We start from the raw sequence: 72089 nt of genomic DNA, 5'->3' as shown, positions 1-72089 counted from the left end.
GAGCAAAAGGGAGACACGGGGTTCTGGCTTCGCTCTGTCCGTTTCCCGCGTGGATGACCAGTGCCCCCGCTGCGCATTCTGGCCGGCGGGTGGGAGGGTGGTGGACGGGAAGGTGCTACTGTGTAAGTCCAGGCAGTCTGGCTCCTGTCCCTCGCTCTGGACTGCTTCTTTTTCTTTTCTTTCTTTAATGTTTACTTATGTAGTCTGAGACACGGAGAGAGTGTGCGCGTGTACAGGCACGAGAGGGGCAGAAAGAGAGGGAGAGAGAGAATCCCCAGCAGGCTCCACACCGTCCGCACAAAGCCCCACAGGGGGTTGATCCCACAGACCGTGAGATCATGACCTGAGCCGAAACCAGAGCCGACATCAACCTGCTGAGCCGCCCAGGAGCCACAGACGCCCTGCTCTGGGCTTCTTACAGAGCTTGCTAGGGATCTCCATGGCCACCTAACTACTCCAAGGAACGTGCTCCTGGGTTTCCGCAAGGCTTCTACCCCGGAAACAGATTCTGTGCGCTTCGAAAGACAATTCTTTATGCTTCCTCTCAATCCTGAAGGGCATTTGGCCCTTGAGATAAGTGGACCAGCACATACCAACCACTAGCACGGGGCCGCTGGCTGAGAAATCTCAATTACTTCCGGTCCTGTCTGTCCCACTTTCCCCTGTCCAGGGTATCTAGAAACACATTTAGGAAACTGGAAAACGAAAACACCTCCTTGAGATAAGGACTGTTTCGGAAGGAGCCTAAAAATAAAGTACAATCGCGATCGGTGCACTCCTCCGTGTCATGCCGGCCTGGAGGGCCGTGGCTGCGTGATGTCGGGCAAGCGGGCACGGTCATGTCTAAGTCCCCATTTGTCCGCCTGTACGCGCACTGTCCCACATAGCAGGCGGTGGCCACTGGAGACGCGCTGTCCGTGTAAAACACATCAGACGTCAGTGCTGAAGTAGAAAAAGATATAAAAGAATACCGTTAATCTACGATCATGAGCCACCTATCCTTCATATTATTGTTAATAGTTTTCATGCCGGTTTTATGAAAAATGACAATGTTTTGAATCTATTAGGTTAAGTAAAATGTATTATGAAAACTTTTTTAACAATGGAATCCTGATCCAGATTTAGTCAGACTGTCCTCGTGTGCTTAATACAAAACAACCCTGGCTTGGGGGGGGGAGACACTGGGCACCCCACTCCTCCACAAATGCTGGACAGGTGACTCCACAGACGGGGGTTCAGGACCGGGGCAGAGGGATTCAGAGTCCTGTGGGCCTGTTTCATCTTCCGAATTCTTTCTGAATTCACCACCAAGTTTATGACTTGTTTGTTACCCTCTAGGCAGAAGGAATTAAAACTTAAAAAAAAAAAAAAAAAAGAAGAAGAAGAAGAAGAAAAAAAAAACCTCTCCAGTGGAGAAACAGATCAAAGGCAGCTGAACTTGGTCAGTGGATTGCAGGATAAATATTATTTTGCGGCTCAAACAAATCTTCGGGCTGCCTGGGCAAGACATGTTGATAAGGCATTTTTTATGTCTCTTCTCTCCACTCTCCATTCCTCCAACCCTGGTGACCTCTTCTTTTTAGCGCTCTGAGAGGCCCCTTGCGATAGTCTAAGAATCAGAGAGCAAAGGCAAGCCTCTGAGCTGTGCAGGAAGACTTCTGGGCAGGACCGGCACGAGCTTCCTGTTCCCCTCTTGCCACGCTAACCACCGGGAGGGCTGGCTGTTTGATGTGTTGTTAGTCTGCAAGGCCATCTCTGTTCTGTGTTTGAGTCTTGGTGACCACAAGCTACATCATTTTCGGGCCCTATCGCCTCCAAGGAGAAGGTTTGACAGCGTTTGTTGAAAGCGCCTTGTGAAAAACGGAATCTTAGGAGGAGCCGCCAGCGGCCCCGGGACAGCTAACGCCGACAGGGTCCCGGGCGCTTGGAGCGGAGGGGCCTCGTGCCGGGAAGTTAGCAGATTCTCTGGCCTGTGATAACAAGACAGGTCACATTGATTTAACAGTAGCGATGCGCCAGGCACACCGTCAAGTGCTTTGTAGGCATCGTCTCATTTGATCCTCACTGCAGTCCTGCTGGGTATTCTCTATTGTTCTTCAGTTTTTATTGATGGGAACGTATGGGACTCACCCAACATCACACAGCTACTAAGTGGCAGAGTCAGAAATCAAAATCAAGTCTGTGTGCTCCCTAAGCCCAGGCTCTGAACCCCTAAGCTATGGCGATCGAACAGCCAGGTCTCTGGTACTATGCACCTACACTTTCAGTTAAACTGTCAAACTAAGAGTTGTTCTGATTTCCTTTTTCTTTCTCTCCTGACTTTCTTAATGAGGGAAGCTTCCTAAAGTTACTTTTAGAGTTTCTGTCGCCATCACACATCTCTCTCGATTTGAGTTTATTTAAAGGTCATTGTTCAGGCAATTCAGGGCTGCTGGTACCGTTGGTCTTCATACAGCTCTGGGAGGTACCATCCAGTCTAATGTTGTGCAGTGCACAACCCACACAACGGTGCACAGGGCCTGTCATAAAGAAGGTCAAATCGTTCCTAATTCACTTGTTACCACCTCCGGTCTTCCCATGTCATTCCTGATGAAAACACAACAATATATTAAATGTCAAAAGTATCCCGTAGCATTGACCTAAATATCCTGGGCTTCTTCTCAATGTATTTAAGATAATACACTTAACTTCCAAATAGCTTCCTCTGTGGTCAGCTTCTCTAATCTTTCTGTAGGTAAAGTAGTGAGAACCAGAAAGTCATTAGGAGCGACGTCACTTCTGGCCCTATGGTTGTGTAAGAGTTTTTGAAGTTCTCATGAACCTCACAGTTCATCTGCAAGGTCACAGGACTTGTATCTTAACATGAAAAATCCCTACACCTACATATACAATGAGGTTTCCTCAGAACGTATGTGTGGATCCCTTGAAAATTCCTTTTGGAGACTGCCTCTTTTGTTTGTTTGTTGTTTGTTTTTTCTCTTTTAAATAGCCTCAAGAGTGGGGCGCCTGGGTGGCGCAGTCGGTTAAGCGTCCGACTTCAGCCAGGTCACGATCTCGTGGTCCGTGAGTTTGAGCCCCGCGTCAGGCTCTGGGCTGATGGCTCAGAGCCTGGAGCCTGTTTCAGATTCTGTGTCTCCCTCTCTCTCTGCCCCTCCCCCGTTCATGCTCTGTCTCTCTCTGTCCCAAAAATAAAAATAAAAACGTTGAAAAAAAAAATTTAAATAAAAAAAAAAAATAAATAGCCTCAAGAGTGACTTTTTAAAACCTTTTTTTTTTTTTTTCCGATTTCAGTTTATGTTTCATCGGGCAAAAAGTAATCAAGAAATATATTAGTTTTACCTATTAAAAAAAGTGAGATAATAAAATAACGATACTGTTTTTCTTGTGTTAGCTTGCACACAGGCTCACAAACATTCCAAGAGCTGTTTGAAAATGTACTTCGAGGGATGGCACCATCCTGAAATAAATATGATCACTGTAAAGGAAAGTAGCCATTGGATCTATAGAAGTGAGGTTTCAAAGAAATACTTTATTTCCTTTTGGTCACGTCTGCCATGTGAGAATAAGGCACAGCCCTTGGTGCTGTGCCCCTGATCGCATGCTAAAGAATGAATACGAGGTAAAAATAAATTTAAATAACCGCCCCAAAATGCTAAATTGAACTCTGTGGCTTGGCATAAAATTTAGGGCTTATGTTTAAAAACTTATTTTTGAAAGAAAAGCAGTTCGGAGGAGGGAGAAACCACTGAAACAGTAGTTCTTCTGCCAGCTTTAGCTCCTGACCATTAAGATGCCTGGCAACCAAATGTTCCAGAAACTGTAAATGCCAAGCAGCAGCCTCGGGCTGCCTCTGAGCTCACGCGCACACACGCACTCTTGCTCAGAGGATTACTTACTCTGGAGAGAGGCTAGGTTGCTTGTGTATGGACCATCAGCTGGGCTTCTGAACCCCAACAGCAAAGGGGTCCCGCAGCCATGCAACGCTGGAAGGGGCAGGTGCAGAGCTGTGGGAGGGGCCAGGCACTGGCGCCCCCCGCGGGGCTCCCTGAAGGAACAAGGGCAAAGCCTAGCTCGCCAAATTACCTGAATGTGCCAATCAGATAAGCCACCCCGCTTATCTAGGGATCGGGTTAATGAGTGAGGAAGGCCAGGAGTGTTCTTCTACCGGGATGGAAATATCAGGGGCGCTTCATTCAACTATTCAGCTGAATTATGTGGGAAAGAGGGTACAGAGACTTGAACTTAGGCTCTCCCCTACTTGCTGGCTTTTCATACCAGCCCCGTAACAACATGTCTGTTGCAGAGTAAGAAGTAAATGTTACTTATTACAGTATTATCCTGAGGTCCCTGTTTCTCTGCAAAATGAGCTTGTTGGACATGGCTTTCTCTGAGGTTCCTCCCAGTTATGGAATTTGAAAACAACTAGCTGTCTGACTAAAGTCGTTTATACAATAGCCTGGGGTTTGACTGAACTCAACTTTTACCCCCAAAGCCAGTTGGCTTGTGTCAACACAGCCAGAGACCTCCCCCCCCAGTTACAGCTGAGCAGTGTCTGGGACACCGAGAAAGAGCCGATCTCTCCTGAGGAGGTGCTCTGTGGGTGCAACGGGACTGATCTGGGGGGGGGCAACCTTCAGTATATTTACAAATGGAAACCCTCACTTAGAGAATAGGAATCCAGTGGCCACAGGAAGAAAGGAAGAATGGAAAGCCAAACAGCGGGCAACCAAGACAAGGCAGAAGCAGCCACCGTCTCACGTGGGGAAGACTTCCACCCATGAAATGTAAGCCTCACAGTCATCTTGTTCAGGTTGGGGGATGTCAAACCTTGACATGCTTCTCAGCACCAACATACTGATTTTTCCAATCAGAATCCTTGGAAAAGAAGTGTGTGTGAGTGTTATAGGCAAATGAGCATACCTTTCGAGTTTGCTTCACAGTACAAAAAGGAGCCAAGGGACGCCTCCTTAAAGACATTCATCTAGACCTACGGTTCTGGGGCGCCTGGGTGGCTCCGTCGGTTGAGCGTCCGACTTCAGCTCAGGTCACGATCTCGCGGCCCGTGAGTTCGAGCCCCGCGTCAGGCTCTGGGCTGATGGCTCAGAGCCTGGAGCCTGCTTCCGATTCTGTGTCTCCCTCTCTCTCTGCCCCTCCCCCATTCATGCTCTATCTCTCTCTGTCTCAAAAATAAATAAATGTTAAAAAAAAAAAATTTAGACCTACGGTTCTTAAGAGGGTACGGGGGACATTTGACAAGATGGAGATATTTCGGGTTGTTACAGTTGGGGCTGGGGTACCACACCTCTAGCGGGTAGAGGTCAGGGATGCTTCTTGACATCCAACAGTGCACAGGATGGCCCCCCACCACAAAGAATGTTTCAGTCCAGACGTCGACACCGCTGAGGGTGAGAACCCCTGGGCCAGGCTGGGGCAGAACCAGTCAAAGAAATAGCATGATCTTGGTGGCTTTCTGGCTATCCACTGCCATTAGAAACAGTATTTTATATGGTGCCAGGGGCTCTTGAAGCAGATAGCTCCCTGGTAAATCTGTCTGTGAGTCTGACTTCCACATACGGAGGGCAGGCCCTCTTAAGTGTTGGCTGGATCCCCCCCCAGGAGCAATACAAAACCCACCGGGCACACGCACCCCATGAGTTTACAAGCTGAAACAGTTCAGTCTGGAAGATGCGCGTATGTGATAGCTCTTCTCTGAAACCATTTCCCTGCAGGAAGGAGAAGCTAGAGATTGTTGAAATCAGGAAATCAAGAGTTACCTTGCTGGGCAAGCCAGACCACACGAGCCTGTCTGGCAAGTGTGCGAGTTTAAGGTACTATGCCCCCCTGCCTTGTTGGAAAGTTGGAAAGGGTCCCACATGCATACGAAATTTCTTCCCACAAAAAGGTTAGACAAAACTGGTGATTCAGGGAGGCAAGGCCTAGATAGAAAAGATTAGTTAGCAATGGGGAGAATGGAAAGTTCTAGATAAACTGGATGTTATTTTAAGACCTAAAAGCACTGGTCACAGGAGCTTGAAAGCATGTAGTGAGACCTTGGATAAGCAAGAGTCTGCGTTCCCTCGTGAGACATTTCCACCACTATCCTAGCTTCTTTCTCAAAATATCCACTTTCACACGGTGTGCCTGTGTTTCCTTTTGTCTGCCTGCCTTCACCTACCTCAGACGGCAGGGACTCCAGTGGCCCCCCCGCCATGTTGCGGGCAGAGATTTTCAATCATCTATCTACCTACTACAAAGGTAGGCGCTCCTTGTGGATGGACTTCACCACCTTAGCAAAGACGCCTCACTCAGGAGTGCCACCTACTGGTCAAAGTGGAAAGGGAAGAAAAACAGGATAGAAAGGTGAGCAGGAGTAATTCTGTACCTAACTTCGAATTCTGGTCAGAGCCATGTGCTAAGATGCTTCACCTAGGCCCAGATTTAACATAGCTTGCTCTACTTGGATTTTTTAAATTATCCCATATCAGAGTTAAAAAATACTCTACGGTGGGGCGCCTGGGTGGCGCAGTCGGTTAAGCGTCCGACTTCAGCCAGGTCACGATCTCGAGGTCCGTGAGTTCGAGCCCCGTGTCAGGCTCTGGGCTGATGGCTCGGAGCCTGGAGCCGGTTTCCAATTCTGTGTCTCCCTCTCTCTCTGCCCCTCCCCCGCTCATGCTCTGTCTCTCTCTGTCCCAAAAATAAATAAAAACGTTGAAAAAAAAATTAAAAAAAAAAATACTCTACGGGACCTGACCAACCCTCTAGATCAGGGATAAAAATTAGTGCTCATTCCTAAGGCCAAGCTGCTAGGGAGGCTGGAGGGCGGGTGGGGGGGCGGGGTATTCTGAAAATTGCCCAGAGTAATTGAGAAGGCTCAGGACACAAACAGGAGGGAGTGTCGCTATATGCCCCAGTGGTCATGCCAGGTCCGGGTAATGGCAAGGCAACAGGACTTTACCATATATCTCTGTATAGCAGAATTTCTGATCAGGTAATTTGAACCCATGGTCAACACAAACCAATTCAGGGTTTGGAAAATTAGGGTTTGGGCCACCTTATTAAGGTTTCCCATCTCCAATTAGGAATCTAACTTTAAAATCTTACGTTTAGCTAATTTTGGAACATAGGAGAGCTTGAAACCTAGCCCTTTGCAGCTCCAATTTGTATCCAGCAAAGAAAATAAAGTCGCTAAGTATGTGTGTGGCATTGAAGTCTTATTCACGTGATACATGGGGGGAAGACTCAGGCTTTCATTCACTTCCATTAAATTAGCCATGATTAAGGGTGCCTGGGTGGCTCAGTCAGTTAAGCGTCCAACTCTTGATTTGGTCTCAGATCATGATCTCGTGGTTGTGAGATCGAGCCTGGGTTTGGGATCCACTCTGGGTGAGGAGCCTGCTTGGGATTCTCTCTCTCCCTCTCCTTCTGCCCCTCCCCCACACACTCGTGTGTGTGTGTGTGTGTGTGTGTGTGTGTGTGTGTGTGTGCGCGCGCGCGCACGTGTGCACTCTCTCTCTCTAAAATCAAAATTAGTCATCATTATAATCATTACTTAGTGAGTTCCCTCTATGTGCAAAGCACTCTACTAGGCAAATTAGCTCTCTCGTGTAATCCTAGGTGTTGTACCATTTTGTAGACAAAGAACCCGAAGAAGTGCGTTCACAAAACCGAGTGCCTTGCCTGAGGTTCACAGTGTAAGTGACTGAGCTCTCTGTAGCCCTTCTGTCTTGTCTCCTGCATATGGAGTCAGACTCCAGGACTTAAAAGGGAAGCAAAGGAATTTCTTCAGAATCTTCCTAACTGACCGGAGTCATAAAGTGAGTTTCCAGGGGTACTATTTTCTGGGAAACCATGCTGGAATCTCCTCAGATTTCCTAAGTGAGAGCAGCATGACAAAAATTCTCCAGTACACAATATGGCAGGCCATGGAGACGAGGAGGGCATCAGTGACTTTAGATAACAGCAGGGAGGAGACACCTGGGGATACGGGTAAGACAGACCATGATCCGGGCGTGGTTTTCTCCTTTCTTTCATTTTTTCCCCTCTTTTCTTTCATTTTACAAGAACACGCGAGTATTGAGGCTCATATATTTGAGCCCCCATTAATAAATATTAAGATAGTAAATGTCCCTTTATTAAATGTTAATAACTCATTGGGTTTATAAATGAAACCTCAAAACTCTAACAAGTGAAGACTAAAATAATTAAGTCACAAGGAAAGAACAGTCGATGGAGGGGAAACGAATGTGTTCTGAAACCTCATTTTTGGTTTTCTTCCCCCCAAAAGAGCACCCAGCCAGAATGAACGTAGAATACGAAGAAATACCACCAAGAATGTGTTTTCTGTTCTTACCTCCCTGCCTTATTGAAAACTCCATTCACTGTTCCTGCAGTAAGTTCCTTCCCTCAACAATCGAGCCACTGTCCCTGAGACTTGGCAAGGGCCTTTGACATAACCAACAGCAAGGGAGATGTTTTAACAGCTCCGTTAATACGGCAACAGAGGTTTATTGTTATCAGACAGACACTCTGGGTGTAGCTTCCACTGGCCCACCTGCTCTGTTTGGAGGGCCTGCCGCCATGAGGGTCAAGTCCCAGCAACGTGGAGGATTAGCTCTTCGGCTGGTGAGCAGGGACCACAGAGCACAGAGATCTGGAGTCGGGTATCTGGAGTTGGCGAGAGTGGAGTGTGAGCCCCGATCCTCTGACCCGCTCTGTGCCCTGTGGCTAATTGCTTAATATTTTTAAAGCTCAGTATTAAACAAGCTTAGCATTTTACCTGGCACATAATAAGCACCCAATAAATAGTAGTGCTTTTCTTCTCTTAATTTTTTTTTAAAATTTGAGTTATTACATGTATAATAAGTTGCACAAAATCTTCAATGCAGACTCCAATGATTCTCTGCATATATAAACATCACCCAGATCAAAATATAGAGCATTCCTAGCATCCAAGAGGGCTACCTCATGCCCCTTCCTCGTTATGCCTGAGCCCCAGAGGAAACAGCTCGCTCAATGTCTGTTGCCACCGATTTTGACTGTTCTTGAACTTTCTAGAAAGTTTCATCATACGGTATATGTACTTTTTGTGTCTGGTTTCTTCCATTCAACGTTTTGTCTTTGTGTTGTTTTGTGGATGAGAAGGTTGTTCTATTTTGTGGAACGGTATTCTGTCGTGTGAATACACCATAATTTATGTATCTATTTTACTGGTGAGGGACATTTGAGGGGTTCTTTTTTTTTTCCAGTTTGGGGCTATTGTGAACAAATCCGTGAACCCTCTTGTACCGTGTCATTATTTTTTATAGGCAGAGAGTATGAAATCTGCTTCCCTCATTACTGGTAGGACCAAAATTGGTTCCAAAACCATTTTTCTCTTCTGCTTTTCTCATCCATCATTTCAGTGAACATATTCAAATACTAACGGCAGCAATTCCTAATTTTTTCCATTTCTGTATCTCTCCCTATATCGTATTGTTTAGCTTCTGAAGAGAAGAAGTATCATACTACCTGGAGAATCCCACAACTATGTCTGAAAGAGTTTGGTGTGATGTTTTTGATAAATATGCAAAATGATTGGAATTAAAAATTTTACAAAAACCGTCTGCTCTTTCCTTCAGAAAGTATTTCATTAGGGGCGCCTGGGTGGCTCCGACAGTTGAGCATCCAACTCTTGATTTTGGTTCAGATCATGATCCCAGGGTCATGGGATAGAGGCTGCTTAAGATTCTCTCTCCCTTTCCCTCTCTCTCTCTGCTCCCCATTCACTCGCATTCTCTCTCAAAAAAAAAAAAAAAGAGAGAGAGAGAAAAGAAAAGAAAAGAAGAGAAGAGAAAAGAAAAGAAAAGAAAAGAAAAGAAAAGAAAAGAAAAGAAAAGAAAAGAAAGCATTTCTTCAGACAAAACTATTAAGACAAGAAATGTGCTCTGGGAAAAAACAAAGATTGGTATGATGGGACTCTTATTCTCAAAAGCTTGTAATCCACAAAGAGGAAAGATGTCCATACTCAGTAACAGTATAACAGGCTGGAATGTGTGGAGTGCAGGAAGAGAGGCTCAGATAAATCCCACAGAAGTTCACAGGAGGAACTCACACGAGTCCTCGTTCCCACACAAATCATCTTACCGAAGCCAGAACCCTCTAGCAGGTGCCACGTCGCTAGTGAATGTAGGGATATGAAACTTACATCTGGTGGCATTTATCAAGCGCCTACAAAGAAACTGTGCAAACCAATGTGCTGCACATTTAAAGAATGCTAGGATAAAAGGTGTTCCCCAAACACAGGGTTGATGTGATGGAGAGTTTCCTCCAACTTAATTGCCAGGAAATAAATACTTTCCTCCCCACTTACCTGAAGTTCTTTACCCGAGGTCTACAGAAGAAGGACATTACACTTTCTCCAAATCACGGGGGAAACTGAGGCACATAGACATTGAATGCAGTTAATCCAAATGTTTTTTAAAAAAGGATACATTGGTTAAAGAAAACAAGTAAGGACACTGTACAGGAAGCGACGAAAAAGTATAGCCAAAGCTCTCTCAACTTATCTCAGACATAAGGTCTCCCTTGGATGCAGGCAATCAATCCAGGGCCAGCAGCCCAGTGGAGAGGCAGACCCCGGTGGGAAAATGCAAACACAGCAACAGCGAAGAGCTGGTTGTTGGGTACTGGATGTTTCCATGTGTCTTTTTTTTTTTTCCTATGCATGTGTGCATCTCAGAGACTTTCTACTCAGAACACGGATGACTCTCAGGTACAGCCAGAGCACCAATGGAATACGACGCGACAATGAGAAAGAAGGAAATCCTGCCATTTGCAGCAATGTGGATGGAACTGGAAGGTATTAAGCTAAGTGAAGCAAGTCCGTCAGAGAAAGACAGATATCATATGATTTCATTCATATGTGGAATTTGAGAAACTTAACAGAAGACCATGGGGGATGAGACGGGGAAAAAAACAGTTACAAACAGAGAGGGAGGCAAACCATAAGAGACTGTGAAATAGAGAGAACAAACTGAGGGTTGACGGAGGGGGGAAAGGGGAGGGGCATAGAGAGGGGGAAATGGGCGATGGGCATTGAGGAGGGCACTTGTTGGGACGAGCAGTGGGTGTTGTACGTAAGCGATGAGTCACGGGAAGCTACCCCCCGAACCAAGAGCACACCGTATACACTGTCTTTTAGCTAACTTGACAATAAATTATACTTAAAAAAAAATTAACAATTAAAAACAAAATCAATACGACGGCTCCCACGATGCCTCAGGCAGGGGAGTCCACCTTAGCTAGCATTTGCCTGACATTCCAGAGGTCTCCACACTGTGCAATAAATATCTGTTCAATATAAATATTTATGTTTCAGGTTTTTATATTGGCAGGAGACTCCACTGTGAGTATGAAAATGAACGGTAATAAAGATCTAGTCACTCTCACTGAACTGAAGAGTGTGGTTCCAAGCCTCAGACAATAAAATCCCTCTCCCAGAGCAAAGCTCTTTGCTCCACCCTGTTGTTTGAAGACGTCTGCCCTCCATCTGCCCACAGGATTTCCATTGACGTAGATGGGAACCCTGGATTCCAAATATATAACCCCAAATAGGTCAGGAAAGGAGGCCTGTCACAAAAGGGAATCTGTCTTTCAAATGTCAGTGTGTGACAGCTCTCATGAGAGAAAGTCATAGGAACCCAAAGACTTAATCCTCCGCTCTAATGACTTCAGTGAATAGGCCTGGAGAAAAGTCACTTAGCAGCAGCGTCTGTGAATTTTTAACTGTAACTGGAGTGATGTTACATCGCTAGAAATCCCTTCTTCCTTCTTCAGTGACCCTTTAAAGATGAACAGATTGACGCGGTAGGGGCATCTCTTCAAAGCTGCTCAGGGATCCAGACAGGCAAGAAAAATGCAAACCGCATTTAGGGTCAGTCCAACTTGTGTTTGGCTTTGCCTGTGTGTCTGGGGCGGCATTCGGTCCTCGCCAGCCGTGTCCTGAGCCGCACTGTGCGCCCTGCCCTGGGCCACGTGCCGGTTCCCCTCCTCACCGATGTGTCCCAAGGGTCTGAAATACCATTTCATTGGGAGGGTGGCAGGATGGATGAGTTAAGTCGTGGCCCCAATAAAATCAAAGTGCCCCTAGTAAGAGAGAAAATTAAGCCTGTAGACCTATTTCAATTGGACAGCTGGTTAGAAGTAAGTTGGATAAGGCTGGGGGCAGATTGGAAGGGTGAGCAAAAGGGAAAACCGGATGGAAATCTCCCTATGCTTGACATTGGGAGAAGAGCTCTCTAGGGGGAACGGGTGGGCCAGCAACGGCCAAGCCTCAGCCCTTTGAGTGGCTTTCAGAAATATATACGAGGCTGGGTGCCTGGGTGGCTCTGTAGGTTGAGCGTCGGACTTCGGCTCGGGTCACGATCTTGCAATCGGTGAGTTCAAGCCCCACGTCAGGCTCCTTGCTGACAGCTCAGAGCCTGGAGCCTGCTTCAGATCCTATGTCTTCCTCTCTCTCTGCCCCTCCTCTGCTCACGCTCTGTCTCTCACTCTCAAAAATAAGTAAACACTGAAAAAAAAAGAAATGTTTATGAGGCTGAAGCTTTTCTGTTTGCTGTGACACCTACCGTGTCATAAACAACATGACATATTGTACGATCTCACTTCATTCACGCAACCATCCTAGGAACAGTTGTTTTTTTTTTTTTAAGTTTATTTATTTATTTTGAGAGAGAGAGAGGGAGGACGCAGAGAGAGGAGAGGGGGAATTCCAAGCAGGCTCCGCACGGCCAGCGCAGAGCCTGACATGGGGCGCGAACCCATGAACTGAGAGATCATGACCTGAGCTGAAACCAAGAGTCTGACACTTAACTGGCTGAGCCACCCAGGCGCCCCGGGAGACAAGTATTAATAGCCCATGTTACGGATTTGGATTTGGATTTTCAGCCTGACCTGCCTCTCGTGGCACAGGTGGTCAGTGAGAACGCACGTCGTTTCTCACCACCCACCACAGCGAGGCCGGACGCACCCAAGGCCCGGGGATGCTTGGTCCATAGAGATGGCGGAAAGCGACTGCATTCAGATATCATCCAGCATCGGCTTTAGGCGTCTCTGAGAGGAGGCAACCAGGGAAGCTCTGTCACCACTCCTATCTTCATAGAGCTTCATAGATTGCTTCAAGAGCAATCTGGCCCCATCAGATGCCCTGGAATTGACAAGGAAATAAGAGCACCCTCTGTCATTCTGCCAGCCGGCGGGAGCCGAGCTTTCTCCCCAGCCCAGTTTCCGCACTGGTCACACCATGGAACGGAACCCGGAGATAAAATGTCACCACACCCCCAAGAAGGCTCCGAACCTGCCTGTGGAGGTGGCACTTCCATCAAGGTCCGCTTAGAGAACCGTCTGGGAGGAGCTGGGACCAGGATTATCAGGTGGAGCCTCGTTCTTGGCTGTCACAGCAGGCATCTGATCAACACGTCCTCTACCTTCCTCGGTAAACAACTTCCATTTGTGTAGTACTTGAGAGTTTACAAAGGCTTTTTATGCATTCCTCCATTGTACCCTCAAAACGATTAGGAGAGGTGATTCCTGATTTTACAGCTAGGGAAGAGGTTGAATGACCGGCTTTGCATGACCTAGCCAATGAACATCAATGTCAAACTGGGAATCCAAGCATGTTGGGTATTTTTTATTAATGACTTTTTCAGACGGAAGAAAGGTAGAGAGACTAGATCATACTCTCTGTGCCCATCATCTCACGTTAATAACTGTGAAACATCTTTCCAGATTTGCTTCATTTATTTTTGATTTGCTGAAGTACTTTCGCAGACATCCCGTCATTTCACCCCAAAGTGCTTGGTGTGCACCCCTGAAAAAATAAAACCACCTGGGGGGGCATTGGCTAAGCATCCGACTTCAGCTCGGGTCATGATCTCATGGTTTGTGAGTTGGAGCCCCGCCTCCAGCTCTGTGCTGACAGCTCCGAGCCTGGATCCTGCTTCGGATTCTGTGTCTCCCTCTCTCTCTGCCTCTCCCCTGCTCACACGCCGTCTCCCTCTCTCAAAAATAAATGAAGATTAAAAAAATTAAATATATATATATACATAAAAATTTTAAAAAAGAACAGATGTGAAAAATAACAAGCCCCATATCAAAGTACTAGATTTATCTTGAGAAAATAAGAACCAGACTGGTCTTTGGGCTTATTTTACGGTTTAGTAAGGTTTGTGTGCTGGGTTTTCAGGGAGCACTATCACTTTTGCAGTATTTGGGGCCTCGAAGGGATCACTCTGGCTCCCACCAGTGTGAGGAACTGAGAATTAACACAGTGCTGAGTAAGATGGAATCCCAGCCTTGGTTCCAGATCCAGCGAAGGACCCTGGATGTTTAGAAATTGGGAGAAGGAGTTTCTAAGGCAAGAGGCTGGGATAAGATTTTCCTCCTCATAACTGGCTGAGCACCAACCTTTCCAGTGGCTTTCGTTAAGGTTTACGAGGGGCCCCAGGGTGGCTCAGTCGGTCAAGCGTCCGACTTCAGCTCAGGTCATGATCTCACGGTTGGTGGGTTCACGCCCCGCATCGGGCTCCGTGCTGACAGCTCAGAGCCTGCTTAGGATTCTCTCCCTCCCCCTCTCTCTGCCCCTCTACTGCTCTCTCTCTCTCTCTCTCTGTCTCTCTCTCTCTCACGTGCTCCCTCTCTCTCTCTCTCTCTCTCTCTCTCAAAATAAATAAATAAGCTTAAAAAGAGAGAGAAAGCTTGGTGAGACTGTTTTCCTGTTTGCCGGGACATCTACCACATCCCCAGATGAAGGACTGTGTTGTCCTGGTCCCACCAGATTCATGTGCCCATCCTATGAGACAGGTGTTTCTAGCCCCACCTTGTGGGTTACGACATTCCCCCTGAGTGTTCAGGTGAAGGACATCCCGGGATATCCTACAAATTTCTCAGGAATAGGGAAATGCCCATGTGAGCAGTGGCTGTTGTCATGGTGTGGAAGAAGGTGGCCAAGCCTGACTTAATGCTCGCAGTTCTTGGGATGAGACTGGTCGGCCTGGAGGACCACCTCGGTGCCCCTAGGCATCCTCACTCTTCCGAGCTGCAGCACCTAAGGGACCTCATGGTTCACAGGTAGGCGCACTTGGGGTGCTGCCCCTGGGGCCTTTCGCCCAGAGCCCCCCAAGCTGGAAGCCCGGCCCGGTGGCTCGGCCAGCTGGGCTGGAAAGCCTGCTCCAAGTCCGGGCCTGTTGTAGCCAACGTGCTTTATACCGCGCAGAGAACGTAGACTAGACGCCGTCTTGAAGAATCTCGTCTCGAGCAGCAGTTTATTGATCTGGCAGATGATTAAAAGACAACAGAGATGAGCTCAAGTGATGCTTTGGTTTTTCCATCCTGAAAGCGAATCTGAAATTTCCCTGGGGGATCATTAGCCTGTCTGCTGCTGCAGAAGAAGCAGATGACTCCTCGGTGCAGTCAAAGGTCACAAGAGTGTCCTGTCAATGTCTCCCGGCTCTTGCCCGTTCTCAGCAAGGCACCCCGCAGGGCGACACGTTCCGTCCTGGATGGGGGGCATACCAGCCCCTCAGTCCAGATCACGCCTATGCCAAAGGAGCCCACGTGCAGTCTATCGTGTGGGCTCCGCTCTCCTTCCCTCTGTTTACGGGACGAGGCAGATGCTTATTGGACTGGCTGTAAAGTTTTCAGCCTGTTCCAAAAGAAAAAGAGGAAAAAAACTGGCTTGTACACGTCGCCCGGAGCCGGCCACTTCCAGCAGTAGGGAAGAGGGATGGAGTTTGGGCTGGTGTGCATGAACTCACCTGGAGTTGTCATTTGAAACGGACATCACCGCGGCCAAACCTTGGATGACCTAATGTGCTGCAACAGCACATTACTTAGACTTGTCACTAAGCAGGTACGCTATGGTTTAGGGAGAAATTACAGGGGGTTCAACGCTCAGGCGGCCGATTATTTACAACCTGTTCCTAATGCGAGGGCTTTTACAGCAGTGGTTTTGTGGACAAAAGTACATATTAAAAGGCTAATGTAATCGCTCATGTTGGCAGTGAAATACAACCAGATTGGGTTTCAGCAGGACACCTATGGCAACGGAGCATGCTTCAATCTGATTAGAGACGGAGCAGCTCTCTCCTGGAACAAATTATAGGCCGCCCAGGCCAGCACTCAGGGAACCTGCATAGCCAACGAATCCCGACAATTACCTTCTTCAAAGCAAACTTCTCTTTCCTCCTCTTACACGCTTTCCGACCCCAGAGTTGCAATTGCACACTTACGCTCTTTTATGCGAGACTCCGCACCCCGGCTCCCGAGCTACCAAAGAAAGCTGACTTTGCTTTGGAAACCCTGAACAACAACGGCGAGACCCAAATTCCCCTTGTGCCTCCCAGTTCTCTGCAAAACTTGCTTTAGAGTGAAAACACTGCGTCCCAGAAAAGCACGCATACGCACGATTCCCTTGTACAGCATCAAAGGGAACTTCCTCAGATGTTTTTAACGGGGGAGGGGGGGTGCATTTTTAAAGATAAAATGAGCCCCGTTCACCCATCCCCACTCTCCACCCCCTCAGCCCTGGCAGCCCACTGTTTTTTGTCAAAGATAGTTGTAGTTGCAGCTCATTAATCATCCACCACCCAGACGGACCCTGCCAGGAATGCTGATCGCATCGGGGCCGCGGGGAGCAGTCTGCAGAGACAGGACGGGCCGGGTGGCGCGGCGACATTCTCTCCAGCCCAGTCTGCCAGGCCACCTGCCCAAGAGCTTCTGTTTCTCAAGTTCTTTTCCATAGATTGAGAGCTGACGCTCTCGCTCAGGCTCAGATCGGCTGTGCAAGCTCTCTGATGGTGGAGTCTTTGGTACCTGAATAGTGATGGCACTGCCGGGTCATCCACAGTGCTGGCAGGATTGAAAACAACCAGAAGCAGCCAACATCCTTCGTTCCAGACGTTCACTGCGCTGGGGCACTGGGGTGACTCAGTGGGTTAAGCGTCCGACTTTGGCTCAGGTCATGATCTCACGGTTCGTGGGCTCGTGGGTTCGAGCCCTACGTAGGGCTCTCTGTTGTCGGCACAGAGCCTGCTTTGGATCCTTTGCCTCTCTTTCTCTCTGCCTCTCCCCTGCCCTTGCTCTCTCTCTCTCAAAAGTAAATTTTTTTTTTTTTAAATTAAAAAAGACATTCACCGTGCAGATTATGGTCCGGATAAGCAAGTGAGTTTTGTTCTATCATAACATCACCAGAGCAATTCCATATCTGGATGTCAGCTAGACTCATATGCGAATGAAATAGAGTACACACACACACACACACACACACACACACTCAGAGGAAGACATGTAGCGTTTACACATCGGCCTTCGTTTCTGAACCCAACATTGGGACAGCTAGTGCAGTATGCAATGGCAATATTGTTTTATCTGGGAAAAGGTCATATATCAAAGACACACACACACACACACACACACAGTCAATGGATAATGTATTGAAATCCTAAGTTCTCCAGATGAGAAGTTTCAACGAGCAAATAATTTGCTTTTCTCCTAAAAAGATAAACTAACATCAAACGATCATGCGAAGACCCAACGATAGTTTTTAAAGAGGAGAGCCTTCGCTTGTTCACAGATATCTTCAAGTACTCTTGGGAGGCAAGATTGACTGCAGTTTAGAGGTGAAACTTTGAAGGGCATAAGATGAGAGGTCTACCCCATGTCACTTGGGGAAGTCTCGTTCTGTGACACTCTATTTAATACCCGTTCCGTTAAACCCCTGCCAAGGACACTCCTTCCCTTCTTCAGACGCTGACTTTAATGGACATAAAGTCAAATGTTGGCATATGGCAGACCTTACTTCCTTTACCCCCTCTCTGTTTCAGGGACATGGAAGGCGACAGGGGGACAAACCCAGACAGCGGGGTCAGGATGGAGAGCCATGTCTACTGTTTGGATTTCCCTGCAAAGGGGGGGACTTGCTACCTGAAGTTAGCTGGGATCTCGTGAATATTCTGAATCACACGAGGAGGGGGTTGTACGAGCCATGGGATTGTAAAATTCTCAATTAAAGAAAACATCTCAGGGATAAAGGTAGCACCCCTCCTTTGTTTTAGTTCCATCCCATCCAACAAGCAGTATAATTACCCAGTTAGGAAGTCACATGACCAGCAAATGGGTTGCCAGCGTAAGAAGTGTATCATCTACTCAGCCTCATTCAATGTCACGAAAAGCTTGTTTTAAAGAAAGTCCCAGAGAGGTACCTGAGTGGCCCAGTTGGTTAAACGTCGGACTTCAGCTCAGGTCACGATCTCACGGTTTGTGGGTTCGAGCCCCGTGTCGGGCTCTGTGCTGACGGCTCCGAGCCTGGAGCCTGCTTCGGATTCTGTGTCTCCCTCTCTCTCTGTCCCTCCCCCACTCCTTCCCCGTATCTCTCTGTCTCTCAAAAATGAATAAACATTAACCAAAAAAATAATGATAATAATAATAATAATAAATTAAAAAATAAAGAGAGAAGAAAACAATAAAGAAGGTCCCAGAATTCAGATTATTCAAGCACACAGAAACTTGTGTGCAAACAAGAACATTTACAAAAGGCCTTAGGCAAAATATGAAGGCAGAGAAAGCTGCTTACAGAGATGTGCAAGTGACTGACAGATGCACAGACATGTCACGTTAGACACCGGGAGGTAGGCACTCGACTAGCATGATTCTGGGACCCTCACCCACCCTCCTGCTATCCCATGCCTGAGCTCCAGAGAAGGTCAAACCAGCAGGGATTGGAAACAAGAGTTTTCAAATGAAAAGGCACCCAGAAGGCCTCAAGGTGAGGAGCGGGGTTTTTACCAAGGGTTTTAGACAAGTAACTGTCATTAGTGTTAACGTGAGCCAGCCTTCCTAAAACCAACTTTCAAGCAAGTCGAGTAAATGCTCCTAAAGGTATGAGACAAAGCCTTCTCTCTTTACGTTTGGAAAAAACGAAAACAAAAACAGAAAAGGAAGGAAAATTCAACAGCAGGGTCCAGACATGCCACAAGGCTCTCTCCCTGAATGAAAGGTCTTCTTTAAAAGATAAAGCGAACTCTGGGCATCTATCACAGTCCCTCTCCGCGAGATAAAAGCCGAGGCATTTGTAGAAAAGAAAACTCTCAGAGAAGCCAAGACTTTTCTTGTCAAAACAAGGAGATTATTTTCTAGCAACCAAGCTCGGTCCTTCTGACCTTGCCTGCCCTTAAGGTGAATGAGATAATAAAAGAGGAAGCGAGAGACTGAATCAGATAGCCCATGTGTGAGGGGAAGGAGAAAGGTATTTGGGGCCAACTCCACTCCATCCAGATGCTTCTGGTAAAAAGGCGCCTGGCCCACGGCTTCCCGCTGTATCGAAAAGGCAGAGCAATGTTTACTTGGAATCGGGTTTTATTTTTATTTATGCCCTCGTGGCGGTGGCTGCTACGTCACAGGCCACCGTCCCTCCATCGGCCACGCGTGCTCTGGTCGTGGGGGTGCAGACACAGCCGTACTTGAGTCGGAGAGAGGCAGCGCGGAGCACACTGCCGTCCCTTTGTCAGATGTGCTGGCCAGAAGGGTTCTGGCCGACCCCGTAAAAGTAGCTCCAGAGCAAATCATTAGCACATCTAACCTCAATATTTTGAAATCCAGAAACAACATTGAGTCATGCTGGTCGTACTGTAAAGTTTTATTGCGTTTTTTTTTAGACAGAGTCAAAAACAAGCTCGGGATCATGTGAATTATCTCTTTACATGTGTCAAGCCCAGGAATTTGGCACATGGATCATAATGATGGAATGGAGCGGGGGAGCCACCGGGAATATGTCATGAAAGAAAAATCGCCCTGGGCCCGGGAATGTACAGCACTTCATCAGGCAGGTTCCCCATTGTCCGAACCACATACCTGGCATGGTGTCTGATCTTAGAAAAACTGGGGCTATAAATACCCTTCAGCCTGTACCAAAAATAGAGACTCATTTAAAGCAAAAGCATCTGCAGGGCAAAAGTATTGACCACTGCTGACATCAGTTTGTGTTCTTCCAGTATCTGTGTCGTCCTGACCATGCTGTCTGCGAACCTGCAAAGTCGGGGATCTTGCACGGGATTTTCAGGAAAAAAAAAAATGAAGGAAGGAACGATTCTCTTCTGGGGAGAGCTCGGTAGGCACTGATGACTAAAACGACCCATCAACATTTCCTAAATGCTTCCATGGATTTCCAGGTCCACCTTCCCTGGAAACAGTTCATCGAAATCACCTGTTCTGTCAACTTGGTAAAAATGCTTGGTTTCGGGAATGTCCAAGAATGACTGCTTCGACTACAGCACCCAAGGCCATAAGAGCAGACTCCTCCCCGAGGTTCCCAGGTGCTCCAGGGGACCTAACCAAACTGACCGTGATTCAAACTAACACCTTGCATAATGCGGAACATTAAACAGATGAGAAAATCCAATAAAGTATTTCCGAAGGCAAACAAGTAGACTCCCAGTGCCAGGCACCAAAATAGGTTATAAAGCTACAGTAGTTAAACTAATATGGCATTAGAACAGGAATGGACAGGGGCGCCTGTGTGGCTCAGTCAGATAGGCATCCAACTTCCCGTTCAGGTCGTGATCTCACGGTTCGTGGGTGCGAGTCCCGCGTCGGGCTCTGTGCTGACGGCTCGGAGCCTGGAGCCTGCTTCAGATTCCGTGTCTCCCTCTCTCTCTGCCCCTGCCCCGCTCCCCCTCGGTCTCTCTCAAAAACAAATGTTAAAAAAAAAAAAAAAAGGATGTGAACCGACAAAGAAATCAATGTTTAGAATGTCTAGAACTGACTCCCAAATTCAGTATGATAGGACAAAGCTACTATGTCCATTTGGTGGGGAGCACATTGACGACAGTATAATTGGTTAGCTCTTTAGCAAACAGCAAGTTAGAGATATACCCCCATGGCTTATACCAAAAGAAATCCCAGGTGATTTATGTAACATAAAATCATAAAAGAAGAAAACGTAACTGACTGTTTATATAGTTGTTTTATGAGAAGGGAAGGATTTTTTTAAAGCATGACCTAAGAGGCAGAAACCATGGCGGGGGTGGGGGGTGAGGGGGGAGAGCAGTGGATGCAAAATACATACACACACACACACACACACACACACACACACACACACACAGAATAAAGCGTGAAGGAGAGGAATAAGGAGTCTGTAAAAGAAGACATACACGCAGCCATGCTGTGCATATGGCAAAAACTGTCGGCTGGCTGCCCCGACCACCATTTGTGACCCTCTTCTCCCTTGTTGATTTCCACCCTAAAAACTGAAAAAGCTCCGTACTCACTTCCTCCGCCTGTAGACACGGGTGCCCATGCGATGCGAATCTGCACACGGAGCTGTAAAAAGAGGCTTGCATAACCCCTTGTCAGGCAATTCACCGACCTCCATCTCTGCAGGGCTGCCCACTGGAGATTTATTTCGTTTCAGTTGCGCTAGATGAGTAAGTTCTAGAGGTCTGCTCTACAACATGGTGCCTAGGGTCCACCGTAGGGTATTGTGTCCCTTCAAAATTTGTGCAGCGGGTGGGTGTCATGCTGAGTGTCCTTACCACAAACAAAACAAAACAACAAACAAGCAGACAAAAACCACAAACGGATCCAAGGAAATTCTACGAGATGTTGGATGTGCCTACCTTGACCGTGGCAATGGTACCAGGGTGCATGCTTATGTCCAAACTCATCCACTTGTACTGCTAACTATGTGCAATTCTTTGTATAGCAATTCTACTTCAATAAAGCTGTTAAAAATAAATAAAAGCTAGGCATAGAATGTTAAAAAAAAAGGTTAAAAGAAGAGGCGGCCACCACTTCATTTCTTCCCATCTTGAATGAGGGTGTGAGGTCTGGAGCAGGGGCAGCCATTTTGTGACTAGGAGAGAAGGTTAAACGGATCATGGAGGCTTTAGCGTCCACATGGAAAGCCCTCAGCAACCACCAATCTCCTGGTTATAGAAGAAAACCAAAGCCCGGTTTGTCTAAGTTAACTTAAATTTGGTTCTTTATTATTTTGTAGGAAACACATCCCTAACTGATTGAGAGGGTAACTGCGGTTAGAGAGCATTACATAAACATGTAATCTACACCCAGTCCATTAATATCCAAAAGAAAAGTAGGGGGAAGAATAGGCATTCAGAAGATACTGGGCGGAGCAACATTTTTATTTTATGTTTCGGTAACTGCGTTATTTGTATTAGGATGCTGAAATTATGGAAATATGAATTTATAAACAGCCATGACTGAACATTCTAGATAAATAATCTTTTACTAAGCATCTAAAAAGCCCAGGGATTGACCGATTCTTGCTACCATTCCAACAACAACAACAACAACAAAAATAAAACCATATTATAAAAAGCACATTCGGAAATGTTCATTGGGGCACCTGGGTGGCTCAGTTGGTGAAGCATCCGACTCTTGATTTCGGCTCAGCCCATGATCTCATGGTTCGGGGGACTGAGCCCTGTGTCCCAAAAATCTTTCTTTTCCCCAATGCCACTCTTTGCCTCTGTGTGAAGATCATGGATACCTTACTTCCTGTGGGCCATTCCTGGGGTGGGTCTGAGCTGGTCTCTGCAGGTGCCATCGTCTTGAGGCCCTGCTACAGGGGATGAGCCAAATCCATGGCCTTCTCCTTTGCCCACGAAGTCTTTGCTGTCCCCAGGATCAGCCTGCTGCCCTCGCCCACCACGCCCCTGCTGGCTTCCACGGCAGGCCCCTAGGATCCCTGTTTCTCTGTTCACTATCCTCCTTTCTCTTCACCCCTCCACCAAGAACCCAAATGGATTTGCTCTGCACCCCATTGCCTGTGTTCCTTCAACCTATTTTGTGTTTGATAAGGTGACGAGAAGCTATCATGAATGGGTGCTTTCTTTCCTCCTTTCCAAGCTAGATTTTCAGCAGAAAACAGCTCTGGTGTATCCCACTTTGGGCCCAAATGGCAGAAATCCGAGGCTGACGCTAGCTACCCCGTGAAGCATCTAGACAGGTTCAGGTTTAAGACATTGGGTTGGTCTCAAGCAGGAAGGGTAGGTCAGGTCAGTTCCTGGAGAGCAAAGGCAATTGGAATGGAACTGGGGGAGGGGTGTGGCAAGTCATGACAAACTCACTCCCCTCAACTCTTTCTACCACCCCTCTTTTGAAGGTAGACCTTTTGGATGTGTGGCTGCAGACAAATTTCACTGTCCTCACCGAGGGAGCCCTGAGACTTAGAGGACACCATTGCTTCTTCTTCTAGTGAACAAGTTCAGACATTACTGGGAGATCGTGCTGGTGCAAGCCTGTCCCTCCTCCGTTCTGACCAGTCGTCCTTCTTTCTCCACCTGCCTCTCTACCCAGGCTCCTTCCCACCTGACAGTTCCCAGCCCTCACACCAAGTCTTCATTGTTGAGGGTGCCTGCCTTGTGAAGAACCCCCTCCTGCCATCAGCCCCATTGTTTAAAACACATCCCACCTACCCCGTACTCATGTGCAGTCAGAGTCCCCACGGCCATTGCCATGGTGCTGTTTTGGAGATCTTGCACGTCACAGCGGAAGAAAATAAAGGAGATGTTCAGAAATGAAGGAGAAAAGCAGGATGGAAAGGGGAAGAGGAGCATAGAGAGCTGGGGGAGAGGTCCAGGGCTCTGGAATTCTGCCAGGTGCTCAGCTGAAAGGTAAGCAATTATGTCGTCAAGCATTTCACAAAAATGGTCCCAAATCACACTGAGAGGCACTCCGATGTTCACCGTTCCCAGGACCTCTCAGCTTTGTGGGATCCACCCTGACCGCCGCAGTCACCCAGGCTTACGAGGGACAGAGGTGTGACAGTGCATCAGAACTGCCTGCCCAGAGGAGGCAGAGAGGAAATCGTGTTTCCGTCATCCCCCTTTTTTCTCAAAGGCTGCTCACCGCCCGAGAGCCTTGTGAAACCCCCATGGATCCCCACCTGGCCCTGGCAAACGTGGGGAAAACTCCCCACGCCTTGGGCCCCACTTCTGGTCTTGAACTCACGAGCCAGCGGCTGGCCCATGGGGCGTTGAAGCTCCTGCCAGCGAACCCCCCAGTCTTCCCGGCACCGGGCTTCCCCACGGAAGGAAGGATTCTGGTGAGCTGTGCCCTGAACACAGGCTCGGGCAAGGCAGGGGCCCGTTCCTTTAGCCTTCATCTGGTGAGCGTCTACTATTAAGAGACATTATGCTGAGGTACAAAGAGGAGTACTATGCCCTCAAGAGACTGGCGGACCACATGACCTGGGTCATGGCCAGACCACTTGGGTCCCATCAAGTTGAGTCAAAGATAGTGCTCCCCCCTCCTCCCCCCGGGTGATCTAGAAAGCAAAATAAAGTTCAGAGCAGTGTTTTCAAAAAGAAAACCTCCTGCGGTGGCTTAGAGTGCTCTGGAAGCGCGTGGGGTTATCCACGACCAGCCTTTGTTTACCAAGCACAGAGGCTAGGGACTCTTCTGAATGGGCATATGTATGGGTAGAAAAGCACTGTTGTAGCAATTAGTCAACATAGGCACACAGCACGCGCAAAAGTGTGGGGGTTTAAAGCCCACACATACATACATTTCACATTTAAGTATACGTACAGGAACGTAAAAAGATGTAGTGTGTCTACCTAGATCTATGACACAGATAGAGACAGAGAGAGGTTGACAGTCAGCACCCAGTAATGCTCTCTGTCTCTCACCAAGGGACGACCAGGACTCTGCAGTTAGCCAGGACAGGCCAACCAGAGTGGGGTCATCTTGATTTTTTTTTTGTGTGGCGTCCGAGAGAAAGGACACTGCCCCATCATGTGCTGAAATGTCAGGAAATTGAAGAGCCTGTGTTTTGCACCCCGTTGTGAAAAGCATCCACCAATTTTCTGCCAGAGACAGGAATGGCTTTGCCCAGAGGTCCCACATTGAATCTTCTTTCCTTACTTTTGCACCTACAGACATGAGATTCATGCTTCTTTGACAAATATTCCAGTTGTGAATGAGAGAACACAGAGAAACCCTAGAAGATGAGAATGCAAATTTCAACAAATTACAGAGAGCGAGGAAAGTGGAGAGTACAAGTAGTCTGATTAGAAAGAACCCCTTACTTCGCTTTGCCTCTAAGGCAATCTGGAGTCTTGGCCACTTGGTTTGCCAAGTGAAATGTTTTTTTCCTGCTCCGCCATTGACCCAGCAAGTTACATGGTGTAGTTTTATTGAAAAAACATGTGCGAAATGTCTCCAAAGCAGCAACGAGAATGAGACTACTTGCTCCACTCTCTTTGAAAAAAACCAACACTGGGGAGCATGGGCTAGTTCACTGATGAAATGGCCAGCATTCTGGGCTGGCTTCAGCGTCAGTTTTCAAAGCAGCAAACAGTGGTTGTAAATCTTTGCGATGAGCCAAGTACAGTATTTAGCCTGACTTACCCCTCATGATGGTGTGTGTGCGTGCGTGCGTGCGTGTGCGTGTGCGTGTGTGTGTGTGTGTGTGTGTGTGTGTTTATGTGTGTCTTGTTTTTGTTCCCTAGTCCTGGGATTCATCTCCATCGCTGTACTTGTTTTGTTTATAATTCCAAAATGCAAATTGTGACTTGCTGCCTGGGAACACCACAAAGCCCTTCCTCACAAACACTGAGGAAACGGAAAACGCACAGATTTCCCACAAAAGTGGCTTTCCACTCCTATTAGATATGATGATTTTCGTAACGGGTTCACAGAAAATAAAACACTTTTTTTTTTCAATGGGAAATAGGAGACTCTGAGATGTACCAGAAGTAATAGAAGAAACAGGGCTTGGGGGCCTCTTAACCAACCTTTCAAAAAAAAGCACCTTAAAAACAAAGCTTCTTTAATTTTAACAGAATTTTCTAGAATTTTCTAGAACTTTCCATAAGATACACAGCCATGGTATCTTTGATTACATTAAAAGATGATTCCATGGGTATGTCCTTTTTTCCATAAACCAGGCTCGAGACCATTTTTAAACAGGGCTTCCTTCTTCAATGGTTCTCATAGAAAGGTGGGTGCAAGTGTTACTACAGGAGAGGATATATATTAGGAGTAGAAAAGTTCCCAGCACTGGTTGTCTTTCTCCTCACTCTCTAGAAATCCCTCTCTAGAACATTTGTGAGCTTAGACATGGTTGGACACAAACACTCTGGTTTTATTCTGGAGACATGAAGGTGTTCCTCTCGGCACAAAGGAAGTGATAGCATCTGTCCAACAGTCTAGGATGGGTTCTTTGTGTCCAAGAGACTCTTCCTTCTTAAATGCTCAGCTCAGTGTATCTGCAGTAATCATTGCTACCAAATGCTTCATATATCCAGCTCACTTTTCAGGGGAGCTGAAAACAATAGTTTGGCTGACTTCTAATGAAGACTAAGAAAACGTTGGCCAAGAAGGTGAGTCTTTAAGAAATGGCATCAAAGGCCCTACCTTTCTCTCTAGGAAGTACTTTGAGTTCTTCTGTAATCCAAATCTCCTCCATGGTACTCCAGCTGGGACCTCTGATTCACAATACTGGTCTCCTCTTTAAAGTTAAATCACAGAAGACTCGTTTTAAAATGCAAATACTTCATTCAAGAGGGACCAAGTCCAGTGAGCCTTGATTGAATTTGAACAAGAACAGAGACTAGCATTGGAGGGAAGGACAGAGGCAGTCAAATGTCATTAGAATTTAGGCATACACAAAGATTTGAAGAATGTGGTTCTGCTAAGACGTGTGGGCCTGGATGGGATGCTATAGCAAAGTCAGCCTAGGACAGCAAGAGGGTGTTGGATGCTTCCAGGTTGGGGTGGGGACGGAATGAGGATGTGGAAGGGAATGAGGTGGTGGTAAGACAGCAAGAAAGTCTTCTACTAGATGATTCTACCTCATCTGTGCTTTCCAGATAAGGATACTGTCTTTAAGATTCTGATCAACCATGATTGTCTATCTCCAGACTTGGCAACATTTGACCACAGAGGATGAATATGATCGCAGCATCCTTTAAACCAGCATTTTTCACCAATGTGGTGGTCAGTTTCCTGAGCCTCCACTCCAGATAACATGAAAGAGCAAAGGAAATGAAATTAATAAATGCACCATCTATCAACTCCTTGTTCAAGGTGTATTTCAAATTAATGAGTTCCTCTAGAAATGTGTATTGCTATAAGACATTTGGAGGAAAACATCTGAGATAAAATGACTTTATGTGTCTAGGAAAACAATATTCCTGGCAATGAGTCAAAGTCTACCTATTTCTTTTTTTTGTTAATTAAATGTGACTTATTGTCAAAGTGGTTTCCATACAACACCCAGTGCTCATCCCAACAGGTGCCCTCCTCAATGCCCATCACCCACTTTCCCCTCTCTCCCCTACCCCCCATCAACCCTCAGTTTGTTCTCAGTATTTATGAGTCTCTTATGGCTTGCCTCCCTTCCTCTCTGTAACTTTTTTTTACCCTTTCCCTCCCCCATGGTCAAAATCTACCTATTTCAAAGAACACACTGACAAGAGAACATCAAATATATTTTTTTAATCATGCTTTCTGAAGGAAAATAAGGAAATGCCACAGAAGTAAGCCTTTTGTGTGTTTTCGATGGGGACGTTGTATTATCAGGATTTTGAGTAAGTCTGAGTTTCTCTTTGAAATGATAAAACCCATGATGAAGACGTGTTAAGTTCAGCACATTTACCTGTCAGTTAGTGAAATAGTTTCTTAAGGAATGAGATGACAAGTGTATTTTCGCTTTCAAAAAGTCTATTTCTGGCCTTTTTCAGTTAGTAGTTAACCGGCAGTGAAACATTTTCCACAGAAACAGACACCTCAGGATCTTATTTATAACCCACTGGGACAGGGGAGTCCACGGCAGTAGAATGATTTCAGCTTCCCTGGAAATGCAGAAATGAGCCAGGTTTTGCCAAGTTACAAGTGTTTTGACAGCCATCTGATGTGGGGATTCTTACGGCAGGTCCACACGGAGGTTTGGGAGTGAATTCCCTGTGCATGTTTGCATGTTTATGCGTGAATATACATTCTCCGAGGCCCATGGTTTTCGTCAGATTCTGAGGAGACAACTCCAAAAAAGGTTGAGAACCACTGGTGTAAAGTAAGATAAAAGCAAAAGAGTCAGTTAGAAACAGAAGTGTATTTTGGAAAGAGCAAATATTGTGGAGTTGAATAATTACAGTACAGGAAGGATTTGTTTACTCCAAAATTTTCCTGAGGACGTGGCGCCAAGGTCTGGGGAAGGGCAAAGGCCGGGAGCCTCATTCCTATGAGATGAAGGCAGCCACTGAGCAGTCTCGATGTCCCCAAAGGCAAGGTTTGCTTTTAGGAGTTTACAAATGTACGACAGAATAAAACATCTGGACTCCCTGAGTCCAGAAACTGAGATGAAAGAGTTCAGGGGGAGGAGAACAATACGTGAGAAGCAGATCTAGTGTCAGGGAGAACAGGCTTGGAAGGACTCAGACCAACACCGCCTCGTACTTGAAGTCTGAAGTTAGGGGACGGAAGAGAATACATCACACACAAGATGAACCCTTTGTGATTGTGTTGGACTCCATTTTTGTAAGACGATGTCATCTGGCCTGTAGGTGTCGAAGTTAGTGTCTTACAACATCAATGTGGTCAAAACTCAAGACTGAAGGTAATGCGAGACACAATCTTACCACACCTACATACACACAAAGCCCAGCTAGAAGAGAAAGAGTGTGTTAGGGTTCTCCAGAGAGACAGAATTAATAGGAGATATCTAGAAAATACGAAACTGGCATGTGCAGTTATGGAGGCTAAGTCCCCAGATCTGCAGTCAACAAACTGGACACCCAGGAGAGCCCCTGGTGTAAATTCTAGTCCAAAGACCAGCAGGCTTGGGAACCAAGAACTGATGTCTCAATTCAAGTCTAAAGGCAGGACAAACCTGATGTCCCAACTCAAGGCGGTTAGACAAGGGGAGTTCTTACTCAGTCCTTGTGTTCTATTTAGATCTTCAACTGATTGGACGAAGCCCAGCCACACTGGGGGGAGGGGCATCTGGGTTATTCAGTCTACCAATTCAAATGTTAACGACATCCAGAAAAGCACTCACAGACCCAAACAGAACAATGTCTGATCAAATATCTGAGTACCCCATGGCCCAGTCAAGTTGACACATAAAATAAACCATCACAAACAGACTGATTCCTTTTAACAGATAACACCAGCTCCTACACATCCGAAAGACTATTAGCCTCTTCGAAACTGCCAATTCAATAAACTTTACAGTTCTGATAATATTGGTTGGCCTTTCCTGAGCACTGACTGCATGCCAGAAAATATCTGGACACATCCCATGGATTGACTCACTTGATCCTCACCACAACTCTAAAAGAAGATTCTACTCTTCTCCCCACTTTAAAGATGAGGAAACTCAGGCACAGAGAACCCATGATTGTGCAAGAAGCAAGGAAAAGAGCTGGGTTTCAAATCCAGCCAGAGCCTTGTTTGGTCTTAGTCCCAGAGCCCTGCTTCCAGCTGCCTCTTATCCTGTATCCTGCATTGACTCTGATCTTATACTGCTTCTGTAGCTCAAAACACCTTAATGCTTTCATAACTTCTTCTTCCTGCTTGTATGTACTACTTTGAAATATATATTATATATATTGAATAAATATGATAAATAATAAAAATAAATAAGCATAAACATAAATAACATAAATAAATAACATAAATGTGTGTGTGTGTGTGTGTGTGTGTATCTTTTAAAGCAAATTTAATCTGATATCACATCTGCCTATGAAGGTAGTTGATGATCTCTGATAACACTAACTATAACCTAACAAGGTGCATCATAACCTAACAAGTGCTTTTCATATATTCTCTCTAAACACAATGGCAAAGGAGGGTTTGGTCAGCGACTCAAAGGTGCTATGCAAATATTCTATCCTAACCGAATAGGACAGTAAGAAAATTTAATGTTAGCAATGCCAGAAATCGCCAACAGTGTTGTGATTACACACGTTAGTCTCCTGCCTGTATTCCAAACATGCAGCATCAACAGGTTAAAATAAGCTGATTTTAAAAATCATAACCATAATAAAAAATCAGATAAATGAATCCATGGGCAGGTCATGAATACAACAGAATACAAAGCACTATAGTGGGGTTCATGATTGAAACATGCATGAAATCAGTGTCTAAGTTGGGGCTCCCCATTTTGGATGGGGTCTCCATGCTAAGCTGTTAAGCTGCACAGAGCTGCTACCTGATGGGGTGAGAGGAGATTTGAGGCAACTTTATGATCTCAAAGTAAGGAAGCCCTAGTTGGGGTAGAAACAGGAGCTGTCAAATCCCCACTTGACACACCGAAAGAAGAAATGGTTCCAAATCAGAAACCGTGAGGGGCAGAGACAATAATAAACTATCCAGATGGAGGCGCTAACATGGGGAAAGGAAAACATGCACACACGTCTTTCCAAGAGAGCTAAACCAAGAGCAAGACATTATGAAACAAAGAAACAAAACCAGAAATACTTGAATCCAGGACAGGGGAGCTTACAAAAGGCAAATATTAGAACCCAAGCAAAAATACATAAACCAAAATTTTAACCTAAACAGAAGGGATAATAAATATCAGATGTGTCACAGCTACAGAAAGGAATAGTACTGTAATATTATTCTCAGCGCTCCAGAGTGAATCACGGGCAGACAAAGAAACGGGAAATACAGAAGAGAATCCAGGTAACCCTCCCCAAAGGACATAATAGGAGTTCCAGAAGCAGAGAATATACAGGATGGTAGAGTGGCAATTTCTGAAGAACCAACGGCTGAGGATTTTCCTGAGTTGAAGGAAAAAAGAGTCCTCATTTATGTAGTGCATGCCAAGTGTGGAAAGGATAAAATCAAACTGTACCTAGACACTTCGTAGTGAAACTGCAGATTATCAAAGAGACAAATTTTAGAAGGTTTAAGAGAAATATGATGAATTTCCTACAGATGAGTAACAGGTGGGTGATATAGTTGTTTCCTACGCTACATAAAAAATTGATACACGTTTGGCAGCTTAAAGCCACGTGCATTTCTTTATCTCACAGTTCCTATGGGTTAGGAGTCAGGATACAGCTTACCTAGGTTCTTGGTGAGGCTGCAGTCAAGGTGTCAGCCGGGGCTGGGTTCTCATCTGGAGGCTCAACTGGGGAAGGGTTTACTTCCAAAACCACTCAAGTTGTCCACAGAGTTCTTTTTCCTGCAATTGTTAGATTCACAGTTACTTGTTTCTTCAAAGCAGCAAGGAGCACCCGACTCTGGAGCCAGTCTGCTAGCAAGGCAGTCTTACACAACATACCACAATCCCAGCAGTGATATCTCATCTCCCTGGCCATAGTCTATCGATTAGAAGCAAGCAGCCACACTCAAAAGGAGAGATTACGAACACCAGTAGGGAAGATCATGGAGACCGCATTAACCCTTGTCTGCTATTAATAGCAAATACCTCACCAACAACAGCTATCGAAAGACAGTGGCATAATTTCCTCAAAGTGCTGGAGAAAGCAACTGTCAGTCACACCAGGATAAAGGATCGTTCAGTCCTGAGGGCCAAATAAAGTCATTTTCGAGCACAAACGCTCAGAAAATTGACTACCTACAGAGCCTTCCTGAGGTTTTAAGGAACATAGGCTTCAGCAAGAAAAGTACGAGTAAAATAAGTTGATAGAGCTCACTACTGTTAATTAAATATTAATAATCTTTGTAGTTTATTTATTTTGAGGGAAACAGAAAACACGCAAGTGGGGGAGGGGTAGGGAGAGGGGGACAGAGGATCCGAAATGGGCTCGGTGCTGACTGCAGAGAGCCCGATGTGGGCTGGAACTCAGGAAGCAGGAAATCACGACCTGAGCCGAGGTCAGATGCGTAACTGACAGCCAGCCAGGTGTCCTTATTGTATTTTGCTTTTGAAGAGGTAGCCCTGAAATTCAGATGGCAACAATATGAAGATAGGGGGTAAGATGGAACATATACGAAACATGCCAGCCTACTAATAGCACTTGTCCTGTTTGGGAGGAAGACAGAGGCACTGGATAACTTAAGATATCACTGGGGAAATGTAAAATAAAGTTAAACGAATTTTACCTAAAAACGAAACATTATAAGCTGTAATATTTAAGCAAACGAAGAGGGCAAAAAAGCAGACCCAAAACCACCACCACCAACAATAACAACAACAAAAAACCTTTAACAATTCAACCGATGTCAGGAAAGTTAGAAGAAAAAAAAAAAAAAAAAGAAAAGAGAAGAGAAAAAAGAAAAAAGAAAAAACGTGGTACGAGAAAAGTCGTAGGAAGTAGCCCAAATGTGTTGATAAATACAATAAGTGTAAAATAATCATATTTACCCATTAAACTATGCTGCTTTCATTTTTTTTTTTTCAACGTTTTATTTATTTTTGGGACAGAGAGAGACAGAGCATGAACGGGGGAGGAGCAGAGAGAGAGGGAGACACAGAATCGGAAACAGGCTCCAGGCTCTGAGCCATCAGCCCAGAGCCTGACGCGGGGCTCGAACTCACGGACCGCGAGATCGTGACCTGGCTGAAGTCGGACGCTTAACCGACTGCGCCACCCAGGCGCCCCAACTGCTTTCATTTTTTTAAGGTTATTGATTTACTTAGAGAGAGAGAGAGAGAGAGAGAGAGAGAGAGAGAAAGTGGGGGAGGTGTAGAGTGAGAGGGAGAGAGAAAATTCCAAGCATGCTCTGCACTATCAGAGCTCGAGGAGGGGCTCAATCCCACGAACCATGAGATCACGACCTGAGCAGAAACCAAGAGTTGGATGCTTAACTGACTGAGCCACCCAGGTGCCCCTAAAATACGCAGCTTTTAAAAGACAGAGTAGGGGTATAGAGCCTGCTTGAGGTTCTCTCTCCCTCTCTCTCTGCTCCTCCCCTGTTCATGTGCACTCTCTCTGTCTCAGATAAATAAACATTAAAAAAATAAATTAAAAAATTTAAAAAGTAAAAGAGTAAGCATCAGAAGAAAGTTTAAAAATAAAAGAAATTTGGGGAATGCAAGCTGGTGCAGCCACTCGGGAAAACAGTATGGAGGTTCCTCAAAAAATTAAAAACAGAACTCCCCTACGACCCAGCAATTGCACTAGTAGGTATTTATCCAAGGGATACAAGTGTGCTGTTGCGAAGGGACACATGTACCCCCGTGTTTATAGCAACACTATCGACAATAGCTAAAGTATGGAACGAGACCAAATGTCCCTCGATGGATGAATGGATAAAGAAGACATGGTGTATATATATACAATGGAGTATTACTCGGCAATCAAAAAGAATGAAATCTTGCCATTTGCAGCTACGTGGATGGAACTGGAGGGTATTATGCTAAGTGAAATTAGAGAAAGACAAAAATCATATGACTTCCCTCAGATGAGGACTTTAAGAGACAAAACAGATGAACATAAGGGAAAGGAAACAAAAATAATATAACAACAGGGAGGGGGACAAAACATAAGAGACTCTTAAATATGGAGAACAAACGGAGGGTTACCGGAGGGGTTGTGGGAGGGGGTGTGGGCTAAATGGGTAAGGAATCTACTAAGGAATCTACTCCTGAAATCATTGTTGCACTATATGCTAACTAATTTGGATGTACATTTTTTTTAAATTAAAAAATAAAATTAAAAAAAAAGAAAAGAAAATAATTTTTTTTGATTTATGAATTTCAAGGCTCCCTACTGCTTTAGTCGGTGATTCTGCAAACTTCTCATGAACCATGAAAGCATTTGCTGAATATACAGATTCCTGGGTCCCTACCCAAAAATGTTGCTTGAGTGCACCTGGCTGCTAAACCCAATAGTCTGGATGTTTAGCCAGTTAGCCAATGGTTTCTCACGAAGGTGATCGAATATCCAACTCTAGAACATCAGCTACTTCAGCCTTCAGTCTTGCCATCAAAACCTCGCGTCGCATCATCAGCGAATCCTACCTCTCTCAGCATAGCTTTCCCTGATCCCCCAACAAATGATATTTCTCCTTTCACCACCCCCGACACGTCCAGAGCTCATCTCCACCAGAGTATGAGCTTCTTGCAGACATCAGAAACATCTCCTTCATCGTGCTGAACCCTTATAGCCCTTGGTGCAGTGAGCTGAAAAGTTAGGCTATGTCATTTTCTGGCTTATGATTAAGTCAAAGAAAGTGCAGAAAAAGCAAATGATATGAAACTGGAGATAAAATTGCACCAAAAAGAGGAGGAGGGGGAGAAGAGGAGGAGGAGGAGGAGGAGGAGGAGGAGGAGGACCGAAAGAGGCAGAGACAGACCAGGGGAGTCAGGAGAACGGCACAGCAGAGAAGGAGAACAGAGAGCAGGGAAGCGTGACTTATCTGGTTTATTGCTTCCCAGGCTCCAATCTTCGGGGTGAGGTTCAAGGTCCTCCACGGCCATTGTTTCTGCAGCAGCAAAGATGAAAGTCAGACAAAATAATCCAAAAGCGCTGAACTATGCTTGCTAAGTCCTTAGGGGTTTATTAGACTTTACTTTCCTCAGACATTGAGGAAAGTTTTCAGCTGAAGTCCATTAAGCAAATTAAAAAGCAGGAGGAAAAAATAAACATAGATTGATGTAGATAGCAGTTTTATGAGGCACAGGGAGCAGTTAGTTCTGACAAAGCTCCTGGCCTTACTTATGCTCTTGGATTCCCCAGCCCTGAAAACTCTGAAGATATTGTTCTCTCCAAGACACCCTGCTGGCAGTCATAAAAGAAAGCAAATAGAATGTTTTCCCCACGAAGACAAAGGCTGGTATAAACTACAGTAAAAATATTATCCACATTGTTCCTCGGCACAGTTCCTAACACCAGACCATTTGTCCTTTTGTTCCCGAGCAGGGTATTGAGAAATAAACCCAATATTGTTGTACATGTGTATTTTATGGATTATATACTGCACGTGCCGTGGGACCTGAGAAGCAACCAAACCGCATGGACGTTCATCTCCCCCCCAGATAGAAACTTGTCCCTTAGAGAATCGCTTCAAATTCATACCTTCTTGCGATTCTTAACAGGATCTGAAAAACAAGACATTTTATAACGTTCCGGATCTTTAATACCGGAAGTCAGAAAGAGCTTTCGTTGCACAGCCACGACCTACCAAGTGCCACGCTCGGGCCTGTGATACATGCAGAGAAGCTGAACGAAAGATCTGCATTCAGATCATCTCCCTCGCACGACTGTGAACTTATTTTAGACCCTTAAAAATAAAGCACTCTTGGACTTTGTCTCCAAGGCAAGGAATAGCCCCTTGGGGCAATGACTCTCTGTGCTCTCTGCATATTTTCCTCAGGGGCAGGGGCAGAGCCAGCATTAGATTTTCCATTTCACATTCTGTGGCCGATTCAGACGCTCAGCTCTTCCTCACCTTGCCCTGAGGTTATGGAAACTGAGCCTGGTGCCAGCCCGACGCTCTCCCAGAGTCACATGGTTCCCCTGGTTTCTGTCCAGGACCCAGGGCTGCCGAAGGTGGAGCCAGTGATGCCTAAATACAAACTTAGTCCTTGGATTTTCTAAGCCAAGTAAATTCAGCGTTTCAAAACACTCTTACATTTGAAAAAAAACTCAGGCTTTCCAAATACTGCAAAATTCTGGACTTCCAAATAGCTCCAGCCTTTGCTTCGCGTTGAACATGCATTCGCGACGTCAAAGACATGGTCTGTCTCCAAACAAACAAAGGGGGACTGAAACAAACCTGAGCCCTCAGAGCCTATCAAAAGTGAAAAGCATTGTTTTGCAAAAATGTCACAGGATTTTTTAATGGGAAAAAAAATTAAGTTGCACTAATTTATCAATAGATGAAAGCACATTTTCATCTTTTAAGTGCAATTAGTTACAAAGGAGAGTGTCTTTAAAACATAGGGACCAGATTCTCCCTTGGCCCAAGTAAGTATCTTCAATTAATCTCCTAAAAGAGCCTGTAATAATCCCAAAGCTAGTTGCTGGTCTCTTGACGCCAAAATCCAAATTAAATCTTATTATCCTTTCTAGTAGGACACAGGAAAAGCATACCAATTCAAATCCGCAGAAACCCCAAACCTCATTTTTGCCAATCATTTTAGCATTTTCTCCCTTGAAATCTTTTATAAGAGCTGCCTTAAAGACAAAGTGGGCTGATGTGAGCTTCTCGTTGGCCTATCTTCTCCCACTGTTTATTGGAGATGCTAACGACTGGGGAAATGCATGGATTGTGCAAAAACCAGAAACGGGAAGTTCGAATACTCCACAAACCAGGTTACCGGTCAAAGGGAAAATATTAAAAAAAAAAAAAAAAAAAAAGAGTTTCCCCAAATCCCCAGATGAAATGAGAAATAATAACCCCCTGGACGTGCCCATGATTTTTAACAACCGTGGAAGGCTTGGTTGAGTTAATATCAAATATTATTACCACATCTGGGTTAGCAAGTGGGATTTCCAACGCAATCTTGGATCCCCGACTTTTCTTTTGCAACCTCATTAGGGACATAAACCCTGCCGAGAAAACGTATCCAGATTTGCGACCAGCATCATCTTCTTGTCAAAACGGTGAGACATGTAAGGCCAAGGGCAAAATCCTGGGGCTCGGTGCATATGGGGAGTAGCTGTAAAATGGGGACCTGGGCAGGCGGCAGTGGCTTGGGATCAGACTGATTCCCCACCACTCCCAGAACAGACTGGGGGCCTCGAAAGCCCACCTTTTGAGCACTCAGGGGTTTGGGTGGGGCACCGGAGCTCTGATGATGATCGGGGGGGAAAGAAACGACTACTTCGAAGAGGGTCAGAATGCCCCAGTCAAGGTCAGCCACTGTGAGCAGAAGTACACCTGCCAATTAGCTCGTGGAAAGGGTAGCAGGCATAGCAGCGAGGGGCTGGTCTTGTTTGGCATTCTGCTGCAGCACTGCTGTGTCCAGAAAGGAAAGCGAGGGCCGCCTGGGTGGCTCAGTCGGTTAAGCCTCCGACTCTTGATTTCTACCCAGGTCATGCTCTCAGGGTTAGTGATCTCAGGGTTAGTGAGTTGGAGCCCCACTTTGGACTCTGCCTGGATGGCATGGAGCCTGCTTGGGATTCTGTGTGCCTCACCCCCCCCCACCCCTCCCCTGGGTGTGCTCTCTCTCTCTCTCTCTCACTCTCAAACATAAATAAATAAACATTTTAAGAAAGAAGAAAGTGAACACTGCAGTCATATTTCACAGTGAGATGGGTTGGTTTGTGGAGAGTTGGGTCCCTGGGCTTAATGGTACTCCGCTGAGTTTCCATTGATAGGTCTTATTATTAAGCTCTAAGTGCCAGGCACTTGGAGACTCTTTCTTATGCCAAGTCACTTCATCACAAATATTCATTCAACAAGCACTTAGTGCCCGCTTACTTGGAGCCCAGCTTCTGTGTTGCATGTTAAAATGCCACAGGGTAACTTCGGGACTCAGCCTTTTTTCTTCTTCCTTAAAAAAAACAAAAACAAAACAAAACCGAAGTGCAATTGACATCCAACATTATATTAGTTTCAGGGGTACAAGCCTATGATTTCGTATTTGTACAGACAGTAGAATGATGACCACAAGAAGTCTCGGTAATATCTGTCATCATAACCTTGTTACAGGATTTTTTTCTTGTGATGAGAACTTTTCAGATCAATTCTCTTAGGAACTTTATTTATTTTTTTTTTATTATTTTTATTTTTTTTTCAACGTTTATTTATTTTTGGGACAGAGAGAGACAGAGCATGAACGGGGGAGGGGCAGAGAGAGAGGGAGACACAGAATCGGAAACAGGCTCCAGGCTCTGAGCCATCAGCCCAGAGCCCGACGCGGGGCTCGGACTCACGGACCGTGAGATCGTGACCTGGCTGAAGTCGGACGCTTAACCGACTGAGCCACCCAGGCGCCCCCTTTTTTTTTTTTTTTTATTCTCTTAGGAACTTTAAAATAGGCAATACAATATTAACTATAGTCACCACGCTGTCCGTTACATCCCAGTGACTTATTTTATACCTGGAAGCTTTTGCCTTTTGATCTCCTTCACCGTTTGGCCCCTCCCCTACACCCAATCTGTTCTCTGTATCTGTGAACTGGGTTGTTCTGTTTTTTTTAAGATTCCACATATAAGTAAGATTATACAGCATTTTTCTTTCTCTGTCTGACCCATTTCACTTAGCCTCGTTTATTGCCCTCAAATTCCATCCATGTTACTGCAAATGGCAAGATTTCATTCTTTGTTATGGCTGAATAGTATTTCACGGCATATACACAGCGTTTTCTTTATCATTCATCCATCAATGGACGCTCAGGTCTTTCCATGTCTTAGCCCATCGAAAATAATGCCACAATGACAGGGAGGTGCACGTATCTTCTCAAGGTAGTATTTTAATTTTTGTTAGATAAATACTCAAGTGGAATTGCTGGATCATATGGAATTTCTGTTTTACTTTTTTGAGGAACCTCCATACTATTTTCCATAGTGGCTGCAGCAGTTTGCATTCCCACCAACAGTACACGAGGGTCTCCTCTTCTCTGTAGCCCTACCGACACCTGTTATTTCTTGTCTTTTTGACAATAACCACTCTAACGGGTGTGAGGTAACATCTCATTGTAGCTTTGATTTGCATTTCCCTGATGGTGAGTGATATTGAGCATCTTTTCAGGTACCTCTTGTCCATCTGTACGTCTTCTTTTTTTTTTTTTTTAATTTTTTTTTTCAACGTTTATTTATTTTTGGGACAGAGAGAGACAGAGCATGAACGGGCGAGGGGCAGAGAGAGAGGGAGACACAGAATCGGAAACAGGCTCCAGGCTCCGAGCCATCAGCCCAGAGCCCGACGCGGGGCTCGAACTCACGGACCGTGAGATCGTGACCTGGCTGAAGTCGGACGCTTAACCGACTGCGCCACCCAGGCGCCCCATCTGTACGTCTTCTTTGGGAAAATGTCTATTCAGATCCTCTGCCCATTGTTTAAATTGAATTGCTAGTGTTTTGCGATTGAGTTTTGGGAGTATTTTTTAAATTTTTTAATGTTCATTTTTGAGAGGCGGAGGGCGGGAGGGGCAGAGAGAGAGTGAGACACAGAATCCCAAGCAGGCTCCAGGCTCTGAGTTGTGAGCACATAGCCCGATGCGGGGCTCAAACTCACGAACCACGAGATCATGACCTGAGCCAAAATCTGAGGCTTAACCGAGTGAGCCACCCAGGTGCTCCTGTGTGAGGTGTTTTTTTTTTTTTTTTAAATACATTTTGTATATTAACCCTTTAGCAGATATACGATTTGCAAATATTTTCTTCCATTCAGTAGGCTGCCTTTTCATTTTGTAGATGGCATCCTCAGCTTAAAAAAAATATTTTTTTAGTGATTATTATTTATTTTCGAGGGAGAAACAGAGAGAGAGACAGACAGGGCACGAGTCAGAGGTTTAACCGACTGAGCCACCCAGGTGCCCCATCATCCTCAGCTTTTTAATCTGTAAAATGAAGCACTATATGACATTTCTGGAGTTTCTTCCTGTTAAAAACAAAACAAAACAAAACCTCATTTTGATTGGTTTTATTATTTGTTTATAAATAGTTTGTCTTTCATTTATAAACTTCGAGAATCCAGATTCATTACTGTGATGCTTCCTAGATCTAAATTATACACTGGAAAGGTCACCCGAAGATTCAGTTGTTACCGTTGGAGCCTGCCAGCACTGAGAAGGGAGATGAAAGTCAACCGGAATTTTAAACACATGCTTACAAATTTCTGCAAACCTCGGATACAATAAATAAATGACAGCAAGGGAACCGAGACCCGTAGAATCATTCCCATAAGACTACTGTCTCACAGAATAGTGGCAACAAAACTGGGATTCCAGCGAAAGATGGAGCCCTCGCTTTGGTGGACACACCGAAGGCTAGAGGTAGTCTGGCTGGGCCCTCGGACCTCACTTGTGTGGCCCTGAACAGCCACTTGCCACTGACCGGATCCAGGCGTCGTAAGCCTGCTAGGTTTCGGATTTTTCTTATTGTGGGAGTGCACAGTTGGATTAAGTGATGGAAAAAGTCATGCCACACAGACATTTTCCTTTCAAGAAGTTAGGGAGAGTTCAGCCACAGTGCAAGTTCTTTCTGCATTTATCTTGGACTTCAAAAAAATTGGAAATGGCTCTGACACAACATGTTGACATATGAGTACAAATGCGGAAGGTTTGCAAAGCTGATGGCAAGAAGAAAGAGGTCGACCGATAGGTGGGCATTTGTGGGGGGAAAGTGTCAACAGTGGGGTGGGAAAGACTGAATGTTAATGTGCACGGGCACGTACACACACACACGCACGCGCGCGCGCACACACACACACACACACACACAGATTCTCCCAAAGTTACAGCATGAATGAATGAAGAAATTCTTGGGGTGCCACAAAGTTTAGTAAATGTGTGTTTCATGCAGGAACCAATGCTATTCTAATGTCCCAAACCATGACCCCCAAATTTTAGAGTGTTTGGAACATTAGAGAGCTCTCATTATGCATTCAGCAAATGTCAAAAAGGTCAAAGAATAAAAGAGCCAGTGCGCGATGAGTGTGGCGTGAAAGACAAAGGATTTGTATCCTATCCCTGCCCAGGTCTCCAGGAGAGGGAAAGTGTTTCAGGGGCAGAGCTGTTTAACCTTGACTGTGCTGGCTCAAAAGCAGCAGTTCCTAATATTTTGGAAGCCCCAGATTCCTTTGAGAATCTGGTCAAATTTGGAGTCTGTGCCTGAAAATGCACACAAATACTCCCATTTTGCGTACAGTCGCTGGAGATTTTCAGATCCCCAGAAGCTCTGGGCTAAGAACTCTAACTAAAAGATACCTCTGCACCTTTCCAATGGATGAAGCTTTATGCTGAATGTTCCCATATTTCTTCACCGAAATAACTACCAAACCCACCTTGTTGCATTTACCTAAGACTTCATTTTCTTCACCATGGTAATAAAAAGTCATCAACATTGTAATCCCTAAAAATGATGATGATAACGAGCATACAGTGAGCTCTTATGTGTGAGGCAGTATTCTGACAGCTTATATGTATTATCTTACTTGGCTTCGTAGCGACCCTATTGAAGAAAATGCTGCTATCGTCCCATTTGACAGACGACACAACTGGGGCACAGAGAATTTAAAGTAACAAGTAGCAGTTGGCAGGTTCAGACTCTGAAGTGTGATTTCAGACCTTGCATTCTTACCCTTACCAGTTTCGTCTACGCATAAAAATGTTTCCCTCCTATACATGGAAGTGGAAATTAAAAATAACCACACACAATATAAACACAATGAACCAAAAAAAAAAAAATGTAAAGAAAATGGTTTTTTCCTGTTTCCTTATTACTTCAGAGAAATAATAGAGAAAAAAAATTCAGAGAAAGTCTTAGAATATTTTTAAAAGTTTATTTATTTTGAGAAAGAGGGAGGAGCACACAGGAGGGGCAGAGAGAGAGGGGGAGAGAGAATCCCAAGCGGGCTCCGTGCTGTCAGCACAGAGCCCAACACAGGTCTCGAACTCATGAACTGTGAGATCATGACCTGAGCCGAAACCAAGAGTCGGACACTTAACTGACTGAGCCAACTAGGCACCCTAAGTCTTAGAATTTTAATCAAAGGATCCATCCCCTCCCTTGTAAGGATGGGTTACTCTCCAATTCCAGTGGCCAGTCGCCACCCATCACATCGCTAAGCCATATGGCCCTGTGTCCTTCCTCTTACTTTACATGGCCACAGATAAGTGGGTTGAAAATCATGTATCCATTCCTTCCTGTCAGCTTATTTCAATCTATGGCAGCTTAGATGGCATAGGATATCACCCATGTGGTCCCATTTTATAAAAACTTAAGTAAGATCAGACTTATTAGTAAGGGTAATAGAATTAGTAGTCAATATGGTTAATTTTATTGAAATGAGGCTGTTAAATAGTAGGATCTTCGTAATAATTTGTAACGAGAAGAGTGATTTTGAAAATCTTTTCTGCCACGTGTTTGTTGGGTTTTTCGCTGGTGAAGTAATAAAAGGGTTTTCGAATTTAGAAACCAATCAATTTTAGTTTACAATAGTAAGTCCAATATATGTGTTTGTGTGTGTTTTTCCAACACCACCAAGCAGTTCTCCAATGCTCAGCAGACCCTGTCTGGGTGTCACACACTTTAACTCACTTCTGACACTATCTGCCTCCAGGTAGGTCCCACAGGTCACGGGCTCGGTCCCACAACATGCCCTCCACTTCAGATGTCAGTCACAACCCAGACTGTCATCTGCACTTCTGACCAACTGGCTGTAAATTGGAGGCTCCAGAGACCCCCCTCCTTGGGTTCAATAAATATCCTGGAGCAGCTCAGTGAACTCAGAGAAACATTTATGTTTACCAGTTTATTATAAAAGAATAAAACTCAAGAAGAGACAGATGGAAGAGATACATAGGGGAAGGCGTGTGGGAAGGGGTGCAGAGCCCTCATGTTCTTTCTTAGACATGCCACCTCCTGCGTTTCACCAACCCTGAAGCTCTTTAAACCCCATCCTTTTTGGGTCTTTATGAAGCCTTCATGACGTAGGCACAATGAATGAAATCATTGGCCTTTGGGGATTGGACTCCACTTCCAGACTCCCTCCGCTCTGGGAGGTCGGCAGGTTGGGGGGGTGGGGGTGGCGGGGAGGGGGCGTACCGAAAGTTCCAGTCTCCTAATCGCATGGTTGGGGCTGCTGGCAACCAGCCTTATCCTTTGGTGCTCTCCAAAAGTCACCTCATTAACATAAACTCATAAACATAAACATTAACATGAAAGGGATTTGTTATAAATATCAAGACGCCTTTATCACTCTTATCACTTAGGAAATTCCAAGGGTTTTAGCTTTGTGCCAGAAGCAGAATGAAGACCAAATATATATTTCTTATTATAAATCACAATATCACACAAATGTTTCACGTTTGCTCAACTTTTCTCTTCTAAGTGGCTATCAGCAGTGTGTGAACTAGCAGATTTTTAAACTTATTTCGGAACAATTTTAGATTTAGAGAAAAGTTTCCCAGATAGCAGAGAGTCTCCATATACCCTCTACTCAGCTTCTTTAACATTAACATCTGTCATATCCACAGCATATTTGTCAAAACTAAGAAATTAACATTGGCACAGTGCGTCAAATATAGGCTTTATTCAGATTTCACTGGATTTTCCAATATTGCCTTTTTTTTTTTTTTTTTTGATTCCAGGGTCCAATCCAGGATACCACATTGTATTTAATCATCATATCTTCTTACTCTCTTTTAGTCTGTAACATTTTCCCAGTCTTGTTTTTCTTGACTTTGACACATTTGAAGAGTACCGATGAGGTATTTTGTAGAATGTCCTTCATTTGGGGTTTGACTTATTTTGTGATTAGATGATTAGATGATGCTTGTAGATGTTGGGGAAGAAAACCACAGAGGTCAAATGTCCCTCTCATTACATCCTATAACATGACTCCTCCCTGATGAGGTTAACCTTCTACACTGGCTAAGGTGAGGTCCACCAGGTTTCTCCATTATAAAGTTTCTGTTTTCCCCCTTCCCACACTCTGCCTGTTGGAAGCAAGTCACTAAATCCAACCCCTACTCAAAGGGAGGAGAATTAAGCTCCATTTCCTGGAGGGAGATTATCCACATAGATTATTTTAAATTCTTCTGTAAGTAATATTTGTCCCTTCTCCCCATATATTTATTTATCCAATCATTTATTTATATCAGTATGCACTCATAGATATTTATTTTATTTTCTGAGTTATAATCCAATACTATACTTATTTATTTGGTGGTTCAAATTGTTCCAGCTTTGGCCACTAATGTCCTTTCAGTTTGACTCCTCTTTTCCTTGGATATAATATCCCATCCCTCTTCATCTCTCTCTTTTTCAGCACTCCCTTAATATAATTTCTTTTATGTTTTTATTTATTTTTGAGACAAAGAGAGACAGAGCATGAGCAGAGGAGGGGCAGAGAGAGAGGGAGACACAGAATCCGAAGCAGGCTCCAGGCTCTGAGCTGTCAGCACAAAGCCCGATGCGGGGCTCGAACTCACAAACCACGGGATCATGACCTGAGCTGAATTCGGATGCTTAACCGACTGAGCCACCCGGGGAACCCCAAGCACTTCCTTAATATAATACTAATAAGATGCTCCAGGCAGGCTCATCCTCCATGCCCCAGTCCTGGAGTCAGCCAATTTTCCAAGAAGTCCTGGTTTCCTTCATTGGAGAATGGTGCTAGAAGCAAGATCTGGGTCCTGAGTGTGCTCATTGTTACTGAGGGTCACATCCTCTAGGTCCTCTCAGAAGCCAAAGTTAAGAAATAAATGTATACGTCCTAAGCCATGTATACCCACATACCTACATTTATTTCTCTATCAAAGCTAAAAGATATCAAAGATAGGGGAAAATATAAGTATGTGTGTATACATATGTGTATATCTATCTGAAGATGATAGATAGATAGATAGATAGATAGATGATAATCTCTGACTCTAATCCAGCACCATGGGGTTCATTCTCGACTTCCTCTTTTATTTATTTGTAACTTCTTCTGAGAGTGTGAAACCTGGCTCCCATTACTCATAGTTTACTTACTCATTTATTTAATCCTAGTAAACATGTAAAATAGTTTTAGAATTGCTAAGTCTTACCCCTATGAGAAACTAATTTACTAACTATAGTACAGTGTTGACACACAGATCTTTTTGGCCTTAGACTTAAGCATCCAGCGAAAACACTGTTTTCCAAAATTATCTAGATCAATAACTCTTTTCCCACCCCCTTCAGTGAGGTTATGTCAAACATCTGGAACACAGGTTTGTCACAGTCCGCATTCCACCTTGGGATTCCCCCCAACATCTGGACTGATTTTTTTTTTAATTTGCATACAGCAAAACTCATTCTTTGTGGTGCACAGTTCAGTGGGTTTTGAAAAATATGCAGAATCATGTATTCACTCCCCCAGTACCACAAAGAATGGTGTCACTGACCTCAGATTTCCCTTGTGCTCTCCCTTTGTAGTCAACCCCACCCTAAACCCCTGGCAACCACTGATCTATTTTCAATCCCATAGTTTTTCTTTTTCATAATGTCACATAAGTGAAATCCTGTAACATATAGTCTTTTGGTTTTTTTTTTTTTCTTTTACTTAGCAAAATGCACTTGAGATTCATCCGTGTTGTGGGACCCGTAGCTCGTTGCTTCTATCGTCGAGTAGTATTCCACTGAATGGATATGCCGAGTTTTGCATACATTCTTCTGTTGAAGGACATCTGGTTGCCTCCATTTGCAATGATTATGAATAGTTGCTAGAAATATAGGCTAACTTGTTTTCACGCAAACAGAAGTTTCCAGTTCACTCGGATAAATACCAGAAGTGTGATTGTTGATGTAATTGGAAAGTCTATGTTCAACTTTGTCAGAACTGCCTAACTGTTCTCCAAGACGACTATACAATTTTGCATTCCACCAGTGAAGAATGAGACTTCCCACTGACCCACAGCCTCATTGTCTTTGCGGATTGTCTGTTTGATTGATTTTAGTTATTCTAAGAGACGTGAAGTGGTATTTCATTTTGGTTTTAGTTTACATTTCTCTAATGGCAAAAGATGTTAACCATCTTTTATATGCTTATTTGCCATCTTCATGTTTTCTCTGATGAAATGTCTGTTCAGATCACTTGTCCATTTTTCAGTCGGGTGTTGCTGATCTCGCTAAAAATATTTTATTAACAATAACAAATTATAGCAAAATATTTTGGACTTTTAATACAACTTTTAAGGGCTAATTTCACCTCTATCTCATCCTTTTTCAAATTTTAGTTCTGTATATGTTTCTAATTTATGGAACATTAGTACAGAAGAGCATGAGTGTGGTTTACAATTTGATATATACCTACTGGGGGTACGGGCTCAAATTTCTTTATTGATGGGATTTGTGATAACGTTTGGAGACTGTTGCCTGAGAGAGGAGCTTGCACTTGAAAGGGAAGCCCTGGCTGAGTTGAGCAGTGAGGAGGGCTGTTGTGCAGGAAGAAGAGAAAAGAAGAGTAAGGAAGGCCTAGAACGCAGTGATCACCCAAGTCCCAAGAAGTAGGATTCTAGAATCTCTAGGCAGTTGGGAACAAGAGTTAGGAACTCTTCTCTTGCTAAGGCTCTAAAGAAAGATTCTTGGTTGAAGACAGATCACTTTTGCCTTGTAAGAATCAGAAATGGCTTCACAGGGTGCAGGAAGCTCGTGTAAGCTGCCAGTCACCGACTGAGTAAGTAGAATAATGTTCCTTTCACAGAATCACCTGAGCACAATCGCTGTGGTGGGCACCAGGAATCTGCCTTTTTGATGAGACCTAAATTATTCCAGTGAAACCACCTGTCCCAAAGAACCAGTAAAAGCCACCTCTGGCTTGAAGGGCAGAGAACAGTGTGCTTGGGGCTACCACTTCTGTGAGGTCTTGTTTCATTTTGTTTTGTTGGTGACCAGTAAGATTCTAAGGGGACCCTTTCACGCAGGCGATAGAAACCAACTTAATATGTAAGCTCTGCATCATAAACCTCAGGTATCTCCCTCTCAGCGCCTAGCGCAGAGCTCACTGTTGTACATAAGGGACCATTTCTGGAAGGGATCAGATCAGTATCTTAGACTTTGTGACCTATACGGTCTCTAACACAACCACTCAACCCTGCGAAAAGCAGCCATACACATTCTATTACCGAATGGGCATAGCTATGTTCCGATAAAACTTTATTTACAAAAGCAGGCCTGGGTTGCTGAGCCTTGCTATTCACCAGTATGTATTCTGTATACACCAGATGACCTTATTGCTTAGTTACTTTAAAGCCCGCATAGTGACTCTTCTTCTGGTCTTTCTGACTACTCAGCCCTGTTTTTAGCATCACCTTTCAATTGGAGAATGTAACTCTAGGAGAGGAAACTAATAGCTTTAGAAATCTCTAGGCAATGGCAGAAAATTATGCTGGATGAAAATATGTATGAATATCAAATTCAGTATCATAAATTTCACTCCACCCCCATCCCAGAAAGACTGCTGTATCTGGGGAAGACATTGCTTTGAGAGAGGAAGCACTTCTAGAAAACCAGTAGACAACAAGGTATGGAACTCTTGATCCTACTCCCACTTTAAATAATTCAGTGGGGGTCTCTTTATGGCCTCTCTACTCCCACCACCAACACTTCCTTCCTCTTGTGATCCATGGTCATCTGTCCCCTCTTGCTCAACAGTCAATACCAAGACTTTTAAGGGAACCTATGCAGCAGTGATGGAGGGGTTCAGAACAACATTGGCTTTGCAATATAACACTGATATTTTTGAAACAAGGCTCCCACAATTGTAAATGTATTAAGAGAATGGAAGAAAGATAAGATGCTAAATCTTCTTATTTCATTTATTTTATATTGTTTTTATTTTTTGAGAGAGAGAGAAAGAGAGAGAGAGAGAGCATGCATGCAAGTGGGGGAAGGGTAGAGGGAGAGGAGGGGAGAATCTCAAACAGGCTTCATGTTGAGAATCTCAAGCAGGCTCCCCCCAATGTAGGGCTCACTCTCATGACTATGAGATCATGACCTGAGTTGAAATCAAGAGTTGAGTGCTTAACTAACCGACCCACCCAAGCACCCATAAGTCTTATTTCAATAAAGCCCCGATTAATAAATCTTAAAAGTTGTCCTTGCAGACCCATGTATCTGCCACCTGTGGTTGAAACTGGGGTGCATGTTTCCACATATATAAGGAATGCTTAACTCTTTGTATTCTATTTTGGTCTATTGATAGAGTTAAAATGGGACTCCTGGAAATGGAATGCCTTCTGTGGTTTCTAACCGAGCCTCAACAAAGAAGCGCTCATTTCTTTGCTGGTCTGATCCCAGAAACATAGCATTTACTTGAACGTGACCATGAAGAAAAGTATTAAGGAAAGAGCTTGTACTCACTCCTTCCTTGTACTGTTTACTCCTGTACTTTGTTTTTTCCCCATGCTGCTCTGAAAGATTGAAAGAAACAGAAATTGGGGGGTGTGGGGGGGGTGCTGTTTGGGCAAAATGGGTGAAGGGGATGGGAGACACAGGCTTCCACTTATGGGATGAATAAGTCACAGGAATAAAAGACACAGCATAGGGAATATAGTCAATGATATTGCCAGAGCGTTGCATGGTGACACTTGTGATGAGCATAATGTAATGTATAAACTTGTCAAATTACCATGTTGTACAGCCAAAACTAACGTAACACTGTATGTCAATTATACTCAAAATTTTTTTCAATTTAATAATTAAAATAAAATAAAGTAAAATAAAAATAAAAGTACCAGGAAAATTCTAGGCAGAACCATCCACAACTGCGGCAGATTTGAAGATCTCAATGGCAACAGACTTATCTCAGGACTCAGGACAGAGCAAGATTTTTTGACGTGGTCTCCTGTCTTTGACAGGTTCTGCCTACAACAGACCTGGGGATGAAGGCTGCCAGCATCTTGGCCCTGATTGGCTGCCTCGTCACCGTCACTGAGTCCAAAGTCTACACTCGCTGTAAACTGGCAAAAATATTTTCAAGGGCTGGCCTGGACAATTACCAGGGCTTTAGCCTTGGAAACTGTGAGATTTCTTCCTTCCTGTTCTTTTTCTACTTTTGATCTCCCCCCCCCCCCCGAGATATCAAAGTCTCCCCACACCTCCAGCCTTGGCTTGTCCCCAGCTCTTCCACGGTCTGCCCCACCAGGGACACCTGCTGGCTGTCCACATGTTCTTCTCAACCGCTGCTCTCTGGGGCTCCTGTCCTCCTCCCTGCCCCTCCTGTCCTCACCCTTGGAGTCCATCAGTCAGGGAAGGAGAAAACAACGCCACCCTTGCTGGCGCAGTAGGGGGAGGACCTGAGTTCCCATCTAGTCCAGGTGTAGCCACCGACAAGGTATGTGGCTTAGGGTGTGCTCCGTGGGTATACTACCTGCCGTGTCCTTCCCCAAGCTAGGTTGGGACCACAGCATTATTATAACATGTATAAAGAACTCTCCTCTAAGAGCAGGGTTGGAGGGGAAAACATACATTTACTGGCATTTCTGGCTTTTTCCTCCTCTAGGGATCTGCATGGCATACTATGAGAGCCACTACAATACAACGGCGCAGACCCAGCTGGAGGATGGAAGCACTGACTATGGCATTTTCCAGATAAACAGCTTCACGTGGTGCAGACATGCTAAGCTACAGGAGAAGAACCACTGTCACGTCGCCTGCTCAGGTATGGTTTTGCTTTTCCAAAAATAACGTCCCGGGGGATAAAGGCAGGAAAGCTGATCATGGAACATCCACCCATTTTCTGTTTTAGCGGAGATTTCGAGTTCAGATGTGCAAGTAGGTCTATACCATGCCAACAAATTATGGAACGGCCCCCCTGGGTGACACTCAGAGTTCTGTGGCCTGCTTGCCCAACGAGAACTTACTCCTCCTAGGATGGTTTTCATGAAGCCACCATAACAACAGAGGGGTGGACAGACGACCTTACTATCCTTCCACGCATATGGACATGAAATATCTTCAACAGGAAGGAGAGAGTTGTTTGCCAACTGCTTTCCATAAGCAATTTGCTCGAAGTATGCATTTATGCTTACTTGTACAGAATGAGACCACTAAATACACTTTAAATTTCTTAAACAGTGGAAATTAAGCTAGAATTCACTCCGAGGGTGCTACTTCAATCGTTTAAAAAATATACATGTGCACCGAGTTGAGGCTGGCAGAAAGCATCAGACGTGAAACCTGGTATTAGGACATGTCATATACTTTATGACATTAAATGACTATAACCAGGTGTTGGCTGAGTATGGTGGACTGCAGAGGACAAAGACGTTATGGATAAAGTCATGGAAAGTTTTGTAGACACAATGATATTTGGTCTAAGACTTGGAAGATAAGGTAAGTAAGATTTGGACATTCAGAGATGAATCATTTCAGGTTAAGGGAACAATGAAAGCTAAAAAGTGCATGTGGGGAGGTTCGGTGCATGCACAGAGAGCAGTGAAACATTTGTATTATCTAGAACAAAGGGAACATAAAGACAAATAACAGGACATGGGGTTGGAAAGGTTGATTACCACATGGCTGTGAAGGGCCTTGGAGGCGAGGCTGAGACATGTGTACTGATCTCTGCCTGCAATCGGAAATCAACAGAGGCCAGTTACTTGAACACTGCTCCAGAAGGATTAATCTGCAAACAGGGTGTGAGATAGGTTGAAGAAGAGACCGTTTAAGTGCCACTGCAAGTGTGGAGGGGAGAGAAAGTTCTGAATGATGGTCATGGCTGGGAGTCATGGAGAATAACATGCAAGAGATACTCAACCAATCATCTCCACTCTACAATGCGAGGGCAGGGGTTCATCTGTTTTGTTCACTGAGGTATCCTCATTGCCCAGAGTGGTACCTGGCCAGAGTTTCGGGGTTCAAGAGATATTCGTTAAATAAATGAATGGAAGGAATGAGAAACAAGGGTGAAGACACGGAGTTATAAGATATTCTGTGGCGAACCCCTTAGAAGCAAAAAATAAACTTTTAATTTCCTTTTGACACTACTATGTAATCAGTACATATGTCTGAATGTATGAAAGATTGAACAATGTGTTAATTTTCTAGTAAATTGTCCCTACACCTACATTAAAACAGAATGCTCACTAACTCCTGAGGCAGAGCACACAATTGTCGATCAACTCTTAATTTAGAACATTCTTTTGATGAGCCCAAATCTACCTCCTTAAAGCTTTCTTCCATTAATTCTAGTTTTTCTTCTGGATTTATTCAAAATGTTAAAAAAAAAATTTAAAAAAAAAAAAAAAGGGGCGCCTGGGTGGCGCAGTCGGTTAAGCGGCCGACTTCAGCCAGGTCACGATCTCGCGGTCCGTGAGTTCGAGCCCCGCGTCGGGCTCTGGGCTGATGGCTCAGAGCCTGGAGCCTGTTTCTGATTCTGTGTCTCCCTCTCTCTCTGACCCTCCCCCGTTCATGCTCTGTCTCTCTCTGTCCCAAAAAAATAAATAAACGTTAAAAAAAAAATTTAAAAAAAAAAAAAAAAAAAAAATGAATTTGTTCAGCCTTATACGTAGAAACTGATTTAAATGCTTGAAAATGACTAGTCGATATTTCTTGTCTTTAATTCCTTACCTTCTGGACTAAAACATTCAGTATCTTCACCTTCCTACAGGTGTGAATTTTAAACCCCTCCCCATCCACAGTCAATTTCATTAGCATCCCCAAGAACTTGCCAATGGAGTGAGTCTTCCAGTTAAACCCAGCAACTAGACATGTACGTTTTTAAAAATTTATTTCTTGGGGCGCCTGGGTGGCGCAGGCGGTTAAGCGTCCGACTTCAGCCAGGTCACGATCTCGCTGTCCGTGAGTTCGAGCCCCGCATCAGGCTCTGGGCTGATGGCTCAGAGCCTGGAGCCTGTTTCCGATTCTGTGTCTCCCTCTCTCTCTGCCCCTCCCCCGTTCATGCTCTGTCTCTCTCTGTCCCAAAAATGAATAAACGTTGAAAAAAAAAATTTTTTTAAAAAAAAAAATTTTATTTCTTTAAATTCAAGTTAGTTAGCATACCATGCAGTATTGGTTTCGGGAGTAGAACCCACGGACATGCACATTTTTAGAAGTTGAAAAGCAGGAGGACAAGGGCTGGCTAATTTAGTAATTAGAGAAATTTGAGTCCTAAACTGACAGTGGGAAAAGCCAAGAAGCAACCACAGAATCCTAAAAGGGCTCAGAAATCAGCAGGATCAGCTAATTCCGGAAACTCGAACGAAGGTAGGTAGAAAATAGGAGGATCGATTGGAAGTCCAATTCAGGAGCAGCTAGACCATCAGATTCCCTTCCTGACTCTATTTAGCTACTGACTGCTCCTCCCCAATCCTGGCAGAATACTGGAGCTTTCCCTTCTGGAGAGAGCAAGTAAAAAGTCCCTCAGCTGAGGGAGCTCAACACCCTGTGAATGGGAGAGCTCCATACTGAAGACATGGGAGATTGAATTGAACTTTCCATAGTCCCAGTCACTTTCCTCCAGTTAGATCTCAGAATGATGGAAGCCAGAAGAGAAGATTCTGTTCTGGGGGATTCAGACAGATGAAAAGGAAATAACTGAAGATTCTGAGTGGGACCTCTCCATGGACAAAACTAGCCAGAATTCCCTATAGTGAGATACATAGTTGAAAATCTCAGTGTCTGTGTACAGAATTCCTAATCAGCCTTTTAGTCTCTCTTTCTTAAATAAGTGCAGATAACTGAAGATCACCAGACATCATTGAAGCGTCATTGACGTGAAAGAATGAGGCAAAGTAAAACAAAACAAAAACAAAACGGAAAAAAACCAAAATCAGATAAAAGTAACTTGTTGAAAGCAGAGATGATACAGAGACGTGAAAATTTCAAATGAAAAAGGAAACTATCATTAATATTTTCATATAGATAAACATGTCAGTCATATCAATGAAACAAGAAAAGGATGCTTTCTTTTATAAAAACAGAAGAAACATTTAGAGAACAAGAGCCCCTGGAAATTTAAAATATGATCGCAGACATGAAAACCTCCATAGATAAGTTGGAAGATAAGATTAAGGAACTCTCTCTAAAAGCAGAATGAAGAAGAAAGAGACAGATGGAAAATAGGGGAAGTAAGGATAAGAAAAATAAATGGATCTGAGTAATACAAGTTTCAGCAGGATAAGAAGGGAAACAGTAGATAGAGTGACATCTTTCAAAAATATTTCCAGGACAGAAAGGCACGCATCTCCAATTTATAAGGTTCATCACGGGATGAGTACAGTCAATTAACATAGATTCACATTAAGGCACAGCCTCATGAAATTTCAGAAAACCGGAAGTATTAGAATACACTATCGTCTTCAAAGAGAGAAAGAAACATGTTCCCTACAGAAGATCAAGCATCAGAGTGGCATCAGACTTCTCAATATCAACGCTGGGAAGCTAGACGAAAATAGAGTCCTGTCTTTAAAATCTTAAAGAAAAGCTATTTCCAATCTAAATTTCCACACTAGCCGAATCCTCAATATATTATGAGTATAGAATGAATAGATTTTGAGACAAACAAGTTGTCTTTCCTACAGAAAGAATCCCGACTTGGTAAAACGTAACCAATTCAAACTAAGTAATTCAGGAATTTTTAAAAGGGAGCTACTTACAAAAGTGCAGTCAGATTGCAGGGAAACCCCAGAGGTATTGAAGTAAGGGATTCGAAACAGCAAACCATTATTGACTCCTGGCCCAAGGGGAAATGGAGAGAGAGCCGTGACCCACACCCAGGTACAGGGTCCGTATGGCGAAGGCTACCTTGTAGGAGCTGTGACCTTCCATCAATGGACAGTTTGTTCTTGGTGACTGGACAGAAAAAAAACCTGAGGAAATGTATACATCCCAACTTCACTGTCCTTTTCCCTTGTAATCTCCTGCTGGTGTTCACCGTTCAACTCTGAAGTCAGAGGAGGGGGTGGGCGGAGGGGGGGTGTCTACTGATGTCATCCATGTAGATCAGTCTCTCAGTGCACAGAAAAAGGTGTTCCACCAAAAGGACAAGGTAAACCAAGAAATAGGAAGACACGGATCCACAAAACAAGACATTTCAATAAAGGAGAGAGCCAAAGGGAAGGCCCAAGATGATTATAAGGGATGATCCCAGGATGAATTTTTACACTTCATTTCTAAAATGATTCTATTGCAGTAGTCTATATGGTTTCAGACCTTTAAAATGATTTGAACCTTGGGGCGCCTGGGTGGCGCAGTCGGTTAAGCGTCCGACTTCAGCCAGGTCACGATCTCGCGGTCCGTGAGTTCGAGCCCCGCGTCAGGCTCTGGGCTGATGGCTCAGAGCCTGGAGCCTGTTTCCGATTCTGTGTCTCCCTCTCTCTCTGCCCCTCCCCCGTTCATGCTCTGTCTCTCTCTGTCCCAAAAATAAAAAACGTTAAAAAAAAAAAAATTAAAAAAAAAAAAATAAAAAAAAAATGATTTGAACCTTATTTGTGACATAGATCTATGGTCACCATACAGCATATAATTAGGGCAAATGTGCATTTGAAAAAATTATGTGTATTCTACAGTTGCTAGGTGGATATTCTATACTATATATATATATATATATATATATATATATATATAATAAGCATCTATACTAGATGTATATTTTATAATTATCTATAAATATATTATATACTTATTTTCTTACTTATGCTATCAAGTAATGAGAAAGATGTATTGAAATCTCCAACTATAAAATTACAATTTACATATTCCTTCTTTCAGATTTGCCCATTTTTGAAGCTCTGTTATTAGATACATACATATTGAGGACTGTTAAATCTTCCTAATTAGTTGACCCTTTTATCATTAGTGCCAATGCCTCTGCTTAACTCTGATAATATTTCTTATCCCCAAATCTACTTTACCTGATAGTACTATAGTGATTCAGTTTTCTTTGCACAATATATTTCTTTCCATTCTGTTACTTAAAAAATTTTTTTTAATGTTTATTTAATTTTGAGAAAGAGAGAGAGAGAGAGAGAGAGCACAAGCGGGGGAGGGCAGAGAGAGAGGAAGACACAGAATCTGAAGCAGGCTCCAGGCTCTGAGCTGTCAGCACGGAGCCCGATGCGGGGCTCAAACTCACAAACAGAGAGATCATGACCTGAGCTGAAAGTCAGACATTCAACCAACTGAGCCACCGAGGCTCCCCACCATTTTTTTACTTTTCACTTATCTACATCTTTATATTTACTGTGAATTTCTTACAGACCGCACATAGTTAGGTGTTGCTTTTATATCCGGTCCAACAGTTTCTGCTTTTTGTTAAGAATTTTTAGACCAGGGGGGCGCCTGGGTGTTTCATTCGGTTAAGTGTCCGACTTCGGCTCAGGTCATGATCTCACAGTTTGTGTTCAAGCCCCACATCGGGTTCTGGGCTGTCAGCTCAGAGCCTGGAGCCTGCTTCAGATTCTGTGTGTGTCTCTCTCTCTGCCCTTCCCCCCCCCCAATTCTCTCTTTCTGTGAAAAATGAATAAAATATTAAAAAAATTTTAACAACAACAAAAAAAGAATTTTTAGACCAGAGGTCAGCAAACTCCTTTCTTTCTTTCTTTCTTTCTTATATTTCATTGTGGTTTATTTTTTTAACATTTTAAACATTTAACATTCTAAAAATTTAAATCCAAGTTAACATGTAGTATAATAATGATTTCAGGAACAGAATTTAGTGATTCATCACTTACATATAACACCCGGCGCTCATCCCAACAAGTGCCCTCCTTAATGCCCATTGCCCATTTAGCCCATCCCCTCACCCAACACCCCACCAGCAACCCTCGGTTTGTTCTCTGTATTTAAGAGTCTCTTATGGTTTGTCTCCCTCTTTGTTTATATCTTATTTTTACTTCCTTTCCCCTACGTTCATCTGTTTCGTTTCTTGAATTCCACCCGTGAGTGAAATCATATGATATTTGTCTTTCTCTGACTGACTTATTTCGCTTGGCATAACACACCCTGGTTCCATCCACACTGTCGCAAATGGCAGGATTTCATTCTTTTTGATCACCGAGTAATATTCCCTTCTTTTCCACATCTTCTTTATCCATTCGTCAGTCGATGGACATCTGGGCTCTTTCCATACTTGGGCTATTGTCGATAGTGCCAGCAAATTGTTTTTTTAAAGGGCCAGATAGTAAATTTTTTAGTGTTGTGTACAGTCTCGGTTGGAACTTTCGACTCTCCGTGTAACGCAAAAGCAGTCATAGAGAAGATGCGAATGAGTAAGCGTGGCTGTGTTCCCATAAAACTTTATTTACAAAAACAGAGCATAGGCCTGTGGGCCAGTTTGCTGGACGTTAGATCATTTATATCCAATGTCATTACTTACACGGTTACTTTAAAATCCACTGTATTGGGTTTTTTTGTTTGTTTTCTCTTAGTGCCATCTAGTTCGGGTTCGTTTTTTTCTGCCTTCTTTTGGATTATTGGATATTTTTCAGTACTCTCTTTCCTCCATTGGCTTGTTAGTTGCACTTCTGTTTTATTTACAGCAGTTACTCTAGGGTTTACAACATGCATCATCTTCTCACATTCTACCTTCAAATAACATTATACTCATCTATAATACACGAGTCTTATAACTATATACTTATTTCCCCATCCCATCCTTTATGCTATGTTGCCCTGCACCTTATGTCAACGTGTTATATACACCTCATGCATTTTTGCCTGAAGCAATTATCTTTTAAGTAAATTTTTTAACTGAGGAAAAGGGTCTCTTTATATTTGCCACACATTTACCATCTCCAACTCTCCTCACTCCTTTAGTGGAATTCACTTGGGTAGGCAGTTAAGCGATATCATTTTCCTCCAGCCTAAAGAATATCCTTCAGTATTTTTTTTTGGAGTGGAGGTCTACTAAAAAGCATTTTCTCAGCTTTTATCTGCCTGAAAATGTCTATATTTCATTTTTTTTCTTTGAGGGCTATTTGTTCTCTCTATAAAATTCTAAGCTGGAGGCTGTTTTTCTCTAAATGTGTTAAAGATACCCTTCCGTCTTCTGGCTCATTTTGTTTTTTTGAGAAACTGGTGATCTTCTGATTTGCATCCCCAGGGTATAATGTCTCTTTTTTGTCTCTACCTGCATTTAAGGTTTCTTTATAATGTCCAATTTTCAGCAATGTGATCACGAAGTCTGTTTTCTTATGTTTATCTTACTTGATATTCATTAACATTTTGGATCCCTGGGTTTATAATTTTCATCTTTTCTCCTTTGAAAATTCTAAAGATACATGCGTTAGATCACTTGATATTGTCCCATAGGTCACTGACGCTCTTCCTTTTTTTTCTGTCTTTTCCCCTTCCTGTGTTTTATTTTCAATAGTTTCCATTGCTATATCTTCACATTCTCTGGTCTTGTTTCTGAAGTGCCTAATCTATTAAGTTCATTAATTGAATTTTTCATTTCCGATATTGTGTATTTTCAGTGCTGGGTGATCGGTTTATGTATTTCATTTCCCTCATTTTATTCATGTTTTTGTTTAAGTCCTTGATATCAATAAGCATGTTTATAAATTATTTTACATTCCTTGCCTGGTAATTCAATAAGCTGTGCCATTTCTGGGTCTTACCATTGACTGCTCTTTCCCCTGGTTATGGGTCACATTCTTATACCTCTTTGCACATATAATAACATTTTGTTGGATACTAAACATAGTATGTATTACATTTTTAAGTGTCTCAATTATGTTGTCAAGGTCCTTTAAGGACGGTTGCATTTCATCTTGGCAAGTCATTAATTCCGATCGGCTTGACCCTGTTAATACTTGCTTTTAAATTGTGGTAGGGAAGTTCGCTAGTAGTATTTATGGTAGGGCTAATTTAACCCAACTACCAAGGCATAGCTTCTCTAGTGTCTTTTGAATGTCCAGGGGTTCACCAAGCTCTCTTCCCTCGGACTACTCAGAAAACAAATGTCTCCCAGCCCTGTGTGAGCTCTGTAATTGTACAGGTCCCTGGTAATCGTTTTCTAACTAGCTTCATGGAGTTTACCCCTTGCGAACCCAGTTAAGCTTTCGGTCAAAAACTCAGTAGAATCCCTACGCAGATTTCTGGTGTTCTCCTTCTGGGTGTGCCCTTCCTCTCAGATTCTCTTCTCCACAAATTCCACTTGCCTTGGCCTCTTATCTCTGTCTCCTCCACTTAAACTGCCATCTCCTGCCTGGGTTTTACCTTTCTTGCTTGAACAGTGCCTCTGGGCAGAAACTCACGGCAATCATAAGACTCTCCTCATTTGGTTTCTATCTTTCAAGGGTCACGATCCTGCATTGCTTGCCGTCTAATGTCTGAAAATAATGTTTTCATGTATTTGTCTAGTTTTCTAGCTGTTTACAGTGGGAGAGAAAATCTGTGACTCCGTCACGACCTGGCTTCACTTTACTTGCAGTTGACTAATTTAATATTGTTCAATTTAGTTTGAAATAAGGAAGTCTGGGGCAAACATATATCTGCAAGGCAATCTTGAATTCTAGGAAATGAAAATGTTGGACTGCTCATGGTGAGAGGTGAAGGAACTCTCCTATCTGCTTTCTCATCATAAAGAGCATGGGATTTTCAGAGACAGCTTTAAAATAGAAAACAGGATGTTGGTTTTATATCCTAATCACCCCTTAGTAACTGGCTTCCCTCAGCCTCAGGCCAGAGAAGCTTTAATTATGGACGATGTTATTCTGTCCCGCGTATTACAGAAGTAGGGACATTTGTCATGGGAACTGGGAAACAAGTTAGCATTGGGGTATCTTTACAAGAAACATTACATTTCATAAATGTGTGGTTCATATGTACCTCCTGCCCATCTTCCAAAGCTATACCATCTCCTCACACCCATACCAAATTGTGTTTCCAGAATTCCTGCCTACCTTCCCCAAACTATTTAGACAGAATATTTGTATATATACGTATGTATAAATATAAACATATATATGTGTATGCACACACATGATAATAAAATATCAATCTTTATTTTCCTCTAATAGCACAGACCTCTTTAAAATGAGAGATGTTTGGGGGGGGGGGAGGTGATTTTTGTCTCTCGTATCTAGTCTCGTCTACCTATATTAATCTCTATTTCTCATCAGCCTGGTATCTGAGTTGGCCTTTGTCACTTCAGAGAGGGGAAGGAGATTTAAATTGTAGGCATGGTAGTGATATTTTAGTTGGAAGGCAGAAGGATGCTGGCGAGAGACAGACAGACTTTATAGCAGAACCAACTTACCTGAAAATAAGTTATTCTTTTTTGTAGATTGTTGCCATTTTCTGTTGTTGGATGTGGGAGAATAAACTATTCAGCTGAATAATGCTTTGCTGTTCAACAGAACCCTTTGACTGGACAGACTTGTCTATTTAAAGTAAATTGAGCAGAAGCAATTCTTGGCATGGATCCTTGTAAACACTTGCTCTCTTGACTCATTTCTGCCCCTCTGCTGCCCCTCTGTGGTGGTTTCCTTGTGTCTTCGCATCTCAGCACATCAAGTTCGTGTTTCCCAGCCCCGGTCTTCCTCAACAAATTTTCCTGAGCAAATTCAAAGTCACGTCCAACTAGCACTTTGAAAACATCTCACTTAGGCAACATAAAGCTATCGCAAAATGGGAGACTGACAAACTTTACAAGGTCTCCACCACATGGTTCTGCAGCAGCTAATCTCCAGCCAGTGACTGGAGCTACCAATGGCTGCCAATGGCCACACAGCATCTCCAGCCAAGCAAACTGCCTTACCCCAAACACAAGCCTTCCACTTTGTGTTCCAGTCCTGTCTTCCCGCGTGTTCCAGTCCTGGCATAATAGAATACTCTCTACCTCTTGCCCACTATGTATAATTTATGTCCTTCCCACCCCTTGAGGCCCCACTGAGCCCACTTCTCTTAGGAAACAGTCTCCAACCACTTCCTAATACAAACCCCACAATATCTCAGCACTTATCAAGAATTTATACACACAGGGGCACCTGGGTGACTCAGTCATTTAAGCATCCGACTTGATTTCGGCTCAGGTCATGATCTCTAGGTTCATGGGATAGAGTTCTGAGTTGGTCTCTGTGCTGATAGCATGGACCCTGCCTGGGATTCTCTCTCTCTCTCTCTCTCTCTCTCTGCTCTTCCCCAACTCATGCATGCATACACACATACACACGTGCTCTCTTTCTCTCTCTTTCAATAAATAAACATTAAAAAATAATTACACACACAAAATACAGTGTTTCTATGTAATTGGAATGTGTATCAGATACCAAGAATTTAAGTTTGGATAATCTCCTAATAAATAATTACTTGAAAAATTAATAAAGTATTTATATTTTTATTATCAAATTCATTAGCATATAGTCTTATAAGCAGAAATCTTTGCTTAAGTGGCCATGTTGGAAGGAAGCAGTGGAGACAACAGAATTTAAGCCCTAGGTTTGAATGCAGACTCATTTACTGGGTGTAGACCTCAGTTTAATGGGCTAATAATGGTACTCATCCACATGGTTGTTCCAAGTCCTAACAGAGATTATACGTGAAGGGACTTAACATGAGCCTGACCAGAGTATTTTTTCTATAAAGGCAGGTGTTAGTAATAGTAATTGCTATTCTAACTATTCATCTCTCTAGAAACAAGGTGCATATAAGCTAACAAAGCTTTATTTTTCACTGTGTATCAAAGGATGAATTTGAATATATTGTCCCAATTGGCCATCACTTATAGCTCATATTTTTCATTAATTTTCTCTTGTTTAGCAGAATTTTGTTTTAAATTTAAAAACCACCACATTTGGATGAATTTGCTTAAAAGCAATCTATCACTACCCGTATCTTCTGGTTTAGCTTATCTGAGAAAGCAACTTAATTAGCAACTAAGTTGGCATACTCAAGAAAAACACCATTTTCAACTGAGTTTACAAAATAATTTTGTGTTTTAGCGATCCATTTGATCGCAATATGATTCTTTTTTGTTACATTTTTCTGAAAATAAAAATAATGCATTTCTACCATAAAAAAATTAGACACATGCGGGGAAGATTTAAAGCATTGGTGATGCCACAATTTGGAGCTAAACCTTCAAATCCTGGTGGCTATGACTATCTTTTTATTTTCTCTCTAAACCGGTGCTGTCCAATCGTACTTTCTGTGACGACGGAAATGTTTTCTGGGCTATCCAATATGAGAACGACTAGCCACAACAAAGACGTTATAAAGCATCTGAAATGTAGCGAGAGCACCTGACGAACTGAAGTTCTGATTGTATAAATTCATTTAGATTTAAATAGCCCCATATAGCTAATGTCTACCAAATTGGATGGTATAGCTCTAGGTGGATCTTTTTACAATCCTGAGAACTTCGTATTGGGAGCATTTCCCACTATTATGAAACCACGTCAACCCGTGATTTTAAATGGCACCTTATCCCATTCTGTGGAGGTATTATTATTAATGTGAACATCCCTAATTATGAGGCAATTAGATCTCTTACGCTTGAAAATCAATTTCCTCTTACACACTAAGCTGCAATAGACTACTCTGTAAATAAATCTTTGTCTCGGGTCGTAATGAATTCCTTAAGATAGGCCCAGAAAGAGAAATTGCTAGCTAAAAGGATAAGAACCACTTTAAGGCTCTTGACACATGCTGTTCAATTGCTTTCCTGAAAAGCTGAACCTGTTATATTCTCACCAGGAAGTACGGAAGAGTGCCTATTTCATCGCACCCTCGTCAACACGGAGTATTACCCCATTCTTTCAAGATCTTTGCTTAATTGATAAATAAAAACGCCATCAAATGGCTCCGGCTTTTATGTCTTCGATCAGTGGTTGTGATGGGCAGGGAGATGGACGGCCCAGATTCCCCTTGAAGGGAAGATGTCTGGCTTCTGCGACATCTGCGCATTTGTAGACGTCTACCCGGTACCTCCTTTAAGGGTCTGTCTTAACCGCAGAGGACTGTCTAATCTCACACTGTGCCCCTCTGCAGCAGTCCACACCCAGGGACTGAGTGATGCAGAGGCCTAAAGACGTAGCCATTTGGGGGCACCTGGGTGGCTCAGTTGGCTCAGGTCGTGATCTCATGGTTCACGGGATGGACCCCTGTGTTCAGTAAGGAACGCTAAGAGCGAGGAGCGCTCTTGGGATCCTCTCTCTCCTCTCTCTGCCCTTCCCCGTGCATGCATGCACATGTACACTCGCTGTCTCTCAAAATAAGTAAATAAACGTTTAAAAAAAAAAAGACTTAGCTATTTGGGCACAACTTGGCCAACTTCGGTGAGCCTGCATCACAACTGAATATCTCCATCGGCCCAGTCCGGCTTCTGCCCTCTTCCTTCCACAGATGTGGATCTCTGATACGTGTTGGCATCCCAAACCGGTCTTTGCATTTGCTTCGGAAGAACCCGCCATGCAACAGAAGTGATGCTAGACTTTATACTTTTTGCCTTTTTCTGTCATGTTTGCATTGAGGATTTTGAGCCCACTTCTGGACAAGCAGGAGAGAATGCAGATACCAATGATTTCATTTGCAATCAAACGATTCCTTATGTCTGAAAGCCATAGAAAAAATAATAAAGACCAATGTATTTGACATAAAAAATTTGCCTATGATAAACACCTTGGGTAGAACTTGCTTTTAATGCACAAACTGCAAAGTTAAATGGACAAGGTTCATATTTACCTATAAGGAGATCGCATGTGTCAAAGTAACCCAAGTAGAGAAAACCTTGTACTTACTGTGCCTCTTACTTGTGTGTTTCTTCAGGACACAGAAAACATTCTCCTACTGTGTCTTTTTTTTAAAAAAAAATTATTTTAGGGGCGCCTGGGTGGCTCAGTCGGTTAGGCGGCCAACTTTGGCTCAGGTCATGATCTCGCGGTCCGTGAGTTCGAGCCCCGCGTCGGGCTCTGTGCTGACAGCTCAGAGCCTGGAGCCTGTTTCAGATTCTGTGCCTCCCTCTCTCTGACCCTCCCCCGGTCATGCTCTGTCTCTCTCTGTCTCAAAAATAAATAAACGTTAAAAAAAAATTAAAAAAAAATTATTTCAGAGAGAGAGCATGTGCATGAGGGAAAGGGAGGGACAGAGAGAGAGAGAGAGAGAGTCTTAAGCATCTGAGTGTGGAGCTCGATGCCCGATGTGGGGCTGATTCCCATGACCCTGGGATCGTGACCTGAGCTGAAATCAAAAGTCAGATGCTCAAAGTCCCAGGCGCCACCTACCGTGTCTTCTCTAAACACATTTCCAAAAACCCTTCAGGACTAAAACTTCAAAAAGTCAAGATATTCTACTCTAGAAATTAAAAAAAAACAAATTCTTTGGCTTGTGAAGAAGCTCAACAAAAATAAGAATGCATCTCCGAGTTCTTCCTACCCTCCCATTCCAAAAAATAGTGACTGGGGGCTCCCCTCAAATACCAGTCTCAGCTAATACTGTACTTCTCTCTTTTACAGCCTTGCTCACTGACGACCTCACAGATGCGATTATCTGTGCCAAGAAAATTGCTAAAGAGACAGAAGGGATGAACTATTGGTAAGAGTCTCCTTGGGAGACTTGGACTGACCAGGGCAAAAAACCGACCGTGTGTCCATTCATCATGGCTGCAGCAGGCACTGACAAACTCCCCTTTGCAGAATGGTCCAATGATTTTAATGGGACCTTGTCTATACCCTCCCCCCATGAGTGTGTGGGTGTACCATGAACACCGTGAAAGGGGTTTCTACGGGGAGGAGAGACGTTATGAGTCATGGCGATGTGTGATTGTCTTTCACATTAAGATGGCCCAAACAGTGGAACGATAGGTATTTTCGAATGTGAATTGCTGGTGAAGGCAATACACCAGGGGGAAAAAGCTTGAGCTTGTTCAACTTTTGGATATAGTTTTGGAGAGCTAGAGCAACATTTTGTGGGGAGAGAGAACAGAAAGCAGCGAGAGAAGGATAACCACATCAGCCATACCCTACATTAGCTGGAAACAGCCCTAGGATTGTGCAGAGACATGGTTTCTGGTGCTCACTGTCAATTTCTGAGGCTGGGTGTCTTACGAACATTGCCAACCAGGTCACCCACCTGGGGAACCTGAATTTTCAGAGGCGGAGGTGTTTAACTAAATGACCCATCCTTATGCAAGTTGTTTACCTGTTGCTGAGGCTAATAAGGACTAGGAGAAAATCAAGGAGAGAGAAGTCTTAACTAGGCACAGGGACAGAGTCCTTGGATCTCAGAAATGAATAAAACAAAATCCTGGGTGCTGCTGGTTGTTTTGGTTAATTACCTATGGTTTTGGACCTAAGAATATTTGGACTGCCATGCTTCTTTCTGTTCTTCCTGCTTCCCTGTCCTCCTCAGGCAAGGCTGGAAGAAACACTGCGAGGGCAAGGACCTGTCTGAATGGAAAAAGGGATGTGAGGTCTCCTGAACCGGAACCGGACCCAGGATGCTCTGCAACAACTCTCTAGGATTTGTAATATGTCAAAATGCTGGTATCACCTTGTCCCCCTTCCTCGTGATGTTCCTTCTCAAAGTTGGAGAGGGAAAACTAAGTTATCATTTTAAGGAAATAAATATTTCCACTTAAGTATCTTTACCTCACCCAGACTCCATCTCAGTGATGTCATAAAAGCACCCTGGTTAAGATTTGGAAAGTCACCTGCAAAATGTTCTGGCTCCAGGAGGAACGAAATTCTGCCATCATTATAAGGATTACTGGTTCCTGTGGCCCTGAAACAGCTTCTCATTTACAAAGAATACTCCCAGGTCAAGGAGAACACTAGATGAATGACCATAGTTTGCTGACTTCTGTCCTGAAACACTAGGTCACTCTTCTGGTCAGCAGACACACAGTCCTTCCTCAGCTTACCACTGCCAGAGAGAATGTTCTCTGCCCTCTAGGCAATCCTGATGGACACTCCAATGGAAATAAAGTGGTGAAGTGCAGCTCTCATCTCCAACGTTAGGAGAGTTCCCCATGTTGTTCCAACACCTATTCAAATGAAATCTATCAAATTCAAAACTACACTAACATCTCATGGTAAAATTGCTTCCAGCCTTAGACCTTTAGATTTTAGTACTTTGGTCAAGGAACTGGTGGTGATCTGAAGGATGCTTCATTACATGTAACCCAGAGCTGAGGAGCTCAGACCCTCAAGCGCTATTCCCAGAAAGCCTTCTGCTCCAGGCAAGGATGGCCCACATGGCAGGCAAGCTTTGCTCTGCCGAGTTTTTTCTTGTCTGTTCTCTGTCCTGCCAGGGCAGAGGTGGTTGGGGCTGTGTTATTGTAACTTTACATGGAAAGCTCGAGTTGAATGCAATCTGACCTCAAGAATGCACTCAGTTAAGGGTTGTTGAAGAAATGGTTATGCCTATCGTTATCTGTAAATAAGTTTCCCACTTACAAGAAAGCTCTCACTGGTCAGACTGATGAGTTTTGTGATAGCACCTAACTGACCCATAAACACTCTCTAGTTGCCAACTGCCTGGGCTTTACCATTGGCCCATTTCACAGCCACTGGCTTCACTTGCAGGCATAGGCTTTAAAAAATCCAAACTGCTACTTGCCAAAGAATAGAAATGCCTCATATGTGCTAAACAAACATAATTCAGTGACAATTTAACAGGCATTACAAACCAGGGGGGAGAAAGCTTTTGGATCCCGCGTAAGAACTGAAAAAGAATTCTGAAAGATGGCTGATGAAAATGTAGAAAATGTTGAATCCGTTTAGCTGCACGAAGTCAACAATTTGTGCTTCTAGAAGTTCATAAATATGCATCGTTCTTTACTATTGTCCTGTTATCCGTTTGCTTTGCTGCCCCAATTCTTAGCCAAACCACCTTAATTACACCAGTAATACTGTGTTCATGACCTAAGCTGGCATGGGACTGGTGTTAGCTATGCAAACACGAGGGGAAAGATTACACAAACAAACAAAAAAAACCACTCAACTGAAAAAAAGGAGTGCATTGAAATTCCAAGTGGAGAGAGGTTGGCTGGCCCTACAATTTGATCCATCTTTTCACAAAACTCATAAAATTTATAAGCATGTAATCCTACTATTTCTTTCCCTAAATGTTTTATTTATTCAATATTTTCATAAAATTTTAGGATAAAAAAATGCATTGTCCTTGATAATTTCCCATAATTAATACTCTCAGAAATTCAAAAAGAAAATATTGCTCCCATTCTTGAGTTATTGTTATTTAACAAAGGCATATTGAAACAACAACAGAAATTTATATCCCCTTGTGCAGTTTCCAAGATATTTGGAAATAGATTTTCAGTTTCTCTTCACGACCAGCGTATCAGTAGCTTACCAGACACACTGAGCGGACAGTTGGATATCAGGGTTTGGACAACTGCTGAGGTAGATATGTTCTTTTTTTTGGTGGGGGGGACCCAGCTCTACCTGATTCTTGGGATCCCTCCTCCCCCAACATCTGTCCCTATGTATCTCACCTCATTCTCTGTCATTCCTCAACACTTTCTGTCCAGTTCGCCATTTTTTTCTTGATGACTCCTGAACCCATAGACCATTTCCCCTTGGATGTCTTGGCTCTCGGTTTTCCCCCAAACCAGAAGATTGTACCACTTCCCTACAGCCTCTTCAAGCCCAACCAGCCTACAGGAAGCCTCTCTAGTCCTTCCATCTCTTAACAGTCTTTTCTCTATGGTCCTTCCCACTGAACACGTGCAGGGTCATAGAAGGAATAGAAACAAGACCTTGTTATTTGGAATATTTTTATTTTCAAATCAGCTAATATTTCAAATGCACCTCACACTACCTTGGGGCACAGTGTAACATAATCTTCACTTTACAGTGAAGACACTGAATTATATAGAAAGGGTGACTGTCCCCCTGAGACCCACAGTGCCACAGTGGGAAATCCAGGGCAACTCTGCTGCTCTATAGGAATCTTCTGAACCCAGTGAAAGAATAGTAGCCTACTTTCTTCAGGGATAGGGAGTGCCTGAGCCCCTCACCTGTGTTCATCGCCCACCTCTTTGTGTACCCGAATATAGCACAAACATTAGCCAGCCCCAGAAAGATCTAGAAGAAAAGACTAGGAAATGCTCACACCCAAAATTTAATCTAAGTCAATTTAAAGAAATAAAGGCTTCATTAGGAGACCAAGAAAGATTTCCTCTGTCCTCCCAAAATTGATGGCGAGCGGTCTAGACTTCTAAAACTTGAGACAAGAAACACGTATTGCTTTTTCCAACAAAAAATTTACGATTTGAAATCTAAAACATGAAAATTATTTCTTCCAGTGGCCATTTCTTTTAAATGGCCAACTCCAAGCCCACTCCCCCAGAGTCAGGCTCTACATGTTCTCTGCGGTGCCACTAGACGGAAGAGTAAACATGGCCAAGGAAGCACTCCGGTCATTACCATCATCCAGGGCAGCCACTCCATGGAGCATCAAGCTGCTGGAAGTTTCTTAGACGCAATGGGCAGGGGATGACAATTCTCTCTGCTGGTTTGCACGGGAGCCTCTTCCCTGGGGGAGCTTAGGATCCAGGAGGAAACCTGACTGTAGCAGAATCCTCTGGATCACCACAGGGCCCCCTTAGGGACCTCAGGCAGCTACACAGCACTGTGATTCAGACAGGTGACTCTGTCTGTGCCTTCTTTTCCTTCCCTCTTATCCAGTTGGTTCACAGTGCAGAATGGGAGAGGGACGCTCAGAAACCGTCCTCCATCACAGACACAGCAAGCACATCTGTTTAATCGGATCCTTCTGGAACAGCACAAAGGGGGGAAACAGAAGGTCAGAAGCTAATACACAGTCTCACAGAAGAGGGGAAGGGAGAAGAAAGACAAAGATGATATTTTCTTACGTGAGCCTGCAATTCAAACAACATTTGCCACTGGGGGCTCCTTACTGGTGTTCAGGCCAAACCCCACACGGCAAGTGGAGCTAGGGGCGTTTCCCTGGCCTTGGTGTTGGTCGCGTTATCAGCTGGGCTCCGCTCATAACAAGAATACATATTCATTGTGGAACATACAGAAAATATTTTTCAAAACGATCAAAATATCCTCACCAGTCAACGATAACTACTATGAATACTTTTGGCTTTTCTTCCCCGTTTTTTTTTTTCTTTCTATTTTTTACAGAGTTGGAAGCAGTTTTAATTTTGTAACCCGATCTTTTCACTCCACATACCACACGACTTCCCCCCAATTAATGTTTTCTAAAATACAGCACCTATGAGCAACAGCACTCAGTTGCTGCTTCTGTACTCTTTCCTCTCTTGTTGTGTAGTTGGCTTAACCAGCAACATTTGCAGGCCTGGGACTCTAGACCTGAAGTTCTGGAAAGGGCTCTTTCTTTTCTCACTGCTTATGCTCTTTCCAGACTTCACCAAAAGCCCTCAGTACGTGATTTTTTTTTTTAATGTTTATTTATTTATTTATTTTGAGAGAGAGAGAGAGGGAAGGAGGGAGGGAGGGAGGGAGGGAGAGAGGGAGGGAGGGGCAGAGAGACAGAGGGAGAGAGAAAGAATCCCAAGCAGGCTCTGCACTGCTAATGCAGAGCCCAACGCGGGGCTCGATCCCTTGAACCGTGGGATCATGACCCGAGCAGAAATCAGGAGTCAAACGCTCAGCTAGCTGAGCCATCCAGGAACCCCCGTGTACACGATTTTTATGGGACCTATCTCTCCATGGACTTCTTGGCTGCCTGGGGAGAACCTCACTTGAGGCTAGAAATGGGAGATTGAGCCACGCTTTCCAATCAGGACCCATCATCTGCCACTTGGTCCAACGTTGAGAGAAAAAAAAAAAATGAAAGTCCATACTGTCTTGACAAACCCAAAGCGTGTGATTACTATGCTGTTTCACTTCCTATAAAATGGGAAGAACATATTTGCCACACACAGCTGAGGCGAGGATTAGCAATTAGCAACAGCATCAGAAGCACATGGCACCAATCAGGCTTTTAAAAAGAATTGGTTACTATTATTCTACGTCTACATTTTTCTTTGTTCGGTATGTTTATTATTTAACAGGTGATTTTTTTTTTTTTTTTTTTAGTTTTTAACGTTCATTTATTTTTGAGAGAGAGACAGACAGAGTGCAAGCAGGGGAGGGGCAGAGAGAGAGGGAGTCACAGTATCCGAAGCAGGCTCCAGGCTCTGAACTGTCAGCACAGAGCCCGATGCGGGGCTCGAACTCACGGACTGCGAGATCATGACCTGAGCCGAAGTCGGACGCTCAACCGACTGAGCCACCCAGGCACCCCTAACAGGTGATTTCTAACAGGTACTGCAGACACTTTAATAGGATGAATTACATTTTGTGGAAAATAATGACATTTCCAAAAAGGGAAGGGGGAGATCTTTCCTGAAAGAAGCCGCCAGTAAAACCTTGGCTAACTTTGTTTTACTAGGTCCCTGCAGCTGAGGTTTTCAAGCTACAGGGTAAAAAGTTAAAAGCTCTCTGGATTCCCCTGCCTGCTTGCTACCACACCCCCACTGGCAACATAATTCTTGGTGAGGAAGAAAAAATAAATCTATCGTAGCCTTGAAAAGCATTCATGCAAAATAAAGCCCAGATTCATAAGTAATCGGACTTCTGCATCACTTTTCAAAACAGTATCCCGTTACGAGCTAAAGCAAACAGAGTGGTTTCAGCCCTGAGAACTGACAGGCAGTGCAGAGGGCAGATTGGAAAAGATTAAATATTTGTGCAAAAACGCCACATCCCCCTTCACAAAGAGCCGCCTTAGTCTGGAATAAAAGGAAATGCAAACTCAGGGGAAGGGGATACAGGAACTGAGAAGAGAGTCTTATCTTTCCAGAGGAAGGGTTGGTTTGGGAGGAGTTGGGCAAGGGGCGAGGGGCAGAAAGGAGGTGAGGGAGGAGGGGTGCCAGCTCTCAGGTCACTGCTCGCGCCCAAGGCTGCGCTTTTGACCCGTGCGGTGGAATCAGGCCACAGAGCCTCAGGGGGAGATGGCAACGGGATGGTGAGAGCTTTGGGACTGCCAGGCTGTGGTGGCAGAGAAGCAAGAAAGAGGCACGCTCAGAGAAACCCACAGTCTGAGCAGCACCGTGTTCATTTGTGAGGGTGGGAGGAGAGGAGGTGGCCAGGGCTGTGGCCAGTGAAGCGCACTGTGCAAATCGGTGGTCCAGAGGCCTGCCAGGGGAGCGAAGGACAGACCAGAAGAGGCAGAGTTTAGACAATTGTTTAAAGACAGCAGTTTTCAACTCTGCTGACAACCGATCAAACCCGGATTCGGGTTCTTAGACGTTTTAGTGGCTGCCAGGAACTTCAAATTAAAAAAAGAGAAAAAAAAAAAAAAAAGAAAAACCCTCATACAATAGAACGTTCTGTGCAGGCAGTAGGGAGATTGCTGATAAGATGAAAATCTTTGAGGAATTGGGATTTTTCCGTGGACTTTGGAGCTCCTCGGGGCCCCACCACGAAGACTAAGACGGGGCCCTCCCCAGGAAAAAACAGAGTGCTTTGAACATAGCTCGAGTGACCCACGGCCAAGCAGGAGGAGAGCCCATGAGAATCATCGCCTGTGGTCCCATGTGCTGGCTTAGCAATCGTGCTAGCACAGTGCTTCTCAACCCTGGCTGAAGCATCTGGAAGCTTTTTGAAAAATGCCAGTACCCAGGTCTGGCTCACTTATGTTAAATTGGGCTTCCTGAAAGTGGAGCCCTGAAGAGGGTATTTTTTTTTTTTTTTTTTTTAACTTCCCAATTAATCCGAATGTGCGGCCAGGGCCATGAACCCTAAGCAAAAGACTTAAAGGGGCCCTGCTGGCAGGCTTTCCTTGAGCTGTTGTACTCAGCCTCCCCACTGGGAAAATATCAAGTACCTGCACGCCCCCCCCCCCCCCCCATCCTCTAGCTACATCCCGGGTCCTCAAGAAGTCATTCCCCCTGGATGGTTTAGAGCTGATCTCAATATCTGAGGCGTTGAACCCAAACAGAGAGGGGGAAATACAAGACACAGAAATCATACAAGCGCCAACACCCTGTGCCAGACCCCATGCTGATCATGGTGCAGAGACACAATGGCGGGAGAGTCCGATGCTTTGAGTGTTCCGGGCAGGGAAAGGGTTGCAGAACCATCCACAGCCTGCAGTCTACCAACGCAGAGAAGGTTAAGGTACAATTTTCAAAAATAATAAAATAAAATACGTAAATGTACACATACATACATATATATGCAAATATAAAATAAACACATGTCCAAGATTTTATTCAACTCATTAATTAATGAGAAAACCAGTAAGACGCTACGACCAGTTGAAAGAGATTTGAAGTGGGGCGCCTGGGTGGCGCAGTCGGTTAAGCGTCCGACTTCAGCCAGGTCACGATCTCGCGGTCCGGGAGTTGGAGCCCCGCGTCAGGCTCTGGGCTGATGGCTCAGAGCCTGGAGCCTGTTTCCGATTCTGTGTCTCCCTCTCTCTCTGCCCCTCCCCTGTTCATGCTCTGTCTCTCTCTGTCCCAAAAATAAATAAACGTTGAAAAAAAAAAAAAAAAGAAAGAGATTTGAAGAGCTAGGTATTTCCAGGCTATTTCCAAAAGGAATATTACGGTCAGATTGCTGGGTTAGATCCAAAATTAATATCTTAAAGGAAATACACTATATCCTTTGAGGGTTTTTTTTTTTTTTTCCTGCCCGACAAATTAGTTGCACTTCTCCCAAAGAAAAATCTATAGCTTAATATGTAATTTCACCAAGTCTAGGAATTTTAAAAGGCAGGAAACAGCGAGCTGGAAGAAGTGAAGTACCCCATATAATCCTTAGGGGGGCTTTCGCCCCACAGGACATTGAAAGCCCATGCTGCCCACCTATCAGCCTCATTTCCAAGTGTCTGATCATTTTCTTGGAAGCAAGAGGAAGGTGGTGAGACTACAGGTCTGGAGAAGAAAGACCGAGGTAGTAGCTTCATAGGCACACCTGAGAGAGCCCGGCGTCTACATCGCGGCAAACCAAGGGCAAGCCCAAGACCATGCAGAAGCCAGCTGTTCTGTCTGCCCAGCGCCATGCTGGGCGTCGCCCACACACTGGCCCCTTCAACTTCCGGGAAGATGGAGTCAACCTTCCACAGTATCGGAGAGCCTAAGGCTTTCAGGAGATTCCTGCGAATTCCTGCAAAGTTTACGCAAATCTCGCACGGGGCTCTGCTCCCACCGGCTGGTTCCTGTAGGGATCCTTCCGTTTCTCAGAGAAGATATGTCCCCTTCTTTAATTTGCACAAGACGAATAAAATAAAACCCAATCGTATACGACACTGATACGGGCTTTACTAGAAGGTTCAGTCCTTCCGGATGGAAAGATTTGGATCACAAAAGCAGTGAACTCAGAGGCCAGCAGTTCCTGTTCCCCAAAAGATGCTTCCTCTCCTTCCTTTCTCTGGTCCTTCCTTCTCTATATTCTCTTTTATGACTAAAGAACTTTTTTTTTTTTTTACCTTGAAAAAACTGTAATCAACTTTTTAATAGAAAGTATCCGACATGCTTTACAAGGGCACTAAAATCATTCTTACATTATGATATGCTCATGTTTCTGCCAGAAACTCCAGCTGAGGCCCCTGTTGGCCTTCGTTTTTTAAATCATCTTGACTGCCTAA

At 44.1% G+C, this 72089-nt stretch overlaps 1 protein-coding gene and 2 long non-coding RNA genes across 3 annotated transcripts; 1 reads left to right on the top strand and 2 right to left on the bottom strand.

Moving 5' to 3' along the window:
* Positions 1-693: 693 nt before the first annotated feature.
* LOC147579446 (uncharacterized) lies at positions 694-4005 on the bottom strand. Its single transcript, XR_015253170.1, has 2 exons — positions 3897-4005; positions 694-942 (listed from the first exon to the last, which is right to left on the bottom strand). It is a non-coding gene; the product is annotated as an uncharacterized LOC147579446 (long non-coding RNA).
* Positions 4006-27567: 23562 nt separating this feature from the next.
* Positions 27568-34586, bottom strand: LOC147579445 (uncharacterized). The gene is made up of 3 exons (XR_015253951.1): positions 32580-34586; positions 31074-32351; positions 27568-28062 (listed from the first exon to the last, which is right to left on the bottom strand). It is a non-coding gene; the product is annotated as an uncharacterized LOC147579445 (long non-coding RNA).
* Positions 34587-46116: 11530 nt separating this feature from the next.
* Positions 46117-64094, top strand: LOC112867643 (lysozyme-like protein 1). The gene is made up of 5 exons (XM_025930645.2): positions 46117-46233; positions 48416-48578; positions 49060-49218; positions 62957-63035; positions 63852-64094. Exons 2-5 carry the CDS (start codon positions 48440-48442, stop codon positions 63919-63921), a joined length of 447 nt encoding a protein of 148 aa, XP_025786430.1. The 5' UTR covers positions 46117-46233; positions 48416-48439; the 3' UTR covers positions 63922-64094.
* Positions 64095-72089: the final 7995 nt, after the last annotated feature.

Source organism: Puma concolor, chromosome B4 (assembly GCF_028749965.1).
Source record: "Puma concolor isolate L17-30 chromosome B4, mPumCon1.1.hap2, whole genome shotgun sequence".
NCBI lineage: Eukaryota > Metazoa > Chordata > Mammalia > Carnivora > Felidae > Puma > Puma concolor.
Note: the sequence above shows the minus strand (reverse complement) of the source record. Positions and strands in the feature narration are given on the sequence as shown.

What these genes read in the sequence shown, in the direction of transcription:
- LOC112867643 (XM_025930645.2), top strand. Translation starts at nt 48,440, where the DNA reads ATGAAGGCTGCCAGCATCTTGGCCCTGATTGGCTGCCTCGTCACCGTC. An exon ending in GGGCTTTAGCCTTGGAAACT is followed by an intron (nt 48,579 to 49,059) that starts GTGAGATTTCTT and finishes TTCCTCCTCTAG; the next exon opens with GGATCTGCATGGCATACTAT. An exon ending in ACAGAAGGGATGAACTATTG is followed by an intron (nt 63,036 to 63,851) that starts GTAAGAGTCTCC and finishes TGTCCTCCTCAG; the next exon opens with GCAAGGCTGGAAGAAACACT.